The sequence below is a fragment of the Dendrobates tinctorius genome, unplaced genomic scaffold (assembly GCF_039654945.1).
Source record: "Dendrobates tinctorius isolate UK_male_01 unplaced genomic scaffold, ASM3965494v1 ptg000154l, whole genome shotgun sequence".
Taxonomy (NCBI): domain Eukaryota; kingdom Metazoa; phylum Chordata; class Amphibia; order Anura; family Dendrobatidae; genus Dendrobates; species Dendrobates tinctorius.
The window spans coordinates 3,673,938-3,746,026 of record NW_027361821.1 but is presented as its reverse complement, the minus strand read 5'-3'; the positions used below and the strand labels follow the sequence as shown (position 1 = coordinate 3,746,026).

The following is a 72,089-nucleotide window of genomic DNA, read 5'->3' as shown; positions in this document are numbered from 1 at the left end:
GTTGGGTACATTGTGGTCATAAAGGGATGGACATGGTCAGCAACAATACTCAGGTAGGCTGTGGCGTTGCAACGATGCTCAATTGGTACCAAGGGGCCCAAAGAGTGCCAAGAAAAAATTCCCCACACCATGACACCACCACCACCAGCCTGAACCGTTGATACAAGGCAGGATGGATCCATGCTTTCATGTTGTTTACGCCAAATTCTGACCCTACCATCCGAATGTCGCAGCAGAAATCGAGACTCATCAGACCAGGCAACGTTTTTCCAATCTTCTACTGTCCAATTTCGATGAGCTTGTGCAAATTGTAACCTCAGTTTCCTGTTCTTAGCTGAGAGGAGTGGTACCCAGTGTGGTCTTCTGCTGCTGTAGCCCATCTGCCTCAAAGTTCGACGCACTGTGCGTTCAGAGATGCTCTTCTGCCTACCTTGGTTGTAACGGGTGGCAATTTGAGTCACTGTTGCCTTTCTATCAGCTCGAACCAGTCTGCCCATTCTCCTCTGACCTCTGGCATCAACAAGGCATTTCCGGCCACAGAACTGCCGCTCACTGGATTTTTTTTCTTTTTCGGACCATTCTCTGTAAACCCTAGAGATGGTTGTGTGTGAAAATCCCAGTAGACCAGCAGTTTCTGAAATACTCAGACCAGCCCTTCTGGCACCAACAATCATGCCACGTTCAAATGCACTCAAATCACCTTTCTTCCCCATACTGATGCTCGGTTTGAACTGCAGGAGATTGTCTTGACCATGTCTACATGCCTAAATGCACTGAGTTGCCGCCATGTGATTGGCTGATTAGAAATTAAGTCTTAACACACAGTTGGACAGGTGTACCTAATAAAGTGGCCAGTGAGTGTATTTCACAATGGTGGGTACCATGCGAAATGAAGTGAGAGTAATCAAAAAAGTGAAGTAAAATCATTATCTTTATTAAATAATATTTAAAATACGGGACAATTAAAAAAACAGAGCGAAAAAGGCCTCCAAATAAGGGGGATGGTCCGCAGCAGAAAACAAATATATTATAGAGGCAATTGGATTATTGATCAACCTTATAAAGTTATAATGACATAAATTAAAATTCCCCTAGGACATATACCGTGGTCAGCCGGCCACTTGGTAAAGACAATAATGTACAATTGTTTGCTGCTACCAAGTTTTGCAAAGAAGCAATATTATATGCTGGCCAAGGTGAAGGGTGAAAAAGGAGAAAAAAACCCCTCAATGTTCATCAATATTGGTGACAAAAGGGGATTATTAATTAATGCACCCAAAATTCATCCAAATATACGGTAAGTGTAAACATGCAGGTATATGAAGCGATTGGCAAAGGATTTTACCTGCTGTTAGGAGAGTAAAGGAGATGATGCTGCAGTTGCGGTGTATGAGGGAATAACTGCTGCAGAGTGATCCCCTCACCTGACGAGCGCCGTTTCGCTAGGTAGCTTCTTTCCGGTGGCGTGTCACCCCGGAAGTTAACCGATCATACACTGCAATTTCAGCACCAATTGATCGCAGCGTTCCGGTGGCATAGGGAAGCATCGCGTAGGGAGGGGGCTCCCTGTGTGCTTCCCTGAAACCCTCAGAACAACGCAATGTGATCGCGTTGTTCCGAGGGACTACTCCCTGGAGGCCCCCCGGTTCTAAGATGGCCGCGTGGTCCTCCGGGTCCTGCAGGGAGGTGGCTTGTCAGTGCCTGCTGAGAGCAGGCGCCGGCAAGCCTCCTGCACTGCCTGTCAGATCGCTGATCTGACACAGTGCTGTGCAAAGTGTCAGATCAGCGACACTATATAGTGATGTGCCACCATGGAACAAAGTAAAAAAGTTAAAAAAGAAAAAAAATTCACATGTGTAAAAATATATTTTTTTAAATTCCTATATAAAGAAAAAAAATATTGTTCCAAAAAATACATTTCTTCATGTAAATAAAAAAAAAAAATTACTCATATTTAGTATCGCCGCGTCCGTAATGACCCACCCTATAAAACTGTTCCACTAGTTAACCCCTTCAGTGAACACCGTAAAAAAATAAGTAAAAAACGAGGCAAAAAACAATGCTTTATCATCATACTGCCGATCAAAAAGACAGATATAAGTAAATTTGGTACCGCTGAAAGCGTCATCTTGTCCCGTAAAAACGAGCAGCCATACAGCGACATGAGCAAAAAAGTAAAAAGTTATAGCTCTCAGAATAAAGCGATGCAAAAATAATTATTTTTTATTTAAAGTAGTTTTTATTGTATAAAATATAAAGATATAAATGAGGTATCGCTGTAATTGTACTAACCCAAAGAATAAAACTGCTTTATCAAATTTACCACACGGGGAACAGTATAAATGCCTCACCCAAAAGAAATTCATGAATTTCTGTTTTTTGTTCATTCTGCCTCCCAAAAATCGTAATAAAAAGCGATCAAAAAATGTCATGTGCCGAAAATGGTACCAATAAAAACATCAACTCATCAACTCATCCAGGAAAAAACAAGACCTCACATGACTCTGTGGGCCAAAATATGGAAAAATTATAGCTCTTAAAATGTGGTGATGCAAAAACTATTTTTTTTGCAATAAAAAGCATCTTTTAGCATGTGACAGCTGCCAAACATAAAAACCCGCTATAAATAGTAAATAAACCCCCCCCTTTATCACCTCCTTAGTTAGGAAAAAATAATAAAATAAAAAAATGTATTTATTTCCATTATCCCATTAGGGTTATGGCTAAAGATAGGGTTAGGGTTGGGGCTAAAGTTAGGGTTAGGGTGGGGATTAGGGTTAAGGGTGTGTTGGAGTTAGGTTTGGAGTTAGAATTGGGGGGTTTCCACTGTTTAGGCACATCAGGGGCTCTCCAAACATGGCATCCAATCTCAATTCCAGACAATTCTGCGTTGAAAAAGTCAAACGGTGCTCCTTCCCTTCCGAGCTCTGCTGTGCGCCCAAACAGTGATTTACCCCCACATATAGGGTATCAGCGAACTCGGAACAAATTGGATAACAAATTTTGGGGTCCAATTTCTCCTGTTACTCTTGTTAAAATAAAAAATTTGGGGCGAAAAGATCATTTTGTGAAAAAAATATGATTTTTATGTTTACGGCTCTACGTTGTAAACTTGTCATGATCCATGCTGGATCAGGACTGATAAAAGCACAGGTAACCTTTTTTTTTCCTTAAGCTGTGCTTAAGTTTGGTTTTTGCCCCCGGTGGCCATTAGGATTATTGCACTGTGGTGTCGTTTGTTCTATGTTTGCCCCGGTGGTGGTGAGCGTCATTGCACTCTAGTTTCTTGCCCATTGTGCGCCAAATTATCTGTGCCATCTGAGAAGCCGCATTCCCCTGGTCGCTTGGAGGGAGGCGACCAGGGAGCATACATTTCCTCCATTTTGCCCTCCCAAAGTACCATGTCAGCAGAGGTCTTGGCTGTCAGGGTACCGGAGGTGATACCGGTGTTTGTGGACAGCAGAGCAGGAGTCAGTCTGGTGGATGCTCGCTTTGTCCAGACTCATGGTCTGAGGTGTAGGATGCTAGCTCAGCCTATAAGCGTCCGGGCCATAAACTCTGTTTCACTGAGCCAGGGGAGCTTGACCAAGGTCGTAGAGAATATCCATTTGCGTATAGGACATCATGAGGAGTCCTTGTCATGCTATGTCTTGGAGAGAATGCCAGTACCTATTGTTTTAGGCCTCCCTTGGCTGAAGAGACACAACCCGGTAATAGATTGGCGGTCGAGGGAAGTGGTCAGCTGGGGGCACTCGTGTGAGGGCTGCTGCCTAGGAACTACTGTCTCTGCCATCTCTCTTCAGCGGGCCCCTTCCTCTCCGGTGAGAGCAACAGATGTGCTGCAGGAGAGTATGGGCAAGTCTCAACCCTCGCCATTGGCCGACCCTGGGAGGCGCAGACCTCGTGGTGGAAGGGGTTGGAGGGTGGTGTACCTCTTGGTGAGGTGTGGGGGCTTGAGTGTGGTGACACAGGGGGACGCCTCTGTTGTCAATCCCAGAAAGAGTTCTCCAAGTGGTGACAAACGAACGAGTGGCAATAAACGTTCAGGTCCGGACCTGTGTGTGAACGAGCGTGTATGGGTGGCCACCAAAAAACATCCAGTGGAAGTGTGTTGTGGAGTATTACCAGCTCATACCAAACATACACATCCCATTCCCCAAGTCAGCGTTTCGGAGATGTGTGTTGCACCAGAACATACGTTGCCAATGCCAGCGGGCTCGTTTCTCATCAACCTGACATGCAGGTAGTTGCTGGGGTGAACTCTGGGTCTAGGCGTCCCCGCTGTAGGTGGTTCCCTGATTGGGAGTGGTCTTGAGGGTCCAGAGGCCCCTCATTAAGGGGAGGGTACTGTCATGATCCATGCTGGATCAGGACTGATAAAAGCACAGGTAACCTTTTTTTTTTCCTTAAGCTGTGCTTAAGTTTGTTTTTTGCCCCCGGTGGCCATTAGGATTATTGCACTGTGGTGTCATTTGTTCTATGTTTGCCCCGGTGGTGGTGAGCGTCATTGCACTCTAGTTTCTTTAGTTAAGTGCACATGATTATAATGCAGGTGTGATTGCTGGCTCTGCTATAAAAGAGTCACAGGTGTTGCAATCAGTGTTGGTGATAGTGTTCATTTCAACCATCCTTGGTGGAGGAAGGAGCTGGAGAGCGTTCCTTGCAGCACTGTCTTAGCCCTGGTGTGAAAGGAGTCATAGGGGATTTCCTTGTAGCTCTGACAGAGCTTGGTGGCAGCGATTCAGGCGGAGAGCTGCATGCTGGTGGTGGACGCTGTTGCCAGGAGCAAGTGCAACAGAGTAAAGCTAAGTGGTGTTTCCCTGCCCCCCCTGGCCTACGCCACCCAGCTCCCTAGCAAGGGATAGGTAAGATAATCCTTTAATCGTCCCACCATGGGGAAATTCAGAGCATTACAGCAGCAAGGCAGGAAGAAGTACAGATACAGATGCATAAAGGCATTACATTAACAGTAGGTAGGTACATATACGAAAAAAAAAGATATAACCGGACTATCACAACTTTGGATCTATCAGTTCACTGTTTGGGTCGTTCTCCGTTTTGGACAGTGCTGGTTATACAGCCTAACTGCAGCAGGCAGGAAGGACTTTCCATAGTGCTCCCTTTCACATTTAGGATGAAGTAGCCGGTCACTGACAGTTCTGCACATCTTTGTCACGGTCTCATGCATGGGATGGGAATCATTCTGCACCATGTAGCTCACCTTGGCCAGTATCCTCCTGTCGCCTACTTCCTGAACTGGATCAAGGGGGCATCCCAGGGCAGAGCTGGGCCTTCTAATCAGTTTGTCCAGCCTATTCTTGTCCCTGGTTGATATGCCACTACCCCAGCACGCCACACCAAAGAAGATGACTGATGCCACAACAGAGTCGAAGAAGGATGCAAGGAGTGCCCCCTAACTCTGAAGGCTCTCAGCCTTCTGAGCAGATAAAGCCTACTGTGGCCCTTCCTGTACACTGCCTCCAAGTGATGGGCCCAGTCAAGCTTATTATTGAGGATCACACCAAGGTACTTATAGGTGTCGACTATCTCAATTTCATTTCCCTGAATGTTCACCACAACTGGTGGATTTTTTCTCTTGCGAAAGTCCACCACCAATTCCTTGGTCTTCCCGGAATTAATCCTAAGGTGGTTCCTCTGACACCACTCCACAAAAGCTTGGTTAGTATCTCTGTACTCTCTTTCATCTCCTCCTGTGATGAGGCCTACTATTGCAGAGTCATCAGAATACTTCTGCAAGTAGCAGCTAAATGAGTTGCACTTAAAATCCGCAGTGTACAGTGTGAAGAGAAAAGGGGCAAGAACTGTACATTGAGGTGCACCTGTATTGCAAATCACCGTGTCTGACACACTGTCCCGAACCTTTACAAACTGAGGTCGGTTCATGAGGTAGTTAAGGATCCAGGTGGAGAGTTGGAGGTCCACGCCAACAAGGCCCAGCTTGTCTCTCAGTAGACCTTGCTGTATGGTATTAAAAGCACTAGAGAAATCGAAGAACATTATTCTCACAGTGTTCCCAGGTTTCTCCAGGTGAGAGAGAGTCTATCTAGAAGGAGGATAATGGCATCATCTACACCAATGCCCGGCCTGTAGGCAAACTGGAGAGGGTCCATATCCGAGCTCACTAGAGGATGGAGACGTGTGAGAACCAATCTCTCTAGTACCTTCATCAGGTGTGATGTCAATGCTACAGGTCTATAGTCATTAAGGTCTTTCGGATAAGGTTTCTTCGGAACTGGTACCACACACGATAATTTCCACAGTTGTGGTACTATACCTATTCTCAGGCTCATATTGAACAGATATGTAATGATCTCAATCAGCCGGTGCCCGCAGGTTCTGATTAGCCTTGCACTGATGCCGTCAGGACCTGCAGACCCTGGCTCAGTTGACAAGTTGCAGCAGGGGGTGAGGTTATTGTAGCAGAGAGGTGTGAATGGTATGCAGGGGCAGGAGCAGCCAGTGTGTGATTAAATCTGTTAAAGAATAGATTAAGTTCATTAAGCCCCTCTTTATCTACAACCATCCTGGAGACAGTCTGTCTATGCCCAGATGTGTAGGGTGTGATAGGGTGACAGGTTCCTGATCGGCGCCCGGTGCGGAACCGGCATAGGGAACGTTAGGAGCGGTAGGGACACTGACTCAGGGGAGTGCAGGAGGTCTCCACGTCCCCTTTCCCTATCGCAGGGCCCACCATTGTAACTGTTTCCCTACCCCTTGTCTTGTCGTTTTAGTTACCAGCCTGTGAGCCGTGTCACACAGGACAGTATCACGTGCCGCGTCCTGTTGTTTTAGCTACCGGCCTGCTGGTCGCGTCACACAGGACGGGTCCACGTGACAAAACTTCTGTGATGCATTTGGGGGTTCAAAGTGCTCACCACACATCTAGATAAGTTCCTTAGGGAATCTAGTCTCCAAAATGGTGTCACTTGTGGGGGGTTTCTACTGTTTAGGCACATTAGGGGCTCACTAAATGCGACATGGCGTCCAATATCAATTCCAGCCAATTTTAGTTTGAAAAAGTCAAACGGCACTCCTTCCCTTCCAAGCTCTGCCATGCGCCCAAACAGTGGTCCTCCCCCCACATATGGGGTATCAGCGTACTCAGGACAAATTGGACAACAACTTTTTGGGTCCAATTTTTCCTATTACTCTTGGTAAAATAAAAAAAATGGATCGGAAGTACATTTTTTGTGAAAAAAAGTTAAATGTTCATTTTTTTTAAACATTCCAAAAATTCCTGTGAAGCACCTGAAAGGTTAATAAACTTCTGGAATGTGGTTTTGAGTACCTTGAGGGTGCTGTTTTTAGAATGGTATCAGTTTTGGGTATGTTCCATCATATAGACCCCTCAAAGTGACTTCAAATGTGATCGCAGTCTCTTACAAAAATGGTTTTGTACATTTTGTTGTAAAAATGAGAACTCGCTGGTCAACTTTTAACCCTTATAACTTCCTAAAAAAAAAAAATTTTGGTTTAAAAATTGTGCTGATGTAAAGTAAATATGTGGAAAAAGTTACTTATTTGGTATTTTGTGTGACATATCTCTGTGATTTAACCCTCCGTCAGGCGCAATATAGATTCTCCTCAGTTCATGCGCAATGTGCCTGACAAGCACAGGTCAGAAAACCACCTATAGTAGCTACATATTTCAATTTCAGGACTATAGAAGTAGTCAGTGACCTTCATAGGAATGTATTAAAAGAGATTACACCAAATCAGATGCAAAAAAAAACATTTATTAACCATAAACTTATTAAAAGTAAAAGTACCACTTTTCGGTAGTACCGCCAAATAGGCTCCAGTTATCTTTACTTAACTATTGCTTAAATATAAAATTATGGAAAAAAACTTAAAGGATATTGCACTTAGATGTTACTTAATTATTTTCTACTCATCTTCAGTGGTTTCAATTGCAGCAGAAGCAGCACAGGTACACTTAGAAAAGCAAGGCTGGCAGACGAAAGTTGCATGGGAAAGGCAGATTGATTCTTTACATATTTTGCAGTCATATTTAGAAAGCCTTCTGAAACCAGATAAAAATGAGCAGGTAGTACAACTGCGTCTTTTAGAAGGTGGTAGAGTCGGTGTTTGTTCTGGAACGTCCTTGGGACGATATCTCTTCAACCGGTGTTGCAGGGCAAGGGGCATTCCAACCGTCTTTGTACTTCTTAGGCTTAGCTCTCCACTCACCAGTTCATTAGCCAAATGTTTTAGGTACATTCTCCTGCGCATTTGTTTAAGTTCATTACCGAGGTAAATTACTTGTAAGTTGATGCCACCCACATTCAGCATTGTAAAGAAGCCGGTCATAACCTTTTCGTTCTGTCCGGGTACTTCGATCATCGAAACGGAGGCAACGGATCAGGACTTTGAATCGTTTCAGATTCATCACAAGGCTGAATTTTTCGATGCCATCACCGTCTGTCCCCCACAGCTCCTCCAAACTTTGCCTATTTGCTCTGAAAGCACCAGCTAGGTATAACAAGCCAATAAATGCCTTGAGTTCAATCACATCAGTGTTTTTGATGTCCCTCTCTCTGGAGAATTGCTCTTTGTGTCAATATACTGGTTAGTGAACCGAACAATAGTTTCCAACATGCTATCTGTAATTAGATTACTCCAACATTCCACTGCAGTTTTAGCTTTTCTAGCACTTCCAATAACTCCAGGAAGGTGTGTAATAATATTGTGGGATTCTCTGCGCTGTTTGTTCTTGGGTGCCTTTTTGTTCCACTTTGTATTTTTATCTTTGCCCAAATAATAAGCTAGATCTGTGTCTGTTTCCTCTGTATCAGTGTCATCACCATCCTGCTCTGTTCCAGAATCAGTGTTACATTCTGCTACCTCATCTTCAGATGAAATGTCACTAGATTCCTCTAAATCCTCAGTTACTGCTGGTTCTTCCTCATCATCTTCTAACAAAAAAATCTTCATTTCTTCTAAATGAAGGGGTTTAGATGAATCATACTGTTTTCTGGCCATTGCAGCAGAAAATCTGAAGCAAGAGAGAAAGAGTATGTGTTAGGGCGCAATGTGCCTTAGAAGCCACCCTCCTTTTGTCTAAGAAAACAGTACTTATGTACACTAACTTAGCATTAATCCTTCATAAAACAATCTAAATACACAATCGTGATGAATAAAAAAAGAAAATACTAACCTTTCAATTTGTGTTGAAATCAGGCGCAATGTGAAGCCAAAGTGTTGATATCTGCTCACTAGAAGGTCTGCTGAGTCACTGTGATATCAGGTTTCACAGAGCCTGTAGAGTCAGGAGATAACTAGGAGGGGTGGGGTTTTCTGATAAGTGGGCAAGGAGAGAGAAGTGAAACTAATTACTGTGTGCCTGTCAGATCTATTGCGCCTGACGGAGGGTTTTAAGGACATAAAAATTCAAAGATGGAAAATTGTGAAATTTTCAAAATTTTCACCAAATTTCCATTTTTTTCACAAATAAATGCAAGTCATATCAAAGAAATTTTACCACTATCATAAAGTACAATATGTTACGAGAAAACAATGTCAGAATCACCAGGATCCATGGAAGGGATCCAGAGTTATTACCTCATAAAAGGACAGTGGTCAGAATTGTAAAAATTGGCCCGTCATTAACATGCAAACCACCCTTGGGGGTAAAGGGGTTAAACAATAAAAATAAAATCAAACATGGACATATTTGTTATCGCCGCATTCACAATCGCCTGATCTATCAATGCAAAAAGGATTAACCTGATCGCTAAACGGCGAAGCGAGAAAAAATCGAAATGCCAGAATTACGTTTTTTGGTGACCACAACATTGAATTAAAATGCAATAACAGGTGATCAAAAGATCGTATCTGCACAAAAATGGTATCATTAAAAACGTCAGCTCGCCATGCAAAAAATTAGCCCTCGCCCAACCAGAGATCACAGAAAATGGAGACGCTAGGGGTCTTGGAATATTACGCAATTTTTTAATTTTTTTTTTTAACAAACTTTGGAATTTTTTTTCACCACTTAGATAAAAAGGAACCTAGACATGTTTGGTGTCTATGAACTCGTAATCTCAAAAAAGAGCAGTTTGGCAGTGTTAGATCCTGGAAAATGAGAATCACCTTAACGTGGCTTCCAAGTACACATGAATTGGCCAATTTATGTGCTAAGCATTCTCAATTTTTCATATTTCTAGCGCACTAATGCAGTTCATTTTTCATATTTCATGTTTGCATGCTATGGCACTACAGAGTGCTGCCTTATTTATTTGATGGTAAGCACTTGTTCACACCTAGTCTATGTTTGGATGTGATGGTCAGTTTTTTGAGATTTGTATTCATTTGAGCACGCCGCCTCTTAGCCTCAGGCGTTTTTAATCACAGCAGGACCCTTCCGCTCCATAGAGATATAGATTTTAGTCCAAGAGAGGATTCACAGGTTCCCATACAGATAAAGACTTTAGTCTAAAGGTACTGTCACACTTAGCGATGCACCAGCGATCCCGACCAGCGATATGACGCGGTCAGGATCGCTGGTGCATCACTAAGTGGTCACTAGTGAGCTGCCACACAGGCAGATCTCACCAGCGACATCGCTGGGGACTGGGGTCGCTACTTACCTGTCACACTAGGCGATCCTGCGTCCTCCCGCCCGGCTCCATGCGTCGCTCGTCGTCACGCGTCCAGCCTGTTCTTGCGAGATCAGCGATAACCAGCGGGGGAGCGGGTTGTAGGTAAGTATCACACACAGCGATATCGCTAGCAATATCGCTATAACATCACAAGTTATAGCGATATTGCTAGCGATATCTCTTAGTGTGACATGCCCTTAAGAGAAGTTTGGCAGTGTTAGGTCCTGGAAAACGAGAATCGCCTTAACGTGGCTTCCAGGTATACATGAATTAGCCAATTTATGCGCTAAGAATTCTCAATTTTTCATATTTCTAGTGCAGTAATGCAGTTTAATTTTCATATTTCATGTTTGCAAGCTATGGCGCTACAGACTGCTGCCTTAATTATTTCATTATGAAATCGTAATGACCTGGAGAATCATAATGGCAGGTCAGTTTTAGCCTTCAGTGAACCTAGCAAAAAAGCCAAAGAAAAAACATGTGTGAGATTGCACTTTTTTTTGCAATTTCACCGCACTTGGAATTTTTCCAGTTTTCTGTTACACGACATGGTAAAACCAATGGTATTGTTCAAAAGTACAACTTATCCCGCAAAAAATAAGCCCTCATATGGCCATATTGACGTAAAAATAAAAAAGTTATGGCTCTGGAAAGAAGGGGAGCGAAAAACGAAAACGCAAAACCAAAAAAAAGCTCCTGTCAATAAGGGGTTAATATATGGAGGACTATGAGGAGTATTTTATACTATATGGAGGACTGAGGAGTGTATTTTAATATATGGAGGACTATGAGGAGTGTATTATACTATATGGATGACTATGGGTATTGTATAACACTATATGGAGGACTATGGGGCACATTATATTATATGGAGGACTATGGGGTGTGCATTTTACAATATGGAGGACTGTGGTGCACATTATACTATGTGGAGGACTATGGGGTGTATTATACTAAACAAGCAAAATGCTGCATATTCATTGAGTTATTGGATTGTTTATGCCAGAACAAAATTCATTGTTCTCAGCAGCACATCGCCGATGTAAACTGTAGATACGCTGCTGATAACATGACACTGTATGGGGACAGACTGGTCTAATAGTGATTGTTCTGGGTCGCCCCGTCGCTGGCTTCATCCAGGGCTGTTGGGTACTCGGTACCGGGCTGGTGCCAGGGGGATGATGTGTCACAGCAGCGGTGACCCGATCCGTGGCCCTGGGCCCCAATATCAATGGCGGTGGTGTTTGGTTGTAATGTAAAGTTCATGACGCCACCCGTGGTATTTGGCAAGTAAGATGGTAAGCCAACGCTGCTTGCAGATCCACTGGGACTGATGGTGTGATGCAGCTAAGATGGTGTAGCTCCCCACAGGTGGAGCTGTAGTCCAAGGGCAGTGTATAGGTGCGATGGAGGAGTAAGGGCACAGAATGGTGTAGATGTTGATACCCCTAATGTAGCGGTGCTGATGCGGGAATGAATGGAGGACACCAGGGCTTGCAGTTTGATGAAGCTTAGCGAAACGTGCGTTGGGGCATGAGGGACTTTCCAGGAAGCGCCACCAGTTCATGATACGCTATAGTGCTCACACATGTGTTTTTCATTTTGCGTCACTAGGTTTGTAGGGCTAAAGTATGGGGATTTACTGGTGGAATAATGGAGGATATTCAATGTTCCCATGTTGCTGGATATGTCTGAGGATAGTCAGCTTATGAGCATGGAAAAAGCCAAACCATATTAACCCCTTCCAGTGATATTTAATATATGAAATCCTATTTTCCTACAAACGAATGTTCTGTGGTGCGGTGCTTCTATGGCCTTTTTTTGTCTCTCACACTGGTCTAGCACCTTCTTTTTATGATTGTCAAACTGTGTGTTTATAAATAAAGTTTTCTAAAATGTACTATTGTGTGGAACCGTCTTATGGCATAAAGATTTACACACATGCCAAAAATAAAATCAATCAAGAAATATTTTTATCTACATAGTAACTGCTATGGGCTCACCTGGTGAGTTGGTTTCTGTAGGCTGTAGGTGAGGATAAGCAACATGGACCAAAGGCGATGGTACAACAGGCAGGACTTAGCAGGCAGCATGTGGAATAGCGAGGACGAAGACAGCAGAATAGATAGAATGACAGGAAAACAAGCGGAGCAAGAAACGTGAGAATACACACAGGCAAAAGTGTCAATATACACAGGAATTGTAGATGTATAGTCAGTCTAGAAATTGCAGCAATAAAATGGTTAATGGCAGAGTTGTATGTGATCAGCAGACTGATTGCTAATGGCAGAGAGGTATAAGCAAATCAGTGGTTAATCTCAGACAGTAATGATAAACAGGCAAGCTGGATATTTGCTTGCAGAAAAAAATGACACACTGTTGCAGCAGCATTGTCGTGTGAACAGCATTAATATTACCAGAGAAGAGTTTATGTTTATAGCAGACAATTAATTAACTAGAGGTCTGAGCGAGAAGGTTTTATGCACTTTTTTTGTGTTCAAGGCGATGCTCTGTTCTCTTTCCCTATGACTGTCTCCCTTTTTTCGTTCTCCACATCTTACACCAGCTTTCCTCAGTGACATTATCTTCCAAGGTCTTTTAAAGCACACTTGGGCAGACCCCTGGGTGTGAGTATTGAGACTGTCATGTGTTCAGTTGCAACTTGTTTGGTGATCACCTCCATCCAGTTTCTTCGGCGCCTATCAAGGTCTTAGCCTTCTGTGACTACTATTTGTATATGCTGCTTCTGTGACCTGCTGGTTAAAACATCATTTTCTGTAAGTATCATGAACTGTTATTAGAGACTGTTCATAGTATGCTATAATTTGTTGTTTATTGTGCTACATCTGAGTTTTGCTTCAAAACTACTGTTTTCCTCTTCCCTTTCTTCATCTGCCCTCCTGGTTTTTTTTTTCTTGGTTTGTCTTGCCTGACTTGTTTGTTGGCCATTCAGCATAGTCTTTAGTGCAGATCCTTATTGTTCCATGCGCCTCCCAGCCTGCTATGCCAACACCTTGTGCCCCTGTGTCTATCCTGACCTACAGATTAGGGAATCTGCTTCACCAGTTGAGGATAACAAGAGGTAAATGTAAAGAAATTATAAATAAGCAAGAGTTTGCTCCTCAAGTACATGTGTTATTAACGGAGTGCAAAGCTTACTGCAGGAAGTGCTGCTGGCGCCATAACAAACGAGATGCTGCGAGGGCACGCAGGGAGGTATGTACTGTAGGATGTGTGTGGTTTTTTTTTTTGCTTTTTTAATGGGAACCATGCATACAAGGACAGGGACTGGGGAGCCATGCATACCAGGATAGGGATGAGGGGACAATGCATACCCGGCTTATAATCGAGTCAATAAGTTTACCCAAAATCAGGTGCCTCGGCTTATACCTGAGTATATACGTTCATTCTTTTTAGGACTTATTTAGCAGTTTTTACTAGAAAACTCATGTGGACTATAGCAAAGGGAGACGGCCATAAGAGAAGATAGCAGGGCCTGGCAATAGAGCCGGACAAGTAGGTAACTGATACATCTCTAATTACACTGCTCAAAAAAATAAAGGGAACACAAGACAATCTTAGGCTACTTTCACATTAGTGCTTTCACATTACTTTCACATTGCGCTTCGTGCGCAATAGAAACGCATGCAAAAAACACATCATGCGTTTTGCATGCATTTGCGGTTCTTAGGCGCATGCGTTTTAACCAGTTTCTAGCCATCTCAACTAATAAATAAACCAAATTAAAGTCCAGATTATAAAGACTTAAAATTTTTTAATTAATTACACAATAAAAGAAAAACCAGACAAATAGGACATAATACAATACCATAAAATGTCATAATGTAAGAAGGTAGTTACATAGTGAACACATAAGCCATAAGTAAATATAGTGATCATAAAAGTTCCATCCGCAAAAAAGTGCATATAATGAACAGACAAAGAGTATAAAAACTCAAATAAAGTGCATAGGAAATGTAAAGCCACGGTAGGCGAAACGTACGTTGGAGGGAGCTGGAGACGCATTTAGCCATTGATCACGGGTATCTATGATCTTATTACATTTCCTATGCACTTTATTTGAGTTTTTATACTCTTTGTCTGTTCATTATATGCACTTTTTTTGCGGATGCAATTTTTATGATCACTATATTTACTTATGGCTTATGTGTTCACTATGTAACTACCTTCTTACATTATGACATTTTATGGTATTGTATTATGTCCTATTTGTCTGGTTTTTCTTTTATTGTGTAATTAATAAAAATTTTTTAAGTCTTTATAATCTGGACTTTAATTTGGTTTATTCATTAGTTGAGAAGGTTTCTATTGTCTTTCATGAATATTCGTACATGCTATATTGGTTGTTGGCCAGTTTCTAGCCATGTTAACTCTTAAAACGCAAGCGTTTTGTAAAGCAGGCGTGCGCATGGACTGTAATGCGTTATTTTGACGCATTCTGTGCGCAAGTATGCGCGTGCGGTTTTTTGACGCCGTTGGACGGACCCAAAAATGCAACAGGTTGCATCTGGCGCGCCTAGGTGCACAACTTAAAAAAACGCATGCACATGAAAACGCATATGAAGGCGGGCAAACGCTAGACAATGCGCACGCCATGTTACACATAGGTGCGCATGACGCATGAACATGGACGCGCACAATGCGCTGCGCAAAAAAACGCTAATGTGAAACCAGCCTTACTGAGCTGACGCATGGATGTTAGTGACCTTCCTATCATTTCTACCTGTTTTTTCTTCCATTGGCACAACAGCAGGAGAAACTGAATCACAATCAGTGTTGATATCACAGAAGTGTGACTGACTTGGAGTCACATTTTGTTGTTTACGTGTTCCCTTTATTTTTTTTGAGCAGTATATATTACTTTTTATGGTAAAAGTGCAAATTCCCTTCAATTTGTGAAAATTTTATATTCTATTCATTTTTGGAAAGAAAACACGTAGAAAGAAAGAGAAAATAATACAAGGAGATCAGCTCAGATAAAGGTTTAGAACGTTGTTGCTGTAAATCGTTGTTTTTTTCCAAGCAATAAAAAAAAAAAATGCGCTTAAAGAGACACATTGAAAAAATCCATTGTTTTTGGTAAAAATAAAATTTCTAGAAGAAAACACATAGAAACTAAGGGAAAATTATAAACAGAGAGAAAATTACCCAAGATAAAGATTGCTATTACTGTAAAATGCTGTGTAATTTTTTTACTGTTAAAAAAAAAATAAAAAATTCCGGAAGAAAACACATAAAAACAAAGAAAATTATAGATGGAGATCAAATCAGCTAAGATAAAGATTTAGAACGCTGTTACTGTACAACATTCTGGGTTTTTGTTCCCCGCAAGCAAAAAATGCTCTTAAAAAAACTCCATAAAAAAAGCTGTGTGAACAAAAAAATCCATTTTTTTCTGCTAAAAATAAGATTTCTGGAAGAAAACACGTAAAAACTTAAAGAAAATTATAAGTGGAGATGAAATGACCTAAGACAGGGGTGGAGAACCTCAGGCCTACAGGCTGTTTATGGCCCTCGAATGACCTTTTATCAGGCCCCCCGGCAGATTCCTGGGAACCGCAGAGCTTTAGCTGCTTAGCGGTATTTTTACGACCGCCAGCTCTTTAATTTCTTGTTGCTCTGTGAGCATGCAGTGTTCACTACTCAATGCTGAGGAGCGTCCTGACACCAGTGCCAGCATCAGGTCGTACCTTGTAGGTGAGATTAGCGTGTGATTTGTACGGCCCCTGAAGAATGATATAAATATCTAAATGGCCCTTGACAGAAAAAAGGTTCCACACCCCTGAGCTAAGATAAAGATTTAGATTGCTGTTACAGAAAAACGTTGTCTGAACAACAACAAACAAAATTTTTTATTTTTTTTTTGGGGGGGGGGGCAAAAATAAGGTTTGTAGGACAAATCACATACAAAGGAAGAGAAAATTGCAAATTGAGATCAAATCGGCTAAGTTTAAGATTTATATCGCTAGTACAGTAAAATACTGTTTTTTTTTTTTCCTGCAAGAAAAAATGCGCTTAAAAAACACCTCAAAAAGCTGTGTGAACAAGCCATTAGTGTTATATGACATCATGCTGGCAAGGCCAACCCTTTCAAAATGGTGGGCTCTGTAACTACTGCTCCGATAGTATTTGTGACCCTATTATAATTTTGTCCTGGTTGTAAATCAGATGGGACTGTTTTTGATGTTTGCAGAAAAGAGTGGAAGCAATTTCTTTTGTATTCTGGTAGAGGGCGCTCTTCTCTAGAAGCTCTGAACACTGTTTTTAGCAGTATTTCCCGTTCACGCTGATTCATTACTGTAGACTGTTTGCGTCTCTCAATGATGCAGAATTAATAATAAGCACATAATCTTGGATAGAGATTCCTCCTATTGCAACTGTTGATAAGTGTTAGAGCAGAGTCAAAAAGTCTTTTTTCCTGTCCTGGGTTGTTTTTGTGACTTTTTGAGCAAAAAGTTGCAAAAATGAGACGTGCAGAAAGGTACTCCTACTCCGGGAGGGGGATGAGGGGGTTACTGGTGTGGAGTTGTGCCAAATTTGGCGACTTTTTAAAAAGTTGTGCGTAAGGAGTCAATTGAAAACATCTGGAATTGCTAAACTAAAGGAAAAAAATGACAACAGATAGACACATATAAAATAGAGTTGAAAAAGGCATAAATAGAGGGATGGACTTAGTGCAAACAAAAAAAGGCAGATATATACACAAAACTAATGAAAGTCAAAGGCAATCGTGAATCAAGACCTACTGTATATATGGCAGCGTATCTATATACTAAATTGGATTTGCCGTGTTAAAATTTAATATTACTTTGATTACACTTTGTATGATTTTCTTTTTTGGGGGGCGGAGGGAGGGATGTACAAATCTGACCACATTTTTTAGTTCCCCAGATTATTCTCAACAGGAGACATATTGAAATGTTCCGCTATATGTTTCATTACCTCTACAATGTGTATGTTTTTATTAATTTGATGTGAAAAATGACTCCTCTAGACACACTACCTCCTCACAGAGTTGTTATGAAAATCAAGGGGGGGCGGGAGGCTATACCACGTCCCAAGCATTTCCTGTCCTTTCCAGCAAAAAACTAGTTTATAAAGAATACAAAAACTGTATGTCACAGTTTTACCGCAACGGAGGTGCCAGAAGACCGCAGCGTTTGATTTCACATACTCCTGCACGGATTAGAAGCACTTCCTCCTTCAAATTTGTCATGATCGTGGTTTGTGGAATCACTGTGCCACGGACTGCGGAGAGCTTGGAGGGGCATGACTAAGTGATCACCAGACTGTTCACTAGAGCCACTGATGGTAAGGTTAGACTTGGCTCCGGATGAACGCCAGGTGCCACACCAGGACAATCCAATGGTCACGAAGCAGCTGAACCCAGAAGGACAGGCTGGATGGAGCAGCAGGCAGAGCTTGCATCCGAGTGCAGCAGACAGAAGCCATGTGAGTGTGTCCGATTTTTTTTTTTTTTTTCATATAGCCATAAACTTGCTCTGATAATTTTGACTCACTCGGTTCAAAATCAGACACGTCTTTGCTATTTTTAGCAGACTTCTCAGTTTGTGAAAAATTGTAGACATGTGAATGACCCCATTCACTATTATAGGTACGAGTACTATCCATAAAAACCATGGATCTCCCTCATACGCAAACAAAACGGATGTCTGAATGAGAACTTTGCTGGGATCTGTTGGCGTTTTTAGTTTTGGAATATCTTCTTCTCTGTTTGGAATCAATTTTGTTTTATGATTTGGAAATGTTTTCCTTCATTGCTAAATTGGGAGCAATTTCTGGTTGTGACATGGGATACTTTCACTTGTTCTGCTTGCCAAGACCATCTCCACATTTCCTTTGTTCTTTTTTGTTGAAATCAGTTCACATTTTTGGTTAAAAAAATATGTAGTGGAAAATGGACCCATTTGAACAGATGGGCATACATGAAAGGAAAAATCCCTTGTATTCTTTTACTATTAAATGCAATTATGAGGCTTTCCATCTGTAAAATGATTCCATGCTGTACACCTGGAATGGCTGCATTTTGTCTAGGTGTTTGTTAGGTGGCAGCCTATTCACATTTGAGTGATTTCCTGTGCTTGCCATTGTTTTTCTAATCACAGGGGAAGCTGAGGATGACTATGAAATACTTCCCACTGAGTGCTATGGACTTTATTTGGTCTACTATTCACAAGCTTTTGTAGATCAGAAAGAAAACCACTGGAAGAAGCTGTTCTACCCATGTCATTAGAGCAGGGTGGCCCAGGTTCAGTCTTAGAGTGCAAGGCCGGGATCACACACAGCAAGTTAAAACCAAGCTCTGGCGCCGGCACTCCGGAGCGGAGCGTGCAGCCGCACAGCAATACATGGAGCTGCACGCTCCGCTCCGGAGTGCCGGTGCCAGAGCTTGGTTTTAACCTGCGAGACTCGGCCGTATCTCGCTGTAGTGTGACTCTGGCCTTACAAGGAAATCGGGTCTCCTAAGTAAAGTACAGGCAGTCCGTGGTTTATGACCTAGATAAGTTATGTAGGTTTTATTGTAACCCAAATATGTAAGTTGGAACAGGGACAGCAAAAACAACAACTATAACTGATCGCTGATCGCTGATCTGTCCATCTGCCCCACTGCTCAATGTCTTGTCCTCTTCTTTCAGCCATAGTGCACCGCATCTTAAGCATTTTTACTATAGTCCAAGACTTCCGGCTACGGATTTTGGCAAGGAACAAAATGTAAAGGGAATTAACAAAAAAAGAAATCTAAATAAAATCATTATTTGGTGAGACCAAACATTACTTTCAAAACAGAATGAGTATTTAAACAGCATGAGTTTTTTCTAGATACACTTGCACACAACTTTAGAAGGAACTCGGCAGGAGGTTGTTCTCCCACATCTTGAAGAACTAACTGTGATGTTAGTCACAACTCACGGACAGGTCGTGAGTCAGCGAAGTCAGACGTTCCGGGGTCAATGCCAAAAGAGCCTGTAGTAAACCAAGGGAATATACGAAGTCATAAATTGGGTCACATGCCAGGGTCAGAATACCAGAAAATAGCTGATAAGCAAAGGGGCAATAACAAACGGGTAGTCTGAACACGGTCCAAAGGTCAGCAATGGAATATCAGATGCAAAGGGGCAATAACAAATGGGTAGTCAGAACACGGTCCAAAGGTCAGCAGCAGAATATCAGATGCAAAGGGGCAATAACAAGCTGGTAGTCAGAACACAGTCCAAAGGTCGGCAGCAGAAGATAGGAACTTAAAGCCCATAGGTCAGGTGAACACACACCAGGGAACACAAGCTTAGAACAAGCTTTTGACCATCCTAGACAAAATCTACCAACATAATGCTATAATGCTATCGAATGGAGGTAGGCAGACAGTAATAATAATATTCTCGCCTATACTATAAGTGGAAGGTCTTGAACAGTAAATTTAGATGAGTTTAAATTTTTCATGCACCTCCTTAAGTTGTTGGACTAGACCGCCCTCATGCATCTCCCCTTTAAAGCATGAGACCCCTGAAATGGGTTGAATAAAGCCACTGTGAATTCAAGACATCTCTCTCCTGGATTTTATCCCTGCGGTAGCGCGGAGTTTTAACTACAAATTCCCACTGAATACATGATTACTTCTCGTCCTTGAGGACTTGTGGATCTGCAGCAGCCGCCTGACTATATGCACCTATCTCATCCTAACCAGGTGAGCAAGTTTTTTGTTACATTTTGTCCTTTGTAACGTGGATAAGACCCTATTGCGCTTTTTTGTCTCCCCATTCCTTTGCAATAGCTGCCCTCAACAGGGCAGATATAGTTCGCCTGCGCAGGAGCCGAGGGAGAAGCAAGGAGGAGGACGTCATCGTATGAAGATGGGAGGCGTCGGACGGGACGGCGACACCCATCGGACCGGGGTTGAGTATAATCTAACTCTTTTTTCTTATCTTTCAGGTTACATAGGGGGCTTATCTACAGCATTACAGAATGCTGTAGATAAGCCCCTGATGGCGGTGCCGGCAGCTGATAGGGCTAAAATGGGGTGACAGACTCCCTTTAAATCTTTGCTTGGGAGAAACCCTGCTAATTCAGTATAACTACCTTCTGTCTTGTTGCTGTGTGCAGTCTTTACATAGTTTATGATCTGTGGCATGAAACTGGAGTGCTACAACCTCCTCTTTTGTAGCACAGTTTGGCTGTTCCTCTCCTAGTTTCAACCTCCTACACACCTGTTTCTGTTTTAGTTCATGGCTGTGTTACAAACTCCATATGAAAATGATGATCATTGTTTTCTGTTTGGTTTACTGTTTTCTCAAACAACTGACTATAATCCTACAAAATACTTGACTTTCTGCAAGTCTACCTATAATAACTGAAGCAATTTGAATGCCAAGGGTGGCCATGCAATATTATGATTATTTGGGTGCGATTTCATTTTTATTTATTCACCTTACATTTAAGACTAAGTGCACACGTACTTTTTTGCCCTGCGGATTTTTCCGCGCAGAATTGAAGAAATCCGCAGGTCAAATGACCGGCATTTTTCCTGCGGATTTCTTCCTTTTTTCTTGCGGGTTTTGTGCTGTTTTCCCCTGCGGATTTCCCCCTGTGGATTTGGAGAATGGAGCAGGTGGAAAACCGCACAAAAGAAGTGACATGCTGCATATTTTGAACCACAAGAAAACCGCGCGGAAAAATCTGCAGCGTCTGCACAGCGTTTTTTTTTTTAAATTAACATGTTACTGTACATCACAATGCAGATATGCAACGTTTCAGCGCGGTAAAATCCGCTGCGGATCCGCTGGATATCTGCATCGTGTGCACATGGCCTTAGTAACTGATAAAAATAAACTATCAACCCTTCTATTTTTTTAAAGCATTCTTACTTTGCAGCATATTACCAAACCTGCCTAAAACTTTTGCATAGTACTACACATCACAAAAATAATAAAACTTTGCAAAGTGTGAAGCATATTTAAATTAAAAAAAAAAAGTAGGTCCAATATAGACGTCTGCTTTACATGAGAGGAGTTGCTGCACCTGAGTGCACCAGAAACGCGTTAGATTTCAGTTTTATTTATTTGTAATGTTCACTCAATAAAATTCAGTTCTACATTGCCTGGATGGATGTGCCAGACAGAATCCTCCTTCTTTTCATATTGCATGTGTTACATGGTGCATGTAAAAACCACAAAGCCCAGAAAGTTTGCAGGTCTCCTGATTCAAACTAATATCCACATGCGCATTTATGCCACAATAAAAGAGTTGCGTATTACATCTGTATACAACACATCTATGATGAGACGGCGACGTATTACATCACTGCACAACACATTTATGATGAGGCTTTACCGTATTACATCTGTATACAACACCTCTAAGATGAGATGGTGCCGTATTACATCTCTATACAACACCTCTACGATGAGGCGTTCCGTATTACATCTCTATACAACACCTCTACGATGAGGCGTTCCGTATTACATCTCTATACAACGCCTCTAGAATGAGACGTTCCGTATTACATCTCTATACAACATCTCTACGATGAGATTGTGCCATATTACATCTCTATACAACACATCTATGATGAGATAGGGACGTAGCACATCTCTGTACAACACATCTATCATGAGACAGTGCCGTATTACATCTCTATCCAACACCTCTATGATGAGGCATTCTGTATTACATCTTTATACAACACATCTATCGTGGTGACTGTTGTGCAGGCTGGTGACAGTTTTGATACATGAACACCTATAGTGAAGATTTGACTAATGAGTTCCCATAGTATGTTTTTAATATATGATGCCCTATACTGCAGCTATGAGGCCCCATAGTGCACACTTTTGACACGATGCCTTTTAATGCGCAGTTTTGATACATGAGGAACATCTGCACAGTTACTAGGCAATAACCATATCATAATTTTTATTGATGTTTTCCAACTCTAAGCTGTATAAACTTGAATGCTTATAGCATGAATCAGAACAGGTGATGTGTATTTGTGTAATGAAGGAGGGTAAGGCCTAAGGATTAAGGATAAGGGTCCATTTGAAGAAATCCACTTTGTGGTTCTTCTTTAATCAGCATTTTGACGTTTTCTGCTTATTGGATTTTGGTGCATAGGGGCTGGAATGTGCACTGGGTTTTCTCATCTCTGTCTGTGATTCCCCCTTGAATGACAGGTCACTGCTTTTTCAGTGCCTTCTCAGTTTAATATTGCCTAGGGTAGGGAGGAGAAGACTCAGTGCACGCATCCACCCCGAGTACCGAAATCTAATTAGCAGAAAATTTCAATTGGTGATTAAAGAAGAGTAATAAGGAATCTGCTTTAACTAAAGGTATCAATGTAATCCATATTACATCACAATTACAACCATGTCTTTACTTTATATTACAAAATAGTGCTGACAGGTTCTCTTTAACTAACTCTGGAGAGTCAAGAAGTGTTACAAGTCTTACAGAGGGATGCAGCACTCATGAAATTGCTGAGATATTTAGTTTTTTATTACCATTTAGGCTAAGTGCACACGTACCGGAACTCTCGCGGAAATTACCACGAGAATTCCAGAATTCCAGTCCGCGGGAAAATCGCATTTTAAATTCCCGCGGAAAAACTAGCATTTTGCAAGCGTAATTAGCTTGCAAAATGCTAGCGTTCTCCAAGCGATCTGTAGCATCGCTGGGAGAACTGATTGACAGATTGGTCACACTCGTCAAACATAGTGTTTGACGAGTGTGACCAACTTTTTACTACTGAGGCCGCCTATGCAGCATCAGTAGTAAAAGATAAAATGTAAAAAAAATAAAAAATAGTGTTATTCTCACCCTCCGACGTCCCGCGCATCCGTTCCCAGTAATCCTTTGCGAAAATGCCCGCAATGACGTCAGTTCTCGCTGGATCGCGACGTCTCGCGGTTATTCGCGATGACGTCGCGCGAATGACCGCGAGACTTCGCGATCCCGCGAGAACGGACGCCATCGCGGGCATTTTCGCAAAGGACTACTGGGAACGGGAGCGTGAAGAGAAGCGGAAAGACTGCGCGGGACGTCGGAAGGTGAGAATAACAATATTTTTTATTTTTAAATTCTATTTTTTGCAGGGGTATGGTACCCAAAGCCCGGAGGACAGTCTCCTCTCCTCCGGACCGTGGGTACCATCCGCAATTGTTCTGCTTACTTTCCGCATGTTGTGCACAGCCACATGCGGAAAGTAAGCGGAACAATGCATTCCTATGGGTGCGGGATCGCCGCGATTCCGCAAATTAATGAGCATGCTGCGGTTTTTACCGCGAAGCGATTCCGCCGCGGTAAAAACCGCAGCATTAGCACAGCATTGCGGAATCCCATAGGAATGCATGGGATGCTTATTTTTCGCGTTTTCGCAGCAAAATCGCGCGGTTAAAACAGCCGCGGAAACGCGAAAAAAACGCCACGTGTGAACTCCACCTAAGATTGACCAACACCACTGTAGTTGTTCAATAATAAACTTAACTCTCAAAAATACGAATTGCCCAATAATTGGACCTCTCCTCTCCTACTGCGCAACCCCCAGTCCACAAACTCGCTCACCCTCGCAGAAATCTCAAACACCTCAATTTACAATCACTCTCTGAGTCCCTTCTCCCTCTCACAGACATAGCTTCCCTTCATGGCACAGATGCTGCTGCTGCCACCTTTTATAACACCACAATAACAGCAACACTTGATTCGGCTGCCCCCCTCACGCAGAGCAAAACTCATACAATCAACAGGCAGCCTTGCCTGACCAAAGAACTGAGATGGGGTTCCAGGGCCGCTGAGCGGAGATGGAAGAGAACCCGTTCTACCGAGCACTTCAACGCATGCAAGCAGTCCCTTGCCAGCTTCAAGTGTTGTGAGTTCATTTTCCCCTTCGTCACTGGATTCTGGTGAACTCCCTATTCTGGTGAAGGAAGGTAATGAGCCTGATTATCAGGCACCTGAGTCTAATGAGGATGACTGGCTGAGTGGAGTCACAGACTGGATATAAGGCTGCCGACGCCCTTCTGCCCTGCGGGTGATTTCTCTGTGGACTCCTAGGACACCAGTCTGATTCCTGCTCCTAAAGCTAAGTTTTCTGTTTGGGCTGTTAGCCTTTTTGTTTTGTTTTTTGTTTTCCTTGCTTTTCAGTATTCTGCCATCCCCTGCTGGGGTGAGCTGAATCTCCTTTTGCCTGTAGCTCTGTCTTCAGTATATTCCTGAGTGCTGACATAGTTTTTTGAAACCTAGCGTCTTCAGGGCCTTTTTCACTGTCAGTTTGTTGGCTCTTATTTTCATAGGGTTTTTCACGGATTGCAGACAGCAGCCTTCCTGTCCTTTCCTATGTAGTTAGCTTGGGCCCCTCTTTGCTCTGTCTGTCTTCCTGTCTGTGTTAGTATTTTCAGCTTGCTTCACCGTCATTATATGTTGGGGGCTGCCTATTGCTTTGGGGTCTGCTCTGGGGCAGTTTAGATTTCCCCTTTCTTTCTTTAGGCCTATTTAATTCTCCGGCTGTGATCGAGGAGTCTAGGGCATCGTAGGAACCCCCCACGGCTACTGCTAGTTGTGTTGATAGGTTCAGGGGTCTGCAATCCGATAGCTGCCAACTTCTCTGGTTTTCTGGACTTAGCTAGCATTTCTGTTTTTGCCTCCTACGGTGACTCAATCATAACATTCAAGTATACACTGCTGCAAAACAAAATTACTTTGCATCTCTCATATCCTCCCTGTCTCACAACTCTAAACAGCTTTTCAACACTTTCAATTCTCTACTCCGTCCCACAGCACCTCCTACCTCTCCTCTCATTTCTGCTGAAGACTTTGCCTCCTTCTTTAAGCAGAAGATCGATACAATCAGAGAAAGCTTTGGCCCGCAGCTTCCAATGCCCCTCTTAGCCACTCAGCCCTGTTCTTCCAAAACCAGCTTCTCCACCATGACAGAAGATCAGCTCTCCACCCTTCTGTCAAGATTACACCTCACCACTTGCGCGCTTGACCTGCTCCTGTCCCACCTCATCCCTAACTTTGCCACTGTCTTCATCCCAACTCTAACACACCTCTTCAACCTCTCACTTACAAATGGTGTCTTTCCCTCATCTTTCAAACATGCCTCAATCACACCCTTCCTCAAAAAGCCTTCCCTCGACCCAACCTCTGTGTCTAACTATCGCCCGATATCTCTTCTCCCTTACGCCTCAAAACTACTGGAATAGCATGCATATATTGAACTGTCCTCCCACCTCTCCTCCTGTTCCCTCTTTGACCGGTTACAATCTGGCTTCTGACAGCATCACTCAACTGAAATTGCCCTAACTAAAGTCACTAACGACCTACTAACCGCCAAGAGCAAGCGACACTACTCTGTCTTCTTTCTCCTAGACCTGTCTTCTGCCTTTGACACCGTGGACCGAATCAGCAATCGAGAAATAACATAAAACATAACTTTTAATAATAAATGTAAAAGCTACCAAAGATAGTAGTGCAAGTAAATCACTAAATCAAAAACCACAAAAAATAAAGGAGGTAACTGTATGAGTCTCAATGACAGATTACTACAATATATACATGTGGCTATTCCAAGTCCAAAATTTTTGAGAGATTGGACCAGAAAAAATACTTGGACTAAACCAGTGCAAAAAAGGCCAAGTAAAAAATGAACAGTTTCCTTATCAGAGGAACTAAAGAGGCCTCTACCCTGTAAAGGTTATCAAGGAATATGCCTATTCATGTATATAATAAGGACATAACAATAAACCCATCAACAAAGAAATGTGAAAAGGAAAGATCTCACCACATGAAGATGGAGGATGTCCAGGATCAGATGTCCCATCAGAGTCATATCAGGTCAGGAAAAAAGGGGGGTTCACCCTATACAAGCCCTGTTTGAACTATAACTGACACCCATGACTCCCGCCCTAACAAGGGCAGTCCACATCTAATCCCTATAAACCATAGCCCTACAAAATCCCTGTGCATCCCGACGCGTTTCGTCACTAAATGACTCTTCAGGGGACATATTAACACAAACTGGGCATCATGACAGAGTATACAGGCTGCCTCCTAAGATGAAAATGGAGTGAGGCAGACTAATAAGGAGGGCACTTAAATAAACTGCCAATCAAATAGAACACATCCACCTGAGATGACTTGGAACGCACGCCGTCCACCATTGGTCCCTGTGGGACGCAGGCACATGATGAGTGTATCAATGGAAAACGCCCACCCTCCAAACCATGCAATAGTGTGTAAACGCCGGCGTATCCCGCGGCAAAGGCCGCCCTGTTTCCGGTTGCGTCATACCGCCCAAAAGCAAAATGGCCGCCGCACTTCCGGTCATGCGCACTCATCGGTGCCAGCAGAAAAAATGGCCGCCACACTTCCGGTCATGCGCACTCATGTTAAAGCAGCGCCAACATAACGGAAGTAAAGCATGCGACAAAGGTCGCAATGCTGCTAGAAGGCAATATCGTCATGCGCACTTAAAACAGTCCATAAGCCAATATTATAAGCGAATAGACAGATCATACATCTCCAAAAGGCCTCAATCATGAAAAGATTACCAAAAATATTAATCCAATCAGAGGCCTGAAGAGAGCATTACCAGAATCAAAAATAAAATAAAGCAAGATGGAAAATGACAAAAATTCAAACTCAGAATAAAAGGTAGCGTAAACATATAAAAAAGAGGTATTTTACAGTATATACAAAGGAAATATTAAACACATATATCAAACCCTAGATGTAGCAGCCAAAATTGAGTTGATCATTAAGCCCTCTTGGGGTCATGGTATTCAAACAAAAAATCCACTTGGTCTCTTTTTGTAGAATGATGCGATCCCAATTACCACCTCTTGGTGGTTTTTTTACCCTTTCAATCCCCAGAAATTGAATGGAATTAACATTCCCTCCTTGGCACTGATTAATATGACGTGAAATAGGGGTATCTCTCTTATGGATAATGTCTCCAATATGTTCCCCAATCCTTCGTTTGAATTCTATAATGGTTTTACCCACATATTCTATGCCGCATGTACAAGTGGCCTTGTAAATGACTCCCTTGCTGCTACAGTTGATAAATTCCCTAATTTGATATGCCTGTCCTGTAACATTACTGGTAAAACCAGCACCAGGAGAAATGTGGGAACAAGCAACGCAGTGGCCACATCTGAAGCAACCATTCACGTTAGTAGGCAACCAAGTGGTACGGGAAGGTCTGGTGAAATGACTGTTGACCAGCCGATCCCTTAAGGAACGGCCTTTCTTGTACGTGATTAAAGGTCGTGTCGAAAGTACACCTCCAACATCCTTATCTATTAATAACACGGGCCAATGTTTGGCCAGGATAGCACGTACAGCACTTGCTCCATTATCAAAAGTGGTAATCAACCTCATTTCACCTTTATTTTCAACTCTGGGTCTGGGTCTAAGGAGTTCCATTCTACTTTTACCCTTAGCATGTTTGTAGGCACGTTTTAAAACATCAAGTGGATAACCCCTATCCAAAAATCTGTCTCTAAGTTCTCTCGCCTGTCTCTCAAAAGATTCATCTGTAGAGCAATTTCTACGTATCCTGAGATATTGACCCTTGGGTACTCCACGTTTAAGATGTATAGGGTGGCTGCTGTCCCACCTCAATAAAGAATTAGTAGCCGTGGGTTTCCTGTAAGTACAGGTGGTAATAGTACCATCATTTTTCCTCTCAATAAATATATCAAGAAAGGACAATGAAAACGGGTCAATCACAGAAGTAAAAAATAAACCACAATCATTGTGATTCAGAGTGTCAACAAAAGCAGAAAAACTATCCTTCGAACCCTTCCACAAAATCAGGATGTCATCAATATATCGAACCCACAGCTTAATTCGTTCCATAACATCCATGCCACTCCTAAAGACCTGGGTCTCCTCCCACCAGCCCAGGAACAAATTTGCATACGCCGGGGCACATGGACTCCCCATAGCGGTGCCCCTGAGCTGGTGGTAGATCTTGTGATCAAACAAGAAAAAATTCTTAGTGAGACAGAAACGAAGTAGCTTGATGACGAATTCGCTGTGGGTCCGATACTGACATCCTCTAGTGTTAAGAAAATATAACACAGCTTCAAGCCCCTTATCGTGAGGTATGGAGGTGTAAAGCGCCTCCACATCAATACTGCCCAAATTAACTTCGGGATCAACACATAATCCCTCTATTCGCCGAAGAAGGTCAGGGGTATCCTGCACGAAGGATCGTAATGAGGCAACAAAAGGTTTCAAGACACGGTCTAAATAAATGCCAATGTTGTGGCTAATACTGCCCATACCTGACACAGTAGGTCTCCCTTTTAAAGGGGAAAGACCCTTGTGTAATTTCGGCAGGCAGTAAAAGGTAGCAACTATTGAATCTTTAGGCATTAAAAAATCAAATTCAGATTTGTCAATAACTCTCATGGATAAACCCTCATCCAGGATACTTTTGAGTTCAGACAAATAATCAGAGGTAGGGTTATGATCCAAAATCTCATAACTCACTCTGTCCTCAAGGAGGGTCTCACACATTTTAGAATATTGTGTAGAGTCAAGGATGACCACATTGCCACCCTTATCTGAGGGTTTAATGACAATGCGGTCATCCTGCTCAAGCTTATTAATAACTGCCATTTCTGTTTTCGCACAATTATATCTAGAAAAGATCTTCTTTCCTTGTAAGGATTTCAGATCTTCTGTAACCAAATTTTCAAAAATATCTATAGCAGACACATCTCCAATGGGAGGGGGCATTTTAGTGCTCCTATTTTTTAATTCAGTGAAGGGACCCCTTCCAAGGTCGTTAGGGTTCATTACACCAATACTAGATAACAGGCGTACGTCTGGCAACAAATCAACAGGAATCCCCATATCCAAACAGGTACGATTATCCTGTTGCAGAAAAAACTTTCTCCAACGTACCTTACGTAAAAACAAATTAAGATCTTTTATAGACCGAAACAGATCAAAGTCTGTACTGGGGACAAATGTGAGACCCTTTTGCAAAACCTGTAGTTCTTCACGGTTGAGCACCCTAGAGGACAGATTGACCACTTGTATACCGTTAGTGACCAATGAAGATACTGAATTAGGGACACGACTATTGGGTAAAGTGACATTAGAATAGTTATTCCCAGGAACAGTTCTTATTTCCGTACCGGATGTTGACGGTTCCTTAAAGGATAACTCTGATCTAAAAAATGCGATCCTGTAATAGTATCGGATCTATACAGAGGACTACGATAACCACGGCCTCTAACTCTACCTCTATTCGTCCCCCTATTGCTTCTACCCCTTCCCTCAGTATCAGAGAAGTCAGTATCTGTAGAAGACAAATCAGTTTCAAGATCAATGTTGTTATTACGATTACCAATAACCAAATAGGCCTTGTTATCCTTAAAATCTTGAGCGTCCCTCAAATATTGGCGATGTTTACGCTCCTTTAGATGATATTGGAAACGCTCAAGATTAGTTTCTAACTTACTTTCCTTTAATGAAAAGTCAGTCTCCGTAGAGAATTTTTTGGTAACTTCAATTTGATCTCTCAAACGGTCATTCAAAAGACTCAAAGTTTTCTTTTCCTCCTCCAAGAGGAGTTGCATAAGACGAAGAGAACTACTTGTAGCCTCTTTTTCCCATTTGGCAATAAAACTGGGGTTCTTGTGTCGTGCCCCTGCAGAAATATTAATTCTTAATCCTTGTGGGACAATACCCGCCTTTAAATAATTTTCAAGGCTCTGTACCTCCCACCATGATATAATCTGGTCACGATATACCTTAGTGAGTTCTTTAAAAGCAACACTATATGTAGGGAGATACTTTTTCTGTGTGAACGAGTGTTCAGAAAATACCTCCTTTGCTTCAGCTAGCCATTGGTCCGTATTTAGACCAGTTGACAAGAAACCTGCCATACCCAAGTAATTTAGGATAAACAGCAAAAAAGTGGGTTAAATACCCACAAATTCTCACGATACAAAGTACCGAATCAGCAATCGAGAAATAACATAAAACATAACTTTTAATAATAAATGTAAAAGCTACCAAAGATAGTAGTGCAAGTAAATCACCAAATCAAAAACCACAAAAAATAAAGGAGGTAACTGTATGAGTCTCTATGACAGATTACTACCAATATATACATGTGGCTATTCCAAGTCCAAAATTTTTGAGAGATTGGACCAGAAAAAATACTTGGACTAAACCAGTGCAAAAAAGGCCAAGTAAAAAATGAACAGTTTCCTTATCAGAGGAACTAAAGAGGCCTCTACCCTGTAAAGGTTATCAAGGAATATGCCTATTCATGTATATAATAAGGACATAACAATAAACCCATCAACAAAGAAATGTGAAAAGGAAAGATCTCACCACATGAAGATGGAGGATGTCCAGGATCAGATGTCCCATCAGAGTCATATCAGGTCAGGAAAAAAGGGGGGTTCACCCTATACAAGCCCTGTTTGAACTATAACTGACACCCATGACTCCCGCCCTAACAAGGGCAGTCCACATCTAATCCCTATAAACCATAGCCCTACAAAATCCCTGTGCATCCCGACACGTTTCGTCACTAAATGACTCTTCAGGGGACATATTAACACAAACTGGGCATCATGACAGAGTATACAGGCTGCCTCCTAAGATGAAAATGGAGTGAGGCAGACTAATGAGGACCCTTCCCTCCTGCTACACAATTCTCTCATCTCTTGGCATCACAGACTTAGCCCTATCCTGGATCTCATCATACCTAACAGACCGAACATTTAGTGTCTCCCTTTCGCACACCACCTCCTCACCTCACCCCCTGTCTGTCAGTGATCCTCAAGGCTCAGTCCTAAGACCCCTACTCTTCTCCATCTACACCTTCAGCCTGGGACAGCTCATAGAATCCCACGGCTTGCAGTATCACCTCTACGCCGATAACATGCAGATCTACCTATCTGGACCTGACCTCACCTCCTTACTGACCGAAATCCTACAATGTCTGTCTGCTATTTCAGCCTTCTTTTCTGCTCGCATTCTCAAACTGAACATGGACAAAACAGAATTCATCATCTTTCCCCCATCTCACTCTACTCCTCCACCAGACCTATCCATCAATGTCAATGGCTGCTCGCTTTCCCCAGTCCCGCACGCTCGGTGCCTTGGGGTGATCCTCGACTCTGCCCTCTCTTTCAAACCACATATCCAAGCCCTTGCCTCCTCCTGCCGCCTCAAACTCAAAAATATTTCCTGGATCCGTGCATTCCTCAACCATGAAACCACAAAAACACTAGTGCACGCCCTTATCATCTCCTGCCTCGACTACTGCAACCTCCTACTCTCTGGCCTCCCCTCTGGCACTCTGGCTCCATTCCAGTCCATCCTACACTCTGCTGCCTGACTAATCCACCTGTCTCCCCTCTATTCCCCAGCCACCCCCCTATGCCAGGCCCTTCACTGGCTTCCTATTGCCCAGAGGCTCCAGTTCAAAACCCTAACCATGACATACAAAGCCATCCACAACCTGTCTCCTCCATACATCTGTGACATGGTTTCCCTCTACCTACCCGCACGCAACCTTCGATCCTCTCAAGATCTCCTTCTCTACTCCCCCTCATCTCTTCTTCCCACAACCGCATACAAGACTTCTCCCGTGCTTCCCACATGCTCTGGAACTCTCTGCCGCAACACATCAGACTCTCACCAACAACGGAAACCTTCAAGAAGAACCTGAAGACCCACCTGTTCTGACAAGCCTACAGCCTGCAATGATCCTCAGTCTACTGAACCACCACACAACCAGCTTTACCCTCTCCTATTGTATCCTCACCCATCCCTGTAGACTGTGAGCCCTCGCGGGCAGGGTTCTCTCTCCTTCTGTACTTGTGTGTCCCTTGTCTTGCACATGTTTATTGTACTTGTCTATATTTCCCTTTTCACATGTAAAGCGCCATGGAATAAATGGCGCTATATAAATGTATAATAATAATAATAGTACAGTGGGTAAAATAAGTATTTGACACACTGCCGACGTTTTCCCACCTACAAAGAATGAAGAGGTCTGTCATTTTTATTGTAAATATCCTTCAACTGTGAGAGACAGAATCTAGAAATAAAAAACAGAAGATCACATTGTATGATTTTTATGTAATTAGCATTTTATTGCATGAAATAAGAATTTGATCACCTACCAACCAGTAAGAATTCTGTCCCTCACAGACCTGTTAGTTTTTCTTTAGGAAGCCTCCTACTCTGCACTCATTACCTGTATTAATTGCATCTGTTTGAACTCGTTGCCTGTCAAAAAAAAAAAAAATCACTCACACTCCAACCTCTCCACCATGACCAAGACCAAAGAGCTGTCTAAGGATACCAGGAACAATATTGTATACCTGCACAAGATTGGGATGGGATATAGGACAATAAACAAGCAGCTTGGCGAGTAGGGAAAACCTGTTGGCACAATTATTAGAAAAAGGAAATAACACAAGATGACTGTCAATCTTCATCGGGCAGGGGCTCCATGCAAGATCTCGCCTCGAGGGGTAAGAATGATTATGAGAAAGGTCAGGAATCAGCCCAGAACTACACGGGAGGACCTGGTCAATGACCTGAAGAGAGCTTGGACCACAGTCTCCAACATTACCGTTAGTAACACACTACGCCGTCATGGATTAAAATAATGCAGGGCATGCAAAGTTCCCCTGCTCACGCCAGCACATGTCCAGGCCTGTCTGGGGTCATATATCAAAAGAAATTAGCAAACAACCTCCTTGCCTCAATAAGAGCATTGAAGATGGGTCGTGTCTTGGTCTTCCAGCATGACCATGACCTGAAACACACAGCCAGGGCAACTAAGGAGTGTCTCTGAAAAAAGTATTTGAAGGTCCTGGAGTTGCCTAGCCAGTCTCCAAACCTGAACCCATTAGAAAATCTTTGAAGGGAGCTGAAACTCAATACTGCCCAGTGGAGAAGATCTGCATGGAGGAGTGGTCCAAAATCCCTGCTGCAGTGTGTGCAAACTTGGTCAACAACTGTTCTGTTTTTCTATTGTATCAAATACTTATTATATGCAATAAAATGCTAATTAATTATGCTAAAATCATACAATGTAATTTTCTGCTTTTTTTTTTTTAAAGATCCTGTTTCTCTCACAGGGGAAGTGTACCTACGCTAAAAAGGACAGACCTCTCCATTCTTTGTAGGTGAGAAAACTTGCAAAATTGTCAATGTATCAAATAATTATTTTCCCCACTGTATATAGTGCAATTTGCATATATACGGTGTTATAGTGCACAACTTTGATACCTGAGACCATATAGTGCACAGGCTTGGTACATACACATAAGGCCCTATAGTGCACAGTGATGATACATGAGGCCCTATAGTGCACAGTAATGATACATGAGGCACTATAGTGCAGCGATGATACATGAAGTACTCTAGTGCACAGTGATGATACATGAGGCCCTATAGTGCACAGTGATGATACATGAGGCCCTATAGTGCACAGTGATGATACATGAGGCCCTATAGTGCACAGTGATGATACATGAGGCCCTATAGTGCAGTGATGATACATGAGGTCCTATAGTGCACAGTGATGATACATGAGGCATTACAGTGCACAGTGATGATACATGAGGCACTATAGTGTGCAGTGATGAAACATGAGGCCCTATAGTGCACAGTGATGATACATGAGGCCCTATAGTGCACAGTGATGATACATGAGGCCCTATAGTGCACAGTGATTATACACGAGGCCCTATAGTGCACAGTGATTATACACGAGGCCCTATAGTGCACAGTGATGATACATGAGGCCCTATAGTGCACAGTGATGATACATGAGGCCCTATAGTGCACAGTGATGATACATGAGGCATTATAGTGCACATTGATGATATGAGGCCCTATAGTGCACAGTGATGATATATGAGGCCCTATAGTGCACAGTGATGATACATGAGGCCCTATAGTGCACAGTGATGATACATGAGGCATTATAGTGCACATTGATGATATGAGGCCCTATAGTGCAGTGATGATATATGAGGCCCTATAGTGCACAGTGATGATACATGAGGCATTATAGTGCACATTGATGATATGAGGCCCTATAGTGCACAGTGATGATATATGAGGCCCTATAGTGCACAGTGATGATATATGAGGCCCTATAGTGCACATTGACGATACATGGGGCCCTATAGTGCACAGTGATGAAACATGAGGTCTTATAGTGCACAGTGTCGATACCTGAGGCCCTAGAGTGCACAGTGATGATACATGAGGCCCTATAGTGCACAGTGATGATACATGAGGCATTATAGTGCACATTGATGATATGAGGCCCTATAGTGCAGTGATGATATATGAGGCCCTATAGTGCACAGTGATGATACATGAGGCATTATAGTGCACATTGATGATATGAGGCCCTATAGTGCACAGTGATGATATATGAGGCCCTATAGTGCACAGTGATGATATATGAGGCCCTATAGTGCACATTGACGATACATGGGGCCCTATAGTGCACAGTGATGAAACATGAGGTCTTATAGTGCACAGTGTCGATACCTGAGGCCCTAGAGTGCACAGTGATGATACATGAGGCCCTATAGTGCACAGTGATGATACATGAGGCATTATAGTGCACATTGATGATATGAGGCCCTATAGTGCAGTGATGATATATGAGGCCCTATAGTGCACAGTGATGATACATGAGGCATTATAGTGCACATTGATGATATGAGGCCCTATAGTGCACAGTGATGATATATGAGGCCCTATAGTGCACAGTGATGATATATGAGGCCCTATAGTGCACATTGACGATACATGGGGCCCTATAGTGCACAGTGATGAAACATGAGGTCTTATAGTGCACAGTGTCGATACCTGAGGCCCTAGAGTGCACAGTGATGATACATGAGGCCCTATAGTGCACAGTGATGATACATGAGGCATTATAGTGCACATTGATGATATGAGGCCCTATAGTGCAGTGATGATATATGAGGCCCTATAGTGCACAGTGATGATACATGAGGCATTATAGTGCACATTGATGATATGAGGCCCTATAGTGCACAGTGATGATATATGAGGCCCTATAGTGCACAGTGATGATATATGAGGCCCTATAGTGCACATTGACGATACATGGGGCCCTATAGTGCACAGTGATGAAACATGAGGTCCTATAGTGCACAGTGTCGATACCTGAGGCCCTATAGTGCAGTGATGATACATGAGGCCCTATAGTGCACAGTGATGATGCATGAGGCATTGTAGTGCACAGTGATGATACACGATTCCCTATAGTGCACAGTGATGATACATGAGGCCTTATAGTGCACAGTGTCGATACCTGAGGCCCTATAGTGCAGTGATGATACATGAGGCATTGTAGTGCAGTGATGATACATGATTCCCTATAGTGCACAGTGATGATACATGAGGCCCTATAGTGCAGTGATGATACATGAGGCCCTATAGTGCAGTGATGATACATGAGGCCCTATAGTGCACAGTGATGATACATGAGGCCCTATAGTGCACAGTGATGATACATGAGGCATTATAGTGCACATTGATGATATGAGGCCCTATAGTGCACAGTGATGATATATGAGGCCCTATAGTGCACAGTGATGATATATGAGGCCCTATAGTGCAGTGATGATACATGAGGCCCTATAGTGCACAGTGATGATACATGAGGCCCTATAGTGCACAGTGATGATACATGAGGCATTATAGTGCACATTGATGATATGAGGCCCTATAGTGCACAGTGATGATATATGAGGCCCTATAGTGCACAGTGATGATATATGAGGCCCTATAGTGCACAGTGATGATACATGAGGCATTATAGTGCACATTGATGATATGAGGCCCTATAGTGCACAGTGATGATATATGAGGCCCTATAGTGCACAGTGATGATATATGAGGCCCTATAGTGCACATTGACGATACATGGGGCCCTATAGTGCACAGTGATGAAACATGAGGTCCTATAGTGCACAGTGTCGATACCTGAGGCCCTATAGTGCAGTGATGATACATGAGGCCCTATAGTGCACAGTGATGATACATGAGGCCCTATAGTGCACAGTGATGATACATGAGGCATTATAGTGCACATTGATGATATGAGGCCCTATAGTGCACAGTGATGATATATGAGGCCCTATAGTGCACAGTGATGATATATGAGGCCCTATAGTGCAGTGATGATACATGAGGCCCTATAGTGCACAGTGATGATACATGAGGCCCTATAGTGCACAGTGATGATACATGAGGCATTATAGTGCACATTGATGATATGAGGCCCTATAGTGCACAGTGATGATATATGAGGCCCTATAGTGCACAGTGATGATACATGAGGCCCTATAGTGCAGTGATGATACATGAGGCCCTATAGTGCACAGTGATGATATATGAGGCCCTATAGTGCACAGTGATGATACATGAGGCATTATAGTGCACATTGATGATATGAGGCCCTATAGTGCACAGTGATGATATATGAGGCCCTATAGTGCACAGTGATGATATATGAGGCCCTATAGTGCACATTGACGATACATGGGGCCCTATAGTGCACAGTGATGAAACATGAGGTCCTATAGTGCACAGTGTCGATACCTGAGGCCCTATAGTGCAGTGATGATACATGAGGCCCTATAGTGCACAGTGATGATGCATGAGGCATTGTAGTGCACAGTGATGATACACGATTCCCTATAGTGCACAGTGATGATACATGAGGCCTTATAGTGCACAGTGTCGATACCTGAGGCCCTATAGTGCAGTGATGATACATGAGGCATTGTAGTGCAGTGATGATACATGATTCCCTATAGTGCACAGTGATGATACATGAGGCCCTATAGTGCAGTGATGATACATGAGGCCCTATAGTGCAGTGATGATACATGAGGCCTTATAGTGCACAGTGATGATACATGAGGCATTATAGTGCACAGTGATGATACATGAGGCCCTATAGTGCAGTGATGATACATGAGGCTCTATAGTGCACAGTAATGATACATGAGGCCCTATAGCGCACAGAGATGATACATGAGGCATTATAGTGCACAGTGATGATACATGAGGCATCAGAGTGCACAGTGATATGAGGCTCTTTACTTCACAACTTTGATACATTTTCGGGCATTTTATAGAGTGCAGGACATCGATTCTAATCTATTACATGGGTCTGGCCTTCACAAATGATTGAGTGCCATCAATAAGTCCCCTCCATTCCTTCCCTCGCAGTAATAAGCCCTTGATGAATGGCGAGCGCATTGAGGCATGCACGAGGACATTAGCACTCTCGTCCTCCGGCAGCGCCACACACTCTCATTAGGGAGACTAATATGTGATGCTCCGCCGCCTCTCTCTGCTGTCAGCCCCTTCACATCATTAGCTCCAGCAAATTGATGAACACTGGGATGTTCTGCACCGCGCTGGGAGGTAGCAGGAAGTGAAGGGAGAGGAGGCGCGCGGTGACTTCTGGGAGATGTAGTCATTGTTTCCTCCACGGGCAGCAGAGACACCTTGGGACGGACTAGATTTCCCGGCAGCACCTTGGAGCGTCACTTTGCTGGCTCGCAGCCTGTGCTTACATTTCTACCCATTGTATTGTTTTGCTGGCTTTGGCTGTACATTTCAGTGGTCAGCTGCACTGTAGAGTGCCGAGTATGGGCGACGAGCAGGAGATCATGTGCAAGCTGGAGAGCATCAAGGAGATCAGGTGAGGACACGGAGAGCATTGTTCCTCTGCAGCTGATCGTGTGTGCACGTAGCAGCGGCAGGTGGTGATGAGCCCTGATGGCCAGTGTGCACATTGGAGCATTGTTACACCACTTTTGTACTCAAGACCCATTTTTATTTAATCTGATTTTTTGAGTAGTCAGATCTTAGTCATGTTGGGATTGTTCACCAATTAAAAAACAACACATAGCCACTTCATCAGTGAATGTCATGATTGTGCAGCCTAAAACAGAACTATTAGCAGTAACCAGAGTGATTTGTGAATTGTTCCAGTGATTGAGCATCAGATCATTGATGACTGTGTATAGTAATATTTTGTCTGATGGCCATTCATTCTCTGATGTTAGGGTATAAATGATCGCAGGATCATAAAACCCCTCTGTGGGGATGGGAAGGGGTTAATTAGCTAGAATGGACAGAATAGTCTGATGATCAGGCCGCCCTTCTGCCCTCCCTGTGTGACTGCCACTAACATTATACTTCAGACTCATTTATGCTGTTACTGACAGTCAATCAATTTGTATATTATGGGAAAATGGAGATGAAGAAGCTTCAGTGAAAACAGCAATGTTGTATTTTATGGGCCCAATTCATGTTTGCATTTGTGGCTATGTTGGCTACCTTTTGTTTTTTTTGGTGTTTACTTTGCGCCAAACTCTCCTTCTTCAGTTGGTCCTATTTCGGCTTTTATTTTGTCATCCAGATGTTTTGTGGCGCATTCATTATTTGCAACTTTTTACAACCGTGCAGAATTTACTCCAGTTCCAACCCCTCCTCCATAATCAGTCAGACCGCCATATAACTCGGACGAGGATCGCAACGCAGTGCTCGGACTGGCCGGCAGCTCTACTGACCTGAGCGTGGCCGCTGCATAGAGACGCATGACGCTATCACGCTCAGGTCAGCAGAGCTGCCGGCCAGTCCGAGCATTGCGTTGCGATCCTCGTCCGAGTTACACGGCCATCTAACTCTTCCTTAATCTGGAGTAATAGTTTTTGTTTGCCGCAAAGTATTGTGCAAATGTTAGAATTGCGTCTAACATTTTGTGCTCAAAAAAGGTGAAAGACAATAAAAAAAAAAACACCTGCATGTCCCATTTTATAGAATTTGGCCTTAAAAACTCAAAGGAATACCATAATATTAAAAAAGATGACAAATTATGAATACGTCCCTATGCACTCTGAGTGTGTGCCTGATAGGCCGGGGTCACACTTGCGAGAAAATCGCACAAGTCCTGAGCATGCTCAAGTGCTAAGACTGTCCTGAAAATATATTCTAGACCCCGCGGCTGCATGTCTCGCTTCTGTTCGACAGCCGCAACGCATGCAGGAAATCCCTGCATGTGGTGTTGTAGCTGTCGAACAGCCGTGAGACATGCAGCTGTGGGGACTCTAACCTATTTTTGGAGCATGCCATTGACACTCAGGACCTGAGCATGCTCAGATAACATCTTATCTCAGCACGTTTGCTCATCACTAGTGGACGAACAAACACTTCAATATGTTCCAAAGTAGTCAACTGACTGTGATTGATATCAGTAGTGAAATTGGATATTTAGGTCTTACTATAGCTAACTGACCATTCTGCAATATATAGAATACATTGTTGGGTATGACACTCCATAAAGTCACTTCAAGTAAAGGGGTTAATTCTTATTTAGAGCAGTGGGGGAGTATATTCACAGATGTCACAATGGAGCCAGTCAGGGGACTCTCACTCCTTTCATTGGCCTTTAATTGTCTGTTGTCCATGTACAATAGCTGGAAGCCTTTCCTATGAGAGTCAGTGAATCTGTGGACAATGGAAGGAGGCAGTAAATGCATCTGCTTTCACTGATTAGTATTCACTTACCCATTACCATGGCCATGCTACAGTCCTCCAGAAGAGTTGTTCCTAATGTATATTCATTGGGCTAGAATATATTTAGCTTACCCTATTTGGGCATCCAGAACTTGGCTTTATATTGTTTCAGCACATTGCTGGTACTTACAAAATGTGTATAGAACTGCTAACGTGAAAAAGCGTTTTGCATGGCAGTTCCTGTGTAATGTGATTTGTCAGCTAAGTTGTGCTAATAATTAGGTGGAAAATGTTAAAATGGAATTGCTACAGTTTTTCCACTACAAAAAAAAACTTAAGTGAATTTGTCTGCTTTTTTTTTTTTTTAAATACACTAAGAATTGGTTCTAAAATGGCATAATCTAACGTGTGCTTTCCTTTTTTGTTTCTCACCTAGCCGTCTTGCACGAATGCTAATGGAGAGATAGTAGTGCATGGGTGGTTTTCTCCTTTCATCTCTATTGGGGCGCAGTCGGATGACTGTATAAATCAGAGCGAGATAGGATCGCAATGCCCGGACTGGCCGGCGGCTCTACCGACCCAAGCATGACAGCTGCATAGAAATACGCAAAGCCGTTGTACTTGGGGCAGGTCCGCGCACTGCGTTTTGATCTTGGTCCGATTTATACGGCCAACTGATCCCTTATGAAAATAATTGAGCAAGAGCACTCTGCTTTTGTCAGAACTGCCATGGAAGTAAAAGGGGAGAACTGCAAGCTGCGTTCTTTAAATAGATGGGATCTGCATCTATTGGACATACAATAAATGGTAATGGCTGTGATGAGAATTTTTTTCAAAGAAATTTTCTAGGCTTAAGGTATTGATGACCCGTGTAAAGCTGATGTAGTCAGAAAGAGTCACTACACAGTGAATAATCTCGAAGCTGAAAGTGGCTAATTGGCACCTCCAACTTCAAGAGAATCTGTCTCTTGCTCAAAAATTGAGTTAAGTGACTTGCGGAAATCCCAGAGCTTCCCTTATTCTCCCATTTTTTTTTTCCATTTTGCACTGCGTCACTCCTTTGTAATGATATTCACGTTTGTTGATTTTTGGAGCGCATTATGTGAAATCTCTGCTTATAGTCCAACTGGGCATTACTTCAAAGTATTCTCCAGGGGCGTATTCTTTCACTTTTCCCCATGCAGACTCTGCAGATTGCTGCTTGCTGATCTTGTAGTCTAGCAGTCTCAGGCAATGGTGACTTGTGATTAGCAGCTGAAAGATGCACCAAATTCATTAGAGGTTGTCCCATGAACAAAGTGCATTGACTTTAATATATCTTGGAATAATTCTACTTTTCACAATTGGATGTGCTAAATAAAAATGTTCCTGTGCTGATCTAATCTTATGAATGTACCCCTGTACTGTGTAATGACTGTGTCCAACCATGCAGAGCTGCTCCAGTTCATGGTTGGCACATACCACAGCTCTCATAAGTCACTTATGATAAGTGAGTATACAGACAGAACAGCAGAGGCTCACAGCTGCTGCTTTCTGAGGTAACACATTTCACTGCCTATTTTATCACAGGAGTGAGTGTTTCTGCCTCATCACTAGTCATGTGAGCTCATCATTAATCTAGCCAGTGACATTTAAGCTTAGCAGCCACTGAAACAAGTAACAGAACATAGCAGGGCACATGTATAACATTATCTCATCTCAGTACAGGAACTTTTTTTTTTAACCCATCCACTTGTGTAACTTATTATTATTCCAGGATCTATTGATTAAAATGTACTTTATTCATAGGACAACCACTTTTAACATAAGTGTGTGCGCTGAATTTAGCTCATCTTACTCCAGTGTGCCCTTCACTAGGACTGGCAAACAAAACTCCAGTCTTGAAGAATTGTGGCTAAAGAGTTCCTAATGGAAAGCTTCTGCTTTTTTTGAACTTCACAACTGAGTACAATAATAATGGAATGTACAGTGTTGGCCAAAAGTATTGACACCCCTGCAATTCTGTCGGATAATACTCAGTTTCTTCCTGAAAATGATTGCAAACACAAATTCTTTGGTATTATTATCTTCATTTAATTTGTCTTAAATGAAAAAACACAAAATAGAATGAAGCAAAACATTGATCATTTCACACAAAACTCCAAAAATGAGCCAGACAAAAGTATTGGCACCCTCAGCCTAATACTTGGTTGACCAACCGCTTCCGGTAACCATCAATGAGTTTCTTACAATGCTCTGCTGGAATTTTAGACCATTCTTCTTTGACAAACTGCTCCAGGTCCCTGATATTAGAAGGGTGCCTTCTCCAAACTGCCATTTTTAGATCTCTCCACAGGTGTTCTATGAGATTCAGGTCTGGACACATTGCTGGCCACCTTAGAAGTCTTTGCTTTCTCTCAAAACATTTTCTAGTGCTTTTTGAAGTATGTTTTGGGTCATTGTCCTGCTGGAAGACCCATAACCTCTGAGGGAGACCCATCTTTCTCACACTGGGCCCTACATTATGCTGCAAAATTTGTTGGTAGTCTTCTGACTTCATAATGCCATGCACACGGGCAAGCAGTCCAGTGCCAGAGGCAGCAAAGCAACCCCAAAACATCAGGGAACCTCCACCATGTTTGACTGTAAGGACCGTGTTATTTTCTTTGAATGCCTCTTTTTTTCTCCTGTAAACTCTATGTTGATGCCTTTGCACAAAAAGCTCTACTTTTGTCTCATCTGACCAGAGAACATTCTTCCAAAACGTTTTAGGCTTTTTCAGGTAAGTTTTGGCAAACTCCAGCCTGGCTTTTTTATGTCTCGGGGTAAGAAGTGGGGTCTTCCTGGGTCTCCTACCATACAGTCCCTTTTCATTCAGACGCTGACGGATAGTACGGGTTGACATTGTTGTACCCTCGGACTGCAGGGCAGCTTGAACTTGTTTGGATGTTAGTCGAGGTTCTTTATCCAACATCCGCACAATCTTGCGTTGAAATCTTTTGTCAATTTTTCTTTTCCGTCCACATCTAGGGAGGTTACCCACAGTGCCATGGGCTTTAAACTTCTTGATGACACTGTGCACGGTAGACACAGGAACATTCAGGTCTTTGGAGATGGACTCGTAGCCTTGAGATTGCTCATGCTTCCTCACAATTTGGTTTCTCAAGTCCTCAGACAGTTCTTTGGTCTTCTTTCTTTTATCCATGCTCAATGTGGTACACACAAGGACACAGGACAGAGGTTGAGTCAACTTTAAGGCCATGTGCACACGCTGCGGTTTTGGCCCTGCAGAACTGCAGCATTTACGCAGACATGGTACTTTACCATGTTAGCCTATGGGTTTTAAAAACCGCAGTGCTCACGCTGCGGTTTTTTACCTGCGGAAAAGCGTTTTTTTTTCCGCAGCATGTCAATTGTTTCTGCGGATTCTGCTGCGGTTTGCCACCTATTCCATTGTCCAGGTGTCAAACCGCAGGGCAAAACTGCAGGCCAAACCACAGCAAAACCGCAGGTCACTTTACCTGCAGTTTTACCTGTGGTTCTGCAGGAAAAAACCCGCAGGTGAATCTGCAGTGTGTGTACATACCCTAATCCATGTCAACTGGCTGCAAGTGTGATTTAGTTATTGCCAACACCTGTTAGGTGCCACAGGTAAGTTACAGGTGCTGTTAATTACACAAATTAGAGAAGCATCGCATGATTTTTCGAACAGTGCCAATACTTTTGTCCACCCTCTTTTTTATGTTTGGTGTGGAATTATATCCAATTTGGCTTTAGGACAATTCTTTCTGTGTTTTTTCATTTAAGACAAATTAAATGAAGATAATAATAACAAAGAATTTGTGTTTGCAATCATTTTCAGGAAGAAACTGAGTATTATCTGACAGAATTGCAGGGGTGTCAATACTTTTGGCCACAACTGTATGAACCAAGATATTTTGAAGGGATGTAAAATAGGTCATTGTGCATTGGTTCTTTATAGCTGTCGAAAGATCTTAAAATAACCTACATGGCTGCAGGCGACTTCAAACGTAGCTTCCCTTCTAATACGTCAGCGCTCTACAGGCTGCTGCCTACGTCAGTCCGTACTCTGTGAATCGGATGCAAACTATGGACTGTTATAAGCAGACTGCATTTAGGGACTTATCTGCGAGGGTCCGGATTGTAATAGTCTTCATAGGGAAACTAGAGCAAGACTTGTTATGGTGATTGAGGCTTGGTCATGTGTCCCCTAGATGCTCAAGTCAACAACATGCGGTAATTCCTTAGACAACATGTTTTCTTGACTTGTTAGGTCCCATGATCTGGAGCGTTTTTGAAGCTGCAGACTTTCTGCTCCATTTAGCAAATTTTGGCTATTTGCGTTGTTTTATTGCATTTTTTTAAATTTATTTTAGTTTTATAGAACATTTTATTTTTTGATGATATTCATGTGTTTTTTATCCTCATGTCTTCTGCGGGTGTTCACCCCAAAATACACAATGACAATCTTAGGCTAAGTTCACACTGAGCTTTTTTGCTGTGGTTTTTAAAATACTTTTTTATGCTAATTTTCAGCTGCTTTTTACAATACCTATATGAGATTTTTGTTGTCATCAGTATTTTGTGCTTTGCATGTTTGTTTTAGACAAGGAACATGTCACTTCTTTCAGCGTTTTTCACCCATTGAATTGAATGGGAAAAAAAAATGGGAAAAAACGCACCAAATTGAGGCAAAACCTGTGCTTTTTGCCGCAGCTTCTTTCCTACCAAGCACAGGTTTTGCTGCAGCAAAAAAAGCCTAGTGTGAACTTAACCTTATTATTTTTTGTTTTGTTTCTGTTGCATTTCTGTGCATTTTTTTTCCTTTTTTTCTGATGCATTATTTCTGCAGGTTTGTTGCAGCGCTTTTAATACTTACCGCTCCGGAAATTCACTAAAAACACTCAGGCAGTTTTTAAATGAGTATTTTCCTCTGCTCATTCAAATCTTTCATAAAAACCCACAATTAAAGCACATACATACCTCAATGGGAGTTGACAGCCCAGTGGGCGTAAGGTTTATATCAATTACCTGCACTTTTTCTTTATTGGTTTAATATTTTTAGTAACCAGAAAAATGGCCAATAATGTCGCTGATCTTCTGAAAGTAGAAAAAACTTGGGTGAAGACATATGTGGGTGTATGGTACCACTAGCAATACAGAAAACAAGCAGATAAACAAAAATAAAAACAGTAAAAGACAGGTTTTAAAGTGACGTGTGCAGCGGGAACCAATAAGGTATACAAGTATAGGTACACTTTGCTGACCATAAAGGCGTATATGTAATCTCATAAGAGACATTAATCACACAAATAGTAATGGAATAGAGCGCAGCCAGTGCATACGGCCGTATATCCAGGGACATGGGGTGGGTGCCACTCTGTATTTACCCTACTAGCTATTTGTATATTTCCACACCTATGGCCATATGAAGGCTTGTCTTTCTTGCAGGACGAGTTGTACTTTTGAATGACATCATTCACTATGCCATGTATTGTACTGGAAAACGGGAAACAAAATTCCAGGTGTAGTGAGAATGCAAAAAAATACAATTCCACAATGTGTTTTTTTTTTTTTTTTATATGTACCATGTTCAATATATGGTAATGCTGACCTGACAATATGATTCCCCAGGTCAATATGAGATCACAGATATCAAATGTGTATAGTTGTGTTTTTTAAATTCTTTTATTTAAGTGGTATTTTTTTTTTCGAAATTTGTAAAATAAATAAATTCACTTTTGTCACCATTTTCCGAGACCCGTAATTCTCTCATTTTTTGGGATCTGTGGGCTGGATGATGGCTTGATTTTACTGATACCATGTTGGGGTAGACACAATGATCGCCTTTTAAAACAATGTTGCAGTGAACATTAATTCTAGCGTGTTCTTTTTTTTTTTTTTTTTTTCTTCTTGTTACACATCTTTTACCCATTGGATTAATTTATTTTATACTTTGATGGTAGATAATTTCATCATTTTTTTTTTTTTTTATACTGTATTTGTCTCTTCACCTGTGCTATACCTAGCAGGCGTTAATAGGAGGATTGTGATGACAGGCATAGGGGCTTCGGCAGACCCATGGCTGGCATGACAACCCATCAGCCCTGACTTACACTGTCTCTGCATTGGGGCCGGCTGTCAGTCAGTGCTGGGTGGGGGGTGGTTACACCCGCTGCTCCCTATATACTCTGAGTGGTGAACAAACCCACAACCCTGCAGGGGAAAATAAAACTAATTTTCTCCCCGCAGCGTTCAGCTAAGTGCGGACCCCAGGCAGGTTAGTAACATTATTACCTGTTGATTAATCCCACATCTGCAGGTTAATAGCACTTTTCTGGTGGCAGGTTCCCATTAATGTGATAAAGTGTCCAGGATTTAATACTTTACAAGGAATGAAATTCCCCTTTGGTGGGCTGTCTAGTTTCTCAACTCCACACTATATTTAGCGCTCCTATATCCATTCTGTGCGCCATGTGTGGCCTATTCTTGGGGGCAGGCATGGTTGCACAGCTGTATGCACGGTTATATTATTGATATTCAGTACACGTTCTGTCGGTCGCCCCCAACAAGTAACCCCATGGGTTAGAATTACTTTAGCATTGTGCCATGATGCAAGTATCAAGTTAGTTAATTGATAAAATAACATTCATGCTGTCGGTCGGGGTGTAAAAGTAATTTTCCCAAGGGGCCACATGAGAAGCTGTGACCTGCTGCGGAGGGCCGAACCAGCAGGCCGAACGTCATTCTGCTTATTATTATTAATTTATCACTTAATATTGAGCAGAATTAAGTATGACGACTACTTGCTAATACATGTCAAGTATTATTGTAACATGTATTCTTAGCTAATCAAAACCTCAAAACCATATAGTTTTTTTTATAAAAGGTTTATTTTAAACAATACACTGTATAAGGTATAATGCTAAAACAATATATTTTACTGCCTTTTTTAGAAAAAAAACAAAAAACAACTATTCGCCTTGCTGTTTTCCCCTGATGGACTGCTTCGGTCTCTGCAGAGTGTGGACTGAGACTCTGCGCAGCAAGCTCCATCTAGTCATGTCATCGCTCCCGCTATGCGGAGACTCAGACAGGCTGAACGGTGGCACAGGGAGCCGATGGATCTCTGTTCCACCATTGTATTCAACGGTATCTACATTCAAGAATGTTGATGCTGGAGGGCGGCTGTATGGTGTTTCCATCGCTCTGTCAGTCCAGCAGCCAAAGGGCTGGATATGGCCCACACTTTGCCCTGGTCTCCTCTTTCTCATTGTTTCAAAACCTGGCATTTGTGAAAGCCTATGGTTGCACAAATTAATTTTAAGGGCTTTCGAGATGAAGATTGATAGTTATGGGTTAAACTAAGCTTTCTAATGGTACCAATATGTTTGACTGATCTGTGTCATAATGGGTCCGATCTTTTGTGTTACCATACACCTAACAATTTTGTTTAAATAGTAACTACAGGTTTTTTTTTTGTAGTTAAGTGAGCATAAAAAACTTTGGAATATAATTTGAGAAATATTCTCTTTTCCTCACTTAATAGGCACATTTTGACTCCGACACTAGTCATTCACACTGAAACTGATCAAATCTGTCCACAAGTCAGTCTTCTATGAGAGTCCACATTATATCTGCTGCCTTCAACAGGAGAGAAGTGGGGGGAGGGAGCGAGGAAAAATACAGATCCCACAAAGATGCATTACTGAGGCTTCTAGTGTAGAGGGAAAAATGTAAAATACAAGCCTTAGGGCAGGGGTCCCCAACCTGTAGCTCGGGAGCAACATGTGGCTCGCGGTCCCATGAATTGTGGCTCGCGACTGTCTGCCAGCTTGGGGCATTAGGTCCAGGTCTAGCAAACAGGTATGAAGAGTACATCTCAAAATGGTGAATTCTGTGAGTAGCCCTGCACAGAAGTGCAGATCTGGATGCAAATTTACTGGTCTTAGGGGTTTAGAGAGGTTTTAGGTATGGTACGCTGGAGGATGGTGCTGCCTGTTAGAGGAGGTGCTCAAAGCTGGATGTCACAGTGTGTTGGGAGTCCTTGATGGGAGACTACTGAATGGGGGGATTGTGGGAACCCCTGGAACTCAGTGTACTGCTTTGGAGTGATTTCTGTGGAAAAGCTTTGGTTATCATTATACCAGTAATGGGGGCTTTTGTTGACACTACTTTGAAGGAGATGTGGCTCGCGCCCCTCTCTCAGTGCTGAATGTGGCTCGTGACCCTCTCTCTAAGCTGAATGTGGTTCTCAAGGTCAGAAAGGTTGGAGACCACTGCCTTAGGATATGTGCACACGTTGCGGTTTTGATGCGTTTCCGCAGCGTTTTTGGATGCGCGCAATTGCCTCAAATCCGCAGTGCAGAGTGCACATAATGTGCTTATCTCCCTCTCTCCGTCCACTAAAATCCGCAGGAAAACCGCAAATGTTTTCTGCCAAGAGATGTGGATTCTCAGCAGAAAATTCCACAGGCTAATCTGCAACGTGTGCACATACCCTTACAATCAGGACTGTGGAGTCAGAGTCAGTATAAAATGGACTGACTCCGACTCTTAAAATATATAAACAGTAGTTCAATGCAGGATATGCTATAAATGTTTTCAGAAGACTTTGGGAAAGTTATGAAATATCCTATAAATATCTGTTCTGTTCCTGATCTAAGGATCTCTACATTTAGATGAGATGAATCTGTGCTGCCCTTTATGTACATGCTCAGTAGTGACCAGTGCTGTGGAGTCAGAGATGAGATGAATTTGTGCTGCACTTTATGTACATGCTCAGTAGTGACCAGTGCTGTGGAGTCATAGATGAGATGAATCTGTGCTGCACTTTATGTACATGCTCAGTAGTGACCAGTGCTGTGGGGTCGTAGATTAGATGAATCTGTGTTGCACTTTATGTACATGCTCAGTAGTGACCAGTGCTGTGGGGTCGTAGAGGAGATGAATCTGTACTGCACTCGATGCACATGCTCAGTAGTGACCAGTGCTGTGGAGTCATAGATGAGATGAATCTGTGCTGCACTTTATGTACATGCTCAGTAGTGACCAGTGCTGTGGGGTCATAGATGAGATGAATCTGTGCTGCCCTTTATGTACATGCTCAGTAGTGACCAGTGCTGTGGGGTCGTAGATGAGATGAATCTGTGCTGCCCTTTATGTACATGCTCAGTAGTGACCAGTGCTGTGGAGTCATAGATGAGATGAATCTGTGCTGCACTTTATGTACATGCTCAGTAGTGACCAGTGCTGTGTGGTTATAGATGAGATGAATCTGTGCTGCCCTTTATGTACATGCTCAGTAGTGACCAGTGCTGTGGAGTCAGGTGAGATGAATCTGTGCTGCCCTTTATGTACATGTCAGTAGTGACCAGTGCTGTGGGGTCATAGATGGGATGAATCTGTGCTGCACTTTATGTACATGCTCAGTAGTGACCAGTGCTGTGGGGTCATAGATGAGATGAATCTGTGCAGCCCTTTATGTACATGCTCAGTAGTGACCAGTGCTGTGGGGTCGTAGATGAGATGAATCTGTGCTGCACTTTATGTACATGCTCAGTAGTGACCAGTGCTGTGGAGTCAGGTGAGATGAATCTGTGCTGCCCTTTATGTACATGTCAGTAGTGACCAGTGCTGTGGGGTCATAGATGGGATGAATCTGTGCTGCCCTTTATGTACATGTCAGTAGTGACCAGTGCTGTGGGGTCATAGATGGGATGAATCTGTGCTGCACTTTATGTACATGCTCAGTAGTGACCAGTGCTGTGGGGTCATAGATGAGATGACTCTGTGCTGCCCTTTATGTACATGCTCAGTAGTGACCAGTGCTGTGGGGTCGTAGATGAGATGAATCTGTGCTGCACTTTATGTACATGCTCAGTAGTGACCAGTGCTGTGGGGTGGTAGATGAGATGAATCTGTGCTGCACTTTATGTACATGCTCAGTAGTGACCAGTGCTGTGGGGTCGTAGATGAGATGAATCTGTGCTGCACTTTATGTACATGCTCAGGAGTGACCAGTGCTGTGGGGTCGTAGATGAGATGAATCTGTGCTGCACTTTATGTACATGCTCAGTAGTGACCAGTGCTGTGGAGTCATAGATGAGATGAATCTGTGCTGCACTTTACATGCTCAGTAGTGACCAGTGCTGTGGGGTCATAGATGAGATGAATCCGTGCTGCACTTTATGTACATACTCAGTAGTGACCAGTGCTGTGGGGTCGTAGATGAGATGAATCTGTGCTGCCCTTTATGTACATGCTCAGTAGTGGCCAGTGCTGTGGAGTCATAGAGGAGATGAATCTGTGCTGCCCTTTATGTACATGCTCAGTAGTGACCAGTGCTGTGGGGTCGTAGATGAGATGAATCTGTGCTGGACTTTATGTACATGCTCAGTAGTGATCGGTGCTGTGGGGTTGTAGATGAGATGAATCTGTGCTGCACTTTATGTACATGCTGAGTAGTGACCAGTGCTGTGGGGTCGTAGTTGGGATGAATCTGTGCTGCCCTTTATGTACATGCTGAGTAGTGACCAGTGCTGTGGGGTCGTAGTTGGGATGAATCTGTGCTGCCCTTTATGTACATGCTCAGTAGTGACCAGTGCTGTGGAGTCATAGATGAGATGAATCTGTGCTGCACTTTATGTACATGCTCAGTAGTGACCAGTGCTGTGGGGTTGTAGATGAGATGAATCTGTGCTGCACTTTATGTACATGCTCAGTAGTGACCAGTGCTGTGGGGTCATAGATGAGATGAATCTGTGCTGCACTTTATGTACATGCTCAGTAGTGACCAGTGCTGTGGGGTCATAGATGAGATGAATCTGTGCTGCACTTTATGTACATGCTCAGTAGTGACCAGTGCTGTGGGGTTGTAGATGAGATGAATCTGTGCTGCACTTTATGTACATGCTCAGTAGTGACCAGTGCTGTGGGGTCATAGATGAGATGAATCTGTGCTGCACTTTATGTACATGCTCAGTAGTGACCAGTGCTGTGGGGTCATAGATGAGATGAATCTGTGCTGCACTTTATGTACATGCTCAGGAGTGACCAGTGCTGTGGGGTCGTAGATGAGATGAATCTGTGCTGCACTTTATGTACATGCTCAGTAGTGACCAGTGCTGTGGAGTCATAGATGAGATGAATCTGTGCTGCACTTTACATGCTCAGTAGTGACCAGTGCTGTGGGGTCGTAGATGAGATGAATCCGTGCTGCACTTTATGTACATACTCAGTAGTGACCAATGCTGTGGGGTCATAGATGAGATGAATCTGTGCTGCCCTTTATGTACATGCTCAGTAGTGACCAGTGCTGTGGGGTCGTAGTTGGGATGAATCTTGCTGCACTTAGTGCGCATGCTCAGTAGTGACCAGTGCTGGGGAGTTGGAGTCAGAGGTCAGGGAAATTCAGTAGTCGAAGCTGGAGTCAGAGGTTTGGCTTATCAACTCCACAGCTTTGCTTATAATGATCAGAAATATTATTATTCCTCATGTACATGCACTTGACAACTTATTCTGCAAGTGCAGTCACACTTTAAAGGGACAATGTGTAGCCAAACATTTAAGTGTGCCTTCTCATTTCCTTTTTTGCATCTGTCTTCACCCTTCTCTTGCTCCATAAAGCCAGATCTCTCAATCCAAAGTGTTGGGGGTGGGGGTATGTGGAGTTAAATGAAAAACAAACAGTTGGGAAGGTGTATTTAAATGTTTTGCCTCACCAAGGCTGCAACCGTCATCTGTCTATGGTTTGAACAGTCCTTCTGTGCTGACAGACTCCCTTTAAGTGCTGCCTGGACTATTGTCTGATCCAGTGAGTAGGTATTTTGCTTTTTTGGAATCTTTATCTTCTTTTGGTATAGACTTTACAGAGAACCTGTCAGTCTGATAACGTAGTTAATCTTCACCCCCCCGAAGAAGCTAAGTAGCGAAACGCGCTTTGGGGTCCTTCAGCCCACATTACAAGCAAGGTTGGTTTCTTGCTTCATTTATTATTACTATTCTAGTCTCGTATACCCATCTTGGCAAATTGGCTATTACTGGCGGCAGTCACTCTTGTATCAGATTATAAATCTCTTGTCCGTGGTCTATTTTTGTAGGTCTGGTTTTCGGATCACTAATTATGCACTGTTGCACTTTATATGACTACTGAGAGATATCTGTTTTTTGCACTTCCTATATATCCCCCTTTTTTTTGGTGGTTATTATTTTTTGCATATAAGTGATACCTTTTTGTGTACTTTTTACGGCCATCTTCATTGGTATACCGTATGTTGTTGATATTAAATTGCCACTTTTTTACCCAACCCCACCTGTGTGTGGTACCTAAGTGTTGCTGATTCCCTTATGTATGTAATTTCAAATTATCTATTCATAATCTTGATTTTATTTTTAATTTTTTTGATAACAATAAAATCTATATATTTTATATACTGCTCCTGGTCCTTTTTTCTTGGGTTCACATAATCTGCAGGTTAATAGTATGATGATGGTGCCCTGCCGCAGGGCTGTTAGTGCCTCACACTATGATCTAGTCTAATTGCAGGTGTAGGGGATCATCCAGGGCTACAGCTTCTTCTGTGTTACTAGATTCTTATTATGAGACTTGATGTTTCTTAGTATATTTGCTTTCTTGATTTTTCTAGGAACAAGACTCTTCAGATGGAGAAGATAAAGGCTCGCCTCAAAGCAGAATTTGAGTCTTTGGAGTCGGAGGAGAGACACCTGAAGGAGTATAAGCAAGAAATGGATCTTCTACTTCAGGAGAAAATGGCCCACGTAGAAGAGTTGAGGCTGATACACGCTGACATTAATGTGGTATGTACTGTACACTATAGATTTAGCTGCACATATGTAAGGGAATATCTGCGCCCCAGCACTGCATAATGTAAAGCTCTTTGGCTCAGTTTAGGCCAGTCATGCACCTACAGTATTGGATTTTTGAGATTGTAATTTCTTTTTGATAACACACATTAGAGTATTTTGTAGACTAATGAGTCGGCACCATATGTAACGATAATAGTTATAATGATCGGTGGGCATGCTGTGGGTGCTGGCCCCCAAATCAATTGATATTGATGACCTATCCTATCTGTCTTGAATGACTCTGTTGAAAAAAAAGGACATTAGGGTGTGTGCACACGCTGCGGTTCCGCAGCGGATTTGGCCGCTGCGGATCCGAAGCAGTTCTTGCTGCGGTGTACAGTACCATAATATCCTATGGATATTAAAAACCGCAGTGCAGACGTGCGGTTTTCCTGCCGTTTCTAAACCGCAGAAAGAATTGACACGTCAATTCTTTCTGCGGATTCCGCTGCGGTTTGCCATCTCCTCCATTGTGGAGATGAAAATTCGCATGGCAAAACCGCAGCGCAATCCCCAGGTTAAACTGCAGGTCTTTTGACATGCAGATTTACCTGCGGATTTTGTGAAATCCACGCGGCCAAATCCGCACCCCAATCCGCATCGTGTGCACATACCCTTAGAGGGCATTTGGATTGGATCCGTATTTTGGTGATACAAATTATGATGTTTATCACGACACAAGGGTGCTTCAACATTCTCAGTCGTCTTCTGGACCCTCTTTCACCATTACACCGTTATGAGACTCAAGCTGTGGATAAAGGAAATAACGACATACTGTAAATGTTATTTAAGTGCTTTGTTAAGGTTGTTCTGAGATCTACTGTAAAGTTGTAGGCTAAAAATGTACTGCGTGACCATGTGTTAATTTTTAAGCAACCTGTATATGACACATTGCTTTCTTGGTGGTAAGATTAATAGCAGGGGAATAGCAAGAAGGGATAATTATTGTAACACAGTGGAAAGGCCAAGAGACTCTGGATTTATTTGGCCAGTACTGGGAACGCTCCCTGGATCAATAGTCCGTGGGTCATATAGTATGTTTACTCAGTGCTGTTCTTTCCAAGAGATTTTTAGATTGATAAGAATAATACTTTTGACCAGGGGTATGCACTTAATTTTTCCAAGGGGCTGCATATGAGACCGCTGTGGAGGGCTGCGCTAACATGCTGACCTCTAATAATATATATTAATATTGATATTTATCTGAATTAAGTTAATTGCTTAATTAAGAATTTGCAGGATGAAGTTTGAGCAGCAGCGACTGTTAATATATGATAGGGATTATTGTAACGGATATCCTTAGGCCTCTTTCACACTTCAGTTTTTTACAATCAGTCACAATCCGCCAGGTTTTGAAAAAAACGGATCCTCAATTTTCTTTTGAGGATCCTTTTTTTTTTCTCCATTGACTTTCATTAATGGCGGATTGTGATGGATTGCTGTCCGTTGTATCCGTTTTTTGTGAGGATCCGCCAAAAGTTGCTGTCCGTCACCATCCCCAAAGATGTCAAAACGGAGCTTGCAACTTTTTTTTTTTTCTCTGGCGGATCCTCCAGACACTCATTTAACCCGAAATTCTTTCTGGGTGTCGGACAAAAAAAATTAACACTCTCTCTCTCTCTCTCTCTCTCTCTCTCTCTCTCTCTCTCTCTCTCTCTCTCTCTCTCTCTCTCTCTCTCGTCAAAAAAACGGATGGGTGGCATCCGTTGTCATCACTTCTAAAACGGATCCAGCATCCGTCCTTTTGGCGGATTTTGACTGATGCAAAAAACTGAAGTGTGAAAGAGGCCTTACCTGTAGCGGCTAATCAAAACAGTATAATTTACAGATTTTTATAAAGTTTATTAGTTATCCAGCTCCAGTTATTCAGCCCTTGTATTTTTATCAACCACTTCCCCAAAACATAATTATGATGGCCCCATTCACCTCTTCCCTTTAGTATGGTGTATGCCACAGTCGCCCAATGGCCTCCTACTTGCAGTACGATGCCCCCCTTGCACAACGTGCAGCCTCCTAGTTCTTGAGGAACATTGAATGCCTTTGCTATTTCTTTTATCCTGTTCTTTGTTTGTATAAGTTAGTGATCTCTTGTGTTAAATGTTTGGACATTCTCTTGGTAACCCAAGCATATTAGTGACCTGGAACCATTGCAATGAGGAATGGACTGAGACTCCTGGGAATGTTGGCAGAAGCTAATTTCTGGCTATGCATTATTTTTAATACAAATTGCAAAATGAGATAGTGGGTAACAGATACCTAGATTTAAATCTATAGAAAAGAAATCGACAAAATAATCTCTGTATAGAACGCTGGGTAATATTGCTACAAATAGGCAGTTACATATAAAGGTGCAGTCACAGACAAATAAGATACCGTGTGCAATGGATAAGACCCAAAATTTAAACATAATGTGATCCGAGACTTTCCCTAGGGAACACTCTTCTCTTTTGGATGTATTAAAGGTGGAAATGGCAATAGAAAATAGGGCACCCCATAATGTCTTAAATATTGGCCATGACAGTCCAGAGCACAGGAAATAGCCAAAAACTCAAAAGGCAAATCTCCTAATTTGCCATGTATACGAATCATCACAAACAACAGTATCAGCCAAAGATTGCAATATACAAATATATCGTGGGTGAAGAGCCTTGGTGAGATAGGTAAAGAAGAACCCCAAGATCATTGTGGCTGAGCTCCACAGATGCAGTAGGGAGATGGGAGAAAGTTCCACAAAGTCAACTATCACCGCAGCCCTCCACCAGTCGAGCCGTTATGGCAGAGTGGCCCGATGGAAGCCTCTCCGCAGTGGCAGACATATGAAAACCCGCATAAAGTTTGCTAAAAACCACATGAAGATAAGAAATAAGATTCTCTGGTCTGATGAGACGTAGATAGAACTTTTTGGTGATAATTCTAAGCGGCATGTGTGGAGAAAACCAGGCACTGCTCATCCCCTGCCCAATACAATCCCAACAGTGAAACATGGTGGTGAGAGCATCATGCTATGGAGATGTTTTTCAGCTGCATGGACAGGATGACTGGTTGTAATTGAAGGAAACATAAATGTGGTCAAGTACAGAGATATCCTGGATGAAAACCTTTTCCAGAGTGCTCTGGACCTCAGTCTTGGCCAATGGTTCACCTTCCAACAAGACAATAACCCTAAGCACACAGCTAAGATAACAAAGGAGTGGCTTCAAAACAACTCTGTGACCATTCTTGACTGGCCCAGCCATAGCCCTGACCTAAACTCAATTGAGCATTTCTGAAAATGGCTGTCCACCAACATTCACCATCCAAACTGACGGGACTGGAGAGGGTCTGCAAGGAAGAATGGCAGAGAATCCCCAAATCCAGGTGTGAAAAACTTGCATCATTCCCAAGAAGACTCATGGCTGTACTAGCTCAAAAGGGTGCTTCTACTCAATACTGAGCAAAGGGTCTGAATACTTATGACCATGTGATATTTCAGTTTTTCTTTTTTAATAAATTTGCAAAAATTTCTACATTTGTTTTTTTTCAGTCCATGATGGGATGCAGAGTGTACATTAATGAGAAAAAAAGAGCTTTTTTGAATTTACCAAATGGCTGCAATGAAACCAAGAGGGAAAAATTTTAAAGGGGTCTGAATACTTTCCGTACCCACTGTATATGTCCCTGATCCTGGGCCCATCATGGTATACCGTTACAAATTTTGGGGTCACCCAGACAAATTTGTTTTCCATGAAAACTCATTTTTATTAATCAAATGAGTTGCCAAATGAATTTAAAATCTAGTCCAGACATTGACAAGGTTCCAAAAATAGATTTTTATTTGAAGAAATAATTTTCTCCTTCAAACTTTGCTTTCATCAAAGAATGCTCCCTTTGCAGCAATTACAGCATTGCGGACCTTTGGCATTCTAGCAGCTAATTTGCTGAGGTAATCTGGAGAAATTTCACCCCATGATTCCAGAAGCCCCTCCCACAAGTTGTTTTGGCTTGACGGGCACTTTTTGCATACCATACGGTAAAGCTGCTCCCACAACAGCTCAATGAGGTTGAGATCTGGTGACAGCGCTGGCCACTCCATTACAGGTAGAATACCAGCTGCCTGCTTCTTCCCTAAATAGTTCTTGCATAATTTGGAGGTGTGCTTTGGGTCATTGTCCTGTTGTAAGATGAAATTGGCTCCAATCAAGCGCTGTCCACAGGGTATGGCATGGAGTTGCAAAATGGAGTGATAGCCTTCCTTATTCAAAATCCCTTTTACCTTGTACAACTCTCCCACTTTACCAGCACCAAAGCAACCCCAGACCATCACATTACCTCCACCATGCTTGACAAATGGCATCAGGCACTCTTCCAGCATCTTTTCAATTGTTCTGCGTTTCACAAATGTTCTTCTGTGTGATCCAAACACCTCAAACTTAGATTCGTCAGTCCATAACATTTTTTTCCGATCTTCCTCTGTCCAATGTCTGTGTTCTTTTGCCCATTTTAATCTTTTCCTTTTATTAGCCAGTCTGAGATATGGCTTTTTCTTTGCCACTCTGCCCTGAAGGCCAGCATCCCGGAGTCGCCTTTTCACTATAGACGTTGACACTGGCGTTTTGCATGTACTATTTAATGAAGCTGCCAGTTGAGGACCTGTGAGGTGCTGATTTCTCAAACTACAGACTCTAATGTACTTGTCTGGTTGCTCAGTTGTGCAGCGGGGCCTCCCACTTCTCTTTCTACTCTGGTTAGAGCCTCTTTGTGCTCTACTCTGAAGGGAGTAGTACACACCGTTGTAGGAAATCTTCAGTTTCTTGGCAATTTCTCACATGGAATAGCCTTCATTTCTAAGAACAAGAACAGACTGTCGAGTTTCACGTGAAAGTTCTTTTTTTCTGGCCATTTTGAGAGTTTAATGGAACCAACAAATGTAATGCTCCAGATTCTCAACTAGCTCAAAGGAAGGTCAGGTTTATAGCTTCTCTAATCAGCCAAACTGTTTTCAGCTGTGCTAACATACTTGCACAAGGGTTTTCATGGGTATTCTAACCATCCATTAATTAGCCTTCTTACACAGTTAGCAAACACAAAGTACCATAAGAACACTGGAGTAATGGTTGTTGGAAATGGGCCTCTATATACCTATGAACATATTGCATTACAAACCAGACCTTTGCAGCTAGAATAGTAATTTACCACATTAACAAATGTATAAAGTGTATTTCTGAATCATTTAATGTTAGCTTCATTAGAAAAAAGCTGTGCTTTTCTTTCAAAAATAAGGACATTTCTAAGTGACCCTAAACTTTTACATGGTATTGTAAGTATTGAACCCGTCACCAAGTTTCTAAGTAAATTTATTTCTAAAGGTGCTATTAACATGAAATTCTCACCAGATGTCAATAACAACCCATTCAATCCACACAGTTAAAGAAAGCAAACCATAAATGTCCATAAATTAAGTTATTCGTAATAATGAGAATTGACACAGGGAACAAATATTGAGCAAGCTTACTGTAGCCGGCACAGAGACGGCTGCTGATTTCAGCGTGCAAGCAATGGGCAGCGCATGATGTCATGGGCACTCTGACGTCAGCTGCTGTCCTCTGATTGGCTGGCAGTGTGTATTGCAGTGCAGGAACCCCTCCCACATGGGCCTGGTTGCGTTCACACCCTCTGTGACCCAGATTGTTACGCCCCCCGGTGAAGTGTGTAGTACAGCTGTGCCTAAATGTACAAGACATAAACATAGACAGGGGTCTAGTAATTCTTTTACAGTGTGGGAAATAAATATTTGATCCCTTGCTGATTTTGTAAGTTTGCTCACTGACAAAGACATGAACAGTCTATAATTTTAAGGGTAGGTTAATTTCAACATTGAGAGATAGGGGTAAAAAATAAAATCCAGAAAATCACATTGTATAAATTATATAAATTTATTTGCATTTTGCAGTGAGAAATATGTATTTGATCGCCTACCAAGCATTAAGAGTTCTGGTTCCTACAGACCAGTTAGACGCTGCTAATCAACTTCGTTACACTGAAGACATCTGTCTTATATAGTCACCTTTATAAAAGACTCCTGTCCACAGACTCAATTAATCAGTCATACTCTAACCTCCACAACATGGGTAAGACCAACTTTATAAGGATGTCAGGGACAAGATCACAGACCTGCACAAAGCTGGAATGGGCTACAAAACCATAAGTAATACGCTGGGTGAGAAGGAGACAGCTGTTGATGCAATAGTAAGAAAATGGAAGAAATACAAAATGACTGTCAATCGACATCGATCTGGGGCACCATGCAAAATCTCACCTCGTGGGGTATCCTTGATCATGAGGAAGGTGAGAGATCAGCCTAAAACTACACAGGGAGAATTTGTTAATGATCTCAAGGCAGCTGGGACCACAGTCACCAAGAATACCATTGCTAACACATTACACCGTAAAGGTTTAAAATCCTGCAGTGCCCGCAAGGTCCCCCTGCTCAAGAAGGTACATGCGCAGGCCCGTCTGAAGTTTGCCAATGAACACCTGGATGATTCTGTGAGTGATTGGGAGAAGGTGGTGTGGTCAGATGAGACAAAAATTGAGGTCTTTGGCTTTAACTCAATTTGCCATGTTTGCAGAAAGAGAAATGCTGCCTATGACCCAAAGAACACTGTCCCCACTATCAACCATGGAGGTGGAAACATTGTTTTGGTGGGGTGTTTCTCTGCTAAGGGCACAGGACTACTTCACTGCATAAGTGGGAGAATGGATGGAACCATGTACCGTAAAACCCTGAGTGACAACCTCCTTCCCTCCGCCAGGACATTAAAAATGGGTCATAGAATCGTACAGTTGGAAGGGACCTCCTGGGCCATCTGTTCCAACCCCCTGCTCAAAGCAGGATTCTCTAAATCATCCCAGACAGATGTTTGTCCAGCCTCTGTTTGAAGACTTCAATTGAAGGAGAACTCACCACCTCTTGTGGCAGCCTGTTCCAAAGATTTTTCTAATATCTAATCTGTCTCCTCCCATTCAGTTTCATCCCATTGCTTTTAGTCTTTCCTTGTGCAAATGAGAATACAGATGATCCTTTCACAATGTGACAGCCCTTGACATATTTGTAGACAGTTAAGTCTCTTCTCAGTCTTCTCTTTTGCAAGCTAAACATTCCCAAATCCTGTAACCTTTCCTCATAAGACAGGGTTTGCAGATCGGTCACCATTCTGGTCGCTATTTTCTGAACTTGCTCCAGTTTGTTGATGTCTTTTTTTTAAAATGTGGTGCCCAAAACTGGACACAGTATTTCGGATGAGGTCTGACTAAAGAGGAGTGGAGGGCAATAATGACTTCACGTGATCTAGACTGTATGCTTCTGTTAATACATCCTAGAATTGCATTTGCCTTTTTTGCTGCTGCATCACAATGTTACCTCATATTCTGTCTGTGATCTATTAGTATACCCAAGTCTTTTTCACATGAGCTGTTGCTTAGCCCTATTCCTCCCATTCTATATATGTTTTTTTTCATTTTTATTCCCCAGATGTAGTACTTTGCATTTTTCCCTGTTAAAAACCATTCTGTTAGTTGCTGCCCACTGCTCCAGTTTATTTATATCTTTTTGAATCCTCTCTCTCTCTCTCTTCTCGAGTATTAGCTATCCCTCCTAGCTTTGTGTCATCAGCAAATTTAGTCAGTTTACCCTCAATTCCTTTATCTAAATCGTTGATAAAGATGTTGAACAATACAGGGCCCAGGACAGAGCCCTGTGGTACCCCACTTGAGACATTCTTCCAACTGGATGTGCATCCATTTACGACCACTCTTTGGGTCCGATCACTAAGCCAGTTATGAATCCACCTGACAGTCGCCTTCTCCATTCCATACTTAGTCATTTTTTCAATAAGGATTGTGTGAGATACTTTGTCAAATGCTTTGCTGAAGTCAAGATATACCGTATTTTTCGGCCCATAAGATGCACTTTTTTTACCAAAAATTTTGGGGGAAAGTGGGGGGTGCTTCTTATGGTCGCAATATACTTACATCCGTCCATGGCTGGTGGCTGGTGTGGGTGCCGCGTGGCTCTGTAGTGCGGTGGTGGCAGCGGGCTGTGCTCTGGTGCAGGGGTAGCGGCTCTCTGTGCTCCGTGGGGGGCTCCGCCGGCATTTCCTCGAAGCCCGGAGGCCCCCGCACATATGTTGCTGACTGTTGCCATGTTGGTGTGGCCTCCGGGAGCATGGACGCCGGGAAGATGGCCGCCGGTCCGGGGACAGCGCATGCGCAGGTTCAGATCTCTGGAGACGAGATTCAAATCTCGGCAACGAGATCTTGTCCCTCCGGGCTTCGAGGAAATGCCGGCGGAGCCGCCGCCCCTGCACCGGAGCACAACCCGCCGCCACCCTCACCCCACAGAGCCCAGCTGCCCCTGCCCAGCACAGCTGCCCCAGCCCAGCTGCCCCAGCACAGCCCACCTAACCCAGCTTGCACAGCCCAGCTGCCCCAGCACAGAGCCATCGCACCAGCCTGGAGCACTGAATGACCCCTGTGATCACTCCTCCATCTGTGCCGGATCCCTTCCCAGGTAAGCTGAATTCGGACTGTAAGACAGACCCCCATGTGACACATTATTTTTTTCCCCATTTTCCTTCTGAAAATTGGGGTGCGTCTTATAGTCCGAAAAATACGGTACTATATCTACAGCATTTCCCTGACCCACACAATCAGTCATTCTGTCATAGAAAGAAATTAAGTTAGTCTGACATGACTTATTAGTTACAAACCCATGCTGTTTAATCACTTCATTCTTATCCAGGTACTGACATACATGTTGTTTAATAATTTGTTCAAAGATCTTTCCTGGTATAGAAGTCAAACTCGCCAGCCTATAGTTGCCTGGGTCCACCTTCTTCCCCTTTTTGAAGATAGGAACAACATTTGCACTTCTCCTGTTCTCCAAGAATTTTCAAAGATTATGGAGAGGGGTTCAAAATTTTTTTCTGCTATCTCCTTCAGTACTCTGAGGTGTAATTCATCTGTACCTGGAGACTTGAATTCATTTAGGTTAGCTAAGTGTTTCCTCACTATCTTTCTGTTTATGGATATCCTGGATTCTTCTTAATAGGACAGTGAAGAATAGTTGATGTTACATATTTCCTTTGTGAGAGAAAACAGATGCAAAATAGGAATTTAAAAGTTCGGCCTTCTCAACATCCTTATCTTTGGGTTGTGGCTGGGTCTTCCAGCAAGACAATGACCCAAAACATACAGCCAAGGCAACAAAAAAGTGGCTGAAACAGAAGCACACTAAGGTCATGGAGTAGCCTAGCCAGTCTCCAGACCTTAATCCCATAGAAAACGTATGGAGGGAGTTGAAGCTCCAAGTTGCCAAGCGACAGCCTCAAAATCTTAATGATTTAGAGATGATCTGCAAAGAGGAGTGGACCAAAATTCCTCCTGACATGTGTGCAAACCTCATCATCCACTACAAAAAACATCTGACTGCTGTGCTTGCCAACAATGGTTTCGCCACCAAGTATTAAGTCTTGTTTGCCAGAGGGATCAAATAATTATTTCTTGGACCGCTTTCACACTTCAGGCTTTCGGTATCCGGCATGGTGCGGCGAAAAACCGGACTACCGGATCCGGCCGCAAACGCAGACACCGGATCCTTCTTTCTGCCGGATATATTCCTGGCAGAGAAGGTTTCCGGGAATGCGCAGTGCGAAAAACCGGTCCAGCGTTGGGAAAAACGTTGCATGCAACGTTTTTTCCAGACGCCGGACCGGCTATTTTCTCCGGATCCGTAAAAAACCGGACACATTGTCATCCGGCGCAATGCGGCACCAATGGAACAGCACGGGGAAAAAGCCGGATCTGGTCGTAACAGGCGCTGGATCGGCAGTCCGGTTTTTCGCCGCACCATGCCGGATACCGAAAGCCTGAAGTGTGAAAGCGGCCTTACTGAAAAATGCAAATTTATATAATTTATACAATGTGATTTTCTGGATTTTATTTTTGATATTCTATCTCTCAATGTTAAAATTAACCTACCCTTAAAATCATAGACTGTTCATGACTTTATCAGTGGGCAAACTTACAAAATCAGCAAGGGATCAAATACTTATTTCCCCCAATGTATATCGGATCTCCATATTTCCTGTTCCGACTCTCTCCAGTCATCCATACCAAAATTCAAATTGCCAGTTAAATGTCAGAGTAACGTAATTGTTTGTGACATTATCCCCACGGTGAAGTTTTGTTGTAATTGTACTAAAATAAGCTTTGCTTCATTTCTCTCCATGATCCAACAACATTTATTCCAAAGGGAGAAAGTCCCTTTAATAACCGTAATCATTACAAGGATGACGGTGTGTGCAATCCTGGTAGTTACACCTTCCAAGGGATTTGGGTATTTTACCAGCAGGAATTAGACACTGTCATGATATGCACATTGATCGCAAATGAAACCAATTACGTGCCTCATTTATTTTCTATCATTGCCATTGAAAAGTTAATATGTAAAATGCTGCGATATCGCTACAAAGTGCAATAGGTGTCATCATGAAGTTGTGTTGTCAAACGTTCTTTAAAGGGGTTGGCCGCACCAGGGAAACCGTGCACCATGGAAAGCCATTTTCCAATTGGAGGAGGTTGATGGACAGACCTGATCACATCCTGTTCCATCAGCAGCCATTTTTACAATAAATGTACCAAACTTCTCTGTTAAAGGCAATCTGTCAGTAGGTTTTTGCTATGCAATTTGACAGCAGCATGTCATAGATGCAGTCAGCCTGATTCCAGCGTTGTCACTTTCTGGACTGCTTGGTGCAGTTTTGATAGAATCTCTGTGTTTTCTCTGCTGTAAATGTCCAGTCTTATGAATGCTGAGCTATGTAATTCTGCCCCCACCACTGATTGGTAACTTGCTAACAGTGTGAACAGGAATCTGCCAATCAGTGGTGGAGGCGGGATTAAACATATTAGCTGGACTGTTTTGCAGTGATAACCTCCTGCTGATAAAACACTGATTTGTATTGGAGCAACAACACAGCCTAGTAAGTGACACATGCTTGGAATCAGGGTCTCTGCCCCTATATTTTGCTGCTGACAGTTTCCTTTTAACATAAAGGTAAAGTGGTCAATTTAAATATTTCAGTGCAATATCATGCTAATTGTGAGTACTTACATTTTGGCAGATTTGTAAGTAAGATTGCAAAAACTTGAAAAATGTCACACCTCCTGGAGAACTGATGGGCCTTTATTTTTCACTTTGTGCAGATTATTTTGGGGCGCACTAACAACAGTGCACCCAGTACCTTATACCATTGTTTACTGGTGATCTGCCCTGCTCCTACCTAAATTATCATGACTTCTACTGTCATATGTACACATGTTTATAATGTGACAGAGGAGATGTGTTGTGACCATGCTGCCATTTGTGTGGATCATTTCCATGGGTGAGCAGAAAAAATACAGCTTAATAAGGATGGAAAATGAGGCCAAATACAAAACCATTTCTTTATTGAAGTTGATTTTTTTTTGTGCATCATAAAGATTAGTATAGACCCCCATATAACTGCAATTTCTTTACAATATTTGCCGCCAAGTATTGCATAAAATTATCTGCGATTTCTAAGTTTTAATTAATTATCTCCTTAAAAGACAACTACGGAAATAAAGTCCTATAATTGCCACAAAGACATAACCAGGCTAATAATAAACCTGGTGTGTTTCAGCTAATCGTTCCTTTAGTTATGCTAATTGTATTCTTATCAGTATACGAGTTGTCCATGAATAACAATATATCTGGAGCGCCACGGATTTTATCAGCCGAATACATGTATTACTTTTTCCATAGTTTTTAGGTGATATATAATCACAAGGGGCCTACCACTATGACCGCCACCAGTCACCAGGGTTCCTGGTTTGATTGGAGCAGTAGTTGAGCAAGTGCGCCCATAGACATACGATGGTTCCCGTTGTCTTCTGTATGGAGGTAGCTTGGCTGTCCCCAACATCTGGAGACATTGTTTTTTTTTTTTCTTTTTTTTTTTTAACTCGCTTTCCTGTTTGATGTATGACTGCATCCTTTGCAGTTTAGTGGGTTGTCTCAACATCAGTAATGGTTAAAATGGTAAAGAACTTGTAAAAAACAAACAATTTTGCAGTTTTTAATCTTTTTAAAAGTTACTCGATTCACAAGGGTGGAGGAATTTTTATTTCATTGTTTTATGCTCATTGTCTAGGTTACCGGCCAATGCTGCAGACTAGCAGCATGGCAGAGTATGCAAAGCGCTTAGGCTATGTGCACACGGTGAGGATTCTGCTGCGTTGTACAGTACCATTGTTTCCAGTGGTAAAACCAAAAACGCTGTGCACATGCTGCTGATTTTTCTGCGGGTTACATTCCGCAGCATGTCAATTCTTTGTGCGGAATCCGCTGCGGTTTCACATCTCCTCCGTTGTAGAGGTGTGAAACCGCAGGGCTAAATCGCAGCCTAAACCGCAGGTCTTTTTGACCTGCAGTTTTTCCAAAATCCGCGCGGAAAAATCTGCACCACCAAAAACTACGTGTTCGCATAGCCTTACAAGCCCTTTTCAATAGAGAACTGTTCTAAATGTGGCTTGATCACTGGAGCAAGTGATCTGGCCCAGCTCCTGTCACTCCTCTGATACTGCAGCATCAGAGAGTGCACAGTGCTATTCAGCATTGTAACTGTGCTGCTGCTCTGAACGCTCAAACTTTAGGAGTGCAAACAGGGGAGGTTGAGGAGCGGTGTGATCTGGAAGATAAGTGAGAACTGTCATTCAACCCCTTCCTCTCTAGATGCTAGACTTGTAAAACAATTAGTAACTTGATCGTTCATGTGTCTGATCTTGTAATTTTGGTTTCTTGAAATATGTAAAGCGAAGTATGATAATGTTGTTCTTCTATACTGTAGATGGAAAACACCATCAAGCAGTCTGAGAATGACTTGAACAAATTACTGGAGTCCACACGCCGCTTGCATGAAGAATACAAACCTCTGAAAGAGCACGTAGATGCCCTGAGAATGACGCTGGGTCTGCAGAGGCTGCCGGACCTGTGTGAGGAGGAGGAGAAGCTGTCTCTGGAGTAAGTACTGTGGAGCCATCTACATTCTCCTCGTCATAATATAAGTCCAATATCAAATAGTAGAAAACTCCAGCCATTAAATAGATTTGTAACAGATTGGGGGAATCCTCTATATACGGTATGTTCCTATGGGTGCCCACCTAAATCCGCTTTCTACGGACACATAGATATTGAGTCAATGAACTGGCACAAAGTATGCTTCACCATTGATGGCCCATTCATTCCTAGTTCTTGTTTTCACCTGCGGACTGCTCTGTGACCTGGCTATATGGGATGAACGTTGGTTTGGAATGACAATGGTTGTAACTTGTCTTTTATATTGTAGCTACTTTGAAAAACAGAAAGCCGAGTGGCAGACAGAGCCCCAGGAGCCACCTATACCAGAATCCCTGGCAGCAGCAGCTGCAGCCGCCCAACAGCTCCAAGTAGCCAGAAAACAGGACACCAGACAGACCGCTACATTCCGCCAGCAGCCGCCTCCTATGAAGGTAACTGTGCCATCTTGTTCAGCCGCAAACTGAAATCCATGTAGTCCTGCACTAGGCCTTCTCTGTCAGTCCCTTAAACTCTGGTGGTCAAGCATCTATGCTCCAAGTGCATTCACTGTATTCACGTGGGACACGAGACCTCTATTCTTCTGACCGGTGAGGATCCTAGTGATGGGACCGTTGGCAATCAGATATTTTTAACCTATACTGTGTGATCAACTATTTTGAGTAGAATAAGTCTCAGTTTAGCAAAAGCAATGTTTTATGAATATCCTGGTGGGATCTTCAGCATCAATTGTTATTCTGTACCATTAAGGTACTGTCACACTTAGCGATGTACCAGCGATCCCGACCAGCGATATGACGCGGTCAGGATCGCTGGTACATCGCTAAGTGGTCGCTAGTGAGCTGCCACACAGGCAGATCTCACCAGCGACATCGCTGGGGACGGGGGTCGCTACTTACCTGTCACACTAGGCGATCCTGCGTCCTCCCGCCCGGCTCCACGCGTCGCTCGTCTCTCCACAGGAAGCGCCGCAGGAAGCTGACGACGAGAAACAGTCCTGGACGTTCTCGCTCGATCAGCGATAACCAGCGGGGGAGCGGGTCGGAGGTAAGTATCACACACAGCGATATCACTAGCAATATCGCTATAACGTCACAAGTTATAGCGATATTGCTAGCGATATCGCTTAGTGTGACAGAACCTTTAGACCATGAATTAGGACACTGGTCACCCACCTGTAGGTCTCTGAGATTATCCACGCTACAACTCCCAGTGTACCTTTTTTGTTTTAAACTGTTATCTTAATTTATTAATTTTATAAATAGAAGAAAAGGTATAATTACAAGGCACTAGCCATGACGAGAAATAAAAACACTCACTGATAGGGGGAAATACCAATAGAAATTATCAACTTGTTACTCAAATCCTGAAAGAGCAATAACATAAAATGATCAGTAAATAAACTAAACTGAATGTAATGCACTAGTCTGCATTGCCATGGAGAAAGAATAAGGGCTGCAGATCCAAGTTTAGACAGTTTAAACAATGCGTTTCAAAGTTTTACAACTTCTTCATCAGGACAAACCACAATCTTTAAAAAGTCACATGCTTAGTGACAGGAGACCCCATGTGTGCAATCGAAGTGCCATGTGGTCTGTCAGTATATACACTTTACCTTGTCTGAAAGGCCACAGAGGCTGTAACACCTATAACCAGGAGGCACCACTAACCAAACAACACCATGAAGACCAAGGAGATCTCCAAACAAGTCAAGGACAAAGTTGTTGAGAAGTCAGGGTTGGGTTATAAAAATAAATAAAATTTTTTTCCAAATCTCTGATGATCCCCCGGACTACCATTAAATCCATTATCATCAAATGGAAAGAACATGGTACCACAATAAATCTGCCAAGACAGGGCTGCCCACCAAAACTCTCAGCCCGGGCAAGGAGGGCATTGATCAGAGGCAGCACAGAGACCCTAAGGTAACCCTAAAGGAGCTGCAGAGTTCCCAAGCAAAAACTGAATTATCTGTCTGTATGACCGCAGTAAGCCATACACTCCATAGAGGTGGCCTTAAAGGGAGAGTGGGCAGAAAAAAGCCTCTACTTACCCACACAAATTGTAAGGCTAATTTTGAATTTGCCAAAAGACATGTTGGAGAATCCTCAAATGTATGGATGAAGGTTCTGTTGTCAAATGGGACCAAAATTGAACTTTTTGGCCACCAACGTAAACGCTATGTTTAGTGCTTATCCAACACAGCTTATCACCCCGAGAACATAATTTCCACCTTGAAACGTGGTGGCAACATCATGCTGTGGGGATGTTTTTCGGCAACAGGGGATGTTTTTGAGTTGAGGGGAAGATGGATGGGGTGACGTACAGGGATAATCTTGAGCAAAATTGTTTCAGTCTGTCAGTGATTTGAGACTAGGACGGAGGCTTACCTTCCAGCAAAACTGACCCAAGGCATACTGCTAAAGCAACACTCGAGTCGTCTAAGGCAGGGTTCCCCAACTCTGGTCCTCAAGGCCCAACAACAGGTCATGTATTCAGGACTTTCTTAGTATTGCCCAGGTGATTACATCACCTGTACAATACAAGGGAAATCCTGAAAACATGACCTTTTTGTGGGTCTTGAGGACTGGAGTTGGGGAACCCTGGTCTAAGGGAAAACGTGTAAATGTTTTGGAGTGGCCTAGTCAAAGCCCAGACCTTAAATCAATAGAGAATCTGTGGTCAGACTTGAAGATTGCTGTTCACCAGAGGAAACCATCTAACTTGAATTAACTAAATTCTTGGTTGTGAAGTAGTAAAACATGAAAAATTTCAAGGGGGTGAATACTTTCACAAGCCACTGTACATAGCTAAAATCGTTCAGACTGAGTGGAATAATCCTGTCAAACAAGTAGATGAATATAGAAAAAAGGGATAAGTAGAGAAAGCAAAAGAAGCAAGAAAAGAGGGGAGGGGGAGGTAAGGAAAATGAAAGGGTGTTGAAAGGTAGGGCCCAAAGAATGCAAATTCAGACTTCCCCGATAAGGTCCAGGGACCCGGCCGAAGCCAGACTCCTGAAAAATGACGAGGGGACCCCTATTGGAAGGGCTTGAATGACATACAGAATCCGCAGGAGTATGATCATTTTAAAGATTCGATTGGAGAAGTTTAGGGAAATTAAGTATTTCCTCCCAGTGTCCCTTCACAGTAACAGGCTATTGGAGAATTCTGGGCATTTTAGTTTCTATGTCTACAGTATGGATGAACAAGCTTTCCAGGATCATATGGCACATAATCAGATTGAAGCAATTGCAAGTGCCACAAAAAACCTAAAGTAGTATTGAAACCTGAGACTTATCTGGCAGATTGAAAATGTATGCCATAAATATCTGTTAAAGGGAATCTGTCACCCCCTGGATGATTTTGATCTATTACTATGGGCATACAGGTAATAGAATAGTTAAGTCAGTCTCACCTGTATGCCAAAATTGCTGTAGTGTCGATCTTTAGAAATGCAGTTATAATGATTTCTTCCAGGCTCCGGGGTTTGCAGTTCCTGGAAGAAATCCCTGCCTCTTCTCTTTATTATAATGTATATTTTGCATTTGTGGTGCTATGGTAAAAATGAATGATTTAAATTTGTACTTTATCTCCCCAGGCCTGCTTGTCTTGTCACCAGCAGATCCATCGTAATGCACCCATTTGCCCACTATGCAAAGCAAAGAGCCGTTCGCGAAATCCAAAGAAGCCAAAACGGAAGCAAGATGAATAGAAGATTGTAGCTTGTTCCTAAATCAGAAAAGTCCCTTTCCTCTTACATACTTTCTAGTAACCATGTAAGCATGCTCGTCCTGATGCCTGTGAAACCTTGAACTGAACGTGTGGTGTTTTTTCTATTTAACGTGTTGTAAGCACAATGGGCTGGTTTTGTTACGTGGGGCAGTTTTAGCATAAAACAGCTGCAAAACAAAGCCAAATGTTGTACCTGTTTTTGCTGTAACTCTGCTACAACCATACGTTTCCAGTGATTGTTGTAATTTTTTATTTTTTTTTTTTAGTTAAAAAAGGAAATGAAAAAATATTGACTGTTTTGGTGCTATTTTCACATCCTGCCCTTTTAGAGCAAAACTTTCGATTTGTATCGGAGGATGAGAGCAATGTGCAATTACATAAGAACACTCTAAATGATTACTTTGAAATGCCTCAATTATATTCATTGCACAAGCAAATCGCTAAAATAAAAGGGAAGAAAAAAATCTTAGTAAAAGTATTGTGTATATTTGTGGATAACTGACAAGATCATGCAAGGCTAAGGTTAAAGGGAAGGTGCCGTGTTTTTTCATAATTTAATGTAAAAAAAGAAAATAGTATAAGGCTGTGTGCCCACGTAGCGTTTTTTTTAAGCGTTTTTGATGCGTTTTTCAGGGTCAAACCGCATCAGAAACGCTTAAAAGAAGCATCCCATTCATTTAAATGCATCTTGGCCTTTTTGTGCCAATGGATGCGTTTTTTAAGGAAACGCTTAGTGGTAAAAAACGCAGCATGTTCATTAATTTTCACTTTGGTCCGCGTTTTTGGCTATTTCCTATAGTCCAAAAGACGCGCGGAAAAAAACGCATCGAAAAGTTCGTTTTTGCGCAAAAATCGCGGCAAAAACGTGCGTTTTCTGTGAAGGAGAACCCGTTTTCTGAGCGTTTAAAAAACGCTACGTGGGCACATAGCCTTAAAAGATATTGTCCCCTAAGCTTGACTCAGTGGGGTGTGTATGTTTTTTTTTTTTTTTTTTTACTGTATTAATGCAGCCACTGGGGGCTGCCATCTTACCTTTCTGGCTGCTGAACGACACTTTCCATGCTCATTCACGGCAGTCCCTGTGCATAAGACATAACAGTCGGCTCCCGACCGTATCTCTTTCATTGCAGCAGCATCAGCCTCTGTGGGCAGCTCAATTCACAGCTGTAGGTGTGGCCAGGCGCCATCTTATTAGAGCCCAGTGCTTTTCTTTTAGCTTCATTTACACTCTATTTCAAGCCCTGGATGCAGTACTGTTCCAGCATAACAGTGCTTGGCTGTTCACTCTGCACATACCAGCTGCAGGAGAGGATACAGGACAGCTCCTGGAGACCAGCTGCTCTTTCCAAAACACCTGACAAAGCTGCTGCCCCTGCTCTTGCAAAACATAGGAGGAGCGGCTCCCTGCTGTTTTAAAACACTTGGCCATCTGCTGGACATCTAATCCTATCCTGTGTGATACTGACTACTGAGCTGTGTATCTAATCCTCTCCTGTGTGATACTGTGTGCTGAGCCGTTTATCTAATCCTATCCAGTGTGATACTGCTCTCCAGAAATACTCTGTGGTGCTGTCACCCTGCTCCTCCACCATATATCTCCCTCTGTGCCTCCCATAGACCAGTACACTGCTCTCCTGAAATACTCTGTGCTGCTGTCACCCTGCTCCTCCCCATATATCTCCCTCTGTGCCCCCCATAGACCAGTACACTGCTCTCCTGAAATACTCTGTGCTGCTGTCACCCTGCTCCTCCACCATATATCTCCCTCTGTGCCCCCCATAGACCAGTACACTGCTCTCCTGAAATACTCTGCTGCTGTCAACCTACTCTCTTCCACCATATCTCCCTCTGTGCCCCCCATAGACCAGTACACTGCCCTCCTGAAATACTCTGTGCTGCTGTCAACCTACTCCACCATATATCTCCCTCTGTGCCTCCCATAGACCAGTACACTGCTCTCCTGAAATACTCTGTGCTGCTGTCAGCCTGCTCCCAGAATCCTTGCTGCCTGCCATCCTCGGTGACCGAAGACCCCATTCCTCTCCTCAGATCCTGTCCTGGCGATGTGTGAAAGCGAGGCGACGGGCCTGATATATGGTGGAAGGAGCAGGATGACAGCA

At 42.7% G+C, this 72,089-nt stretch overlaps 1 protein-coding gene across 1 annotated transcript; it reads left to right on the top strand.

Moving 5' to 3' along the window:
* Positions 1 to 37,990: 37,990 nt before the first annotated feature.
* Positions 37,991 to 70,445, top strand: ZC4H2 (zinc finger C4H2-type containing). Its single transcript, XM_073547575.1, has 5 exons — positions 37,991 to 38,415; positions 52,883 to 53,054; positions 66,011 to 66,183; positions 66,509 to 66,671; positions 69,836 to 70,445. Exons 1-5 carry the CDS (start codon positions 38,363 to 38,365, stop codon positions 69,947 to 69,949), a joined length of 675 nt encoding a protein of 224 aa, XP_073403676.1. The 5' UTR covers positions 37,991 to 38,362; the 3' UTR covers positions 69,950 to 70,445.
* The last annotated feature ends 1,644 nt before the right edge of the window (positions 70,446 to 72,089 follow it).

Coding starts and splice junctions, on each gene's coding strand:
- ZC4H2 (XM_073547575.1), top strand. CDS start 38,363: ATGGGCGACGAGCAGGAGATCATGTGCAAGCTGGAGAGCATCAAGGAG. Junction 38,416..52,882: donor GAGAGCATCAAGGAGATCAG/GTGAGGACACGG, acceptor TGATTTTTCTAG/GAACAAGACTCTTCAGATGG. Junction 66,184..66,508: donor GAGGAGAAGCTGTCTCTGGA/GTAAGTACTGTG, acceptor TTTATATTGTAG/CTACTTTGAAAAACAGAAAG.